The sequence below is a fragment of the Rattus norvegicus genome, chromosome 2 (assembly GCF_036323735.1).
Source record: "Rattus norvegicus strain BN/NHsdMcwi chromosome 2, GRCr8, whole genome shotgun sequence".
In the NCBI taxonomy this organism is placed as follows: domain Eukaryota; kingdom Metazoa; phylum Chordata; class Mammalia; order Rodentia; family Muridae; genus Rattus; species Rattus norvegicus.
The window spans coordinates 235,990,127-236,062,215 of NC_086020.1; the positions used below are offsets into that span (position 1 = coordinate 235,990,127).

The 72,089-nt window shown below is 44.8% G+C and overlaps 3 long non-coding RNA genes across 3 annotated transcripts; 2 read left to right on the forward strand and 1 right to left on the reverse strand.

The window, feature by feature from the left end:
* The first annotated feature begins 21,331 nt into the window (after window positions 1-21,331).
* Window positions 21,332-35,375, forward strand: LOC134485988 (uncharacterized). Its single transcript, XR_010064479.1, has 4 exons — window positions 21,332-22,691; window positions 25,739-25,831; window positions 26,822-26,899; window positions 28,573-35,375. It is a non-coding gene; the product is annotated as an uncharacterized LOC134485988 (long non-coding RNA).
* Window positions 35,376-54,166: 18,791 nt separating this feature from the next.
* LOC134485989 (uncharacterized) lies at window positions 54,167-56,428 on the forward strand. Its single transcript, XR_010064480.1, has 2 exons — window positions 54,167-55,204; window positions 56,177-56,428. It is a non-coding gene; the product is annotated as an uncharacterized LOC134485989 (long non-coding RNA).
* A 2,313-nt stretch (window positions 56,429-58,741) lies between these two features.
* LOC134485990 (uncharacterized) lies at window positions 58,742-63,481 on the reverse strand. Its single transcript, XR_010064481.1, has 2 exons — window positions 62,979-63,481; window positions 58,742-60,510 (listed from the first exon to the last, which is right to left on the reverse strand). It is a non-coding gene; the product is annotated as an uncharacterized LOC134485990 (long non-coding RNA).
* Between the last annotated feature and the right edge of the window lie 8,608 nt (window positions 63,482-72,089).

The window sequence follows — 72,089 nt, forward strand, 5'->3', positions numbered from 1 at the left end:
TGCAGACTCTCTCCACAAAAGCCACTCACTTATTTTCCATCGCAGAAGAAATTAGCAAAATCTAAACCGGTCCCTCTTGCAAAGACATTATTCAGTGGTAACAAGTCCCAATGTGAAGAATCCAGGTTTCCTTCTGTCTAATCAGATGGCCCTTCCCCAACTGTCTCACACATGCTAATGGAGTGTGACGAGCACATTTGGCTCAGTAGAGGGTCCAACATGAAATGGCTCCTCAGCGACAAGACGCTAATCATCTCTCCCTAATCTACCACTGCTGTGGGGCGGGGTGTCTTCGCTGTCGTGAGTGATTTCAGAGTACGGATGGGACAGACATGACAGATTCTTTATCAGCGTCAAAGTCTTTTGTGGTCAAGTCCAGTAACGTTAAAACTAAACGCCCGGTAGACAGCAGAGATATGGGGCATTATGGAATTCCCTCCCAGGCGATGGTTTTCAGTCAGCCTAGGAAAAGAAAAATGGAATACGGGCTAAAATCAAAGGAGAGCGCAGCAGCGCAGCAGAAGTCTGGGCTGTTATCGTGCAGGGCACATGCGTGCGTGTGTGTGTGTCTGTGTATGTGTATGTGCGTGTGGGCGTGTGGTGTGTGTGTGTCTATATGTCTCTGTGTGTGTATGTATGTGTGTGTGCGTGTGTGTGTGCATGTGTGTGTCTGCGTGTGTGTGCGCGTGTGTGTGTGTGCATGTGTGTGTCTGCCTGTGTGTATGTGTGTGTGCATGTGTGTATGTGTGTGGGCGTGTGTGTATGTGTGTGCGTGTGTGTGTATATATATGTGTGTGTGCATGTGTGTGTCTGCGTGTGTGTGCGTGCGCGTGTGTATGTGTGTGTGCATGTGTGTATGTGTGTGCATGTGTGTGTATGTGTGTGTGCATGTGTGTGCATGTGTGTGTGCGTGTCTGTGTGTGTATGTATGTGTGTGTATGTGTGTGTGCATGTGTGTTTGTATGTGTGTAGTGTGTGTGTATGTGTGTGTATATGTGTCTGTGTGTGTAGCGTGTGTCTGTGTATATGTATTTGTGTGTATGTGTGTATGTGTGAGTGTAGCGTGTGTGTATGTGTGTAGTGTGTGTCTGTATGTGTGTGTGTAGTGTATGTGTGTATGTCTGTGTGTATGTATGTGTGTGTAGTGTGTGTGTATAGTGTGTATGTATGTGTGTATGTTGTGTGTGTATGTGCGTGTAGTATCTATGTGTGTGTAGTATCTATGTGTGTGTAGTATCTATGTGTGTGTAGTGTCTGTGTGTGTGTAGTGTGTGTGCGTGTGTGTGTATGTATGTGTGTATGTGTGTGATATGTGTGTGTGCGTGTATGTACATGTATGTATGTGTGTATGTGTGTGTATGTTCATGTGTGTATGTGTGTGTATGTGTGTGTGTGTAGTGTGCGTGTGTATGTATATGTATGTGTGTGTAGTGTGTGTGTATGTGTGTGTGTAGTGTGTGTGTGTGTGTGTGTGTGTGTGTGTGTGTAATTCAGACAATGTGAATGACATGGAGTGGAGGGGTACAGCAATTGCTCTTGCATTCATGTTTAAAAAGAAGAACAAAGAGAGATTACCAACAAAGAAAGCCAGGCGTTAGAGGGGGAGGGGACTGAATCTCAATGGGCTTTTAATTTCAGGAAAGGGGATAGTATTGCTGAAAAGCATAGGACCCTGCATGTTCACAGGAGTCCCACAACACTCCACAGGGGCATGCCCTGCCTCAGTTCAAGACATTCCCTCAAGCTTTTTTTTTAAAGTTGGCTCACATAGTCCATCTTCTGGACTTTGCTGACTTTATCAGCAGTCCCAAAAGCAAACAAATGGAAACTACCTTAGAAGCCACAGAGTCCACATGTCTCTGAGCCAACTCCCGATCTCTTAGACGGCAAGGGTTGTTTTCTCTTAGTGGAAAGAGTCTGCTATGCTTTCTGTGTTGCACCTCTGCAGGCCAGCACAACAGCCCTGCTTCGGAGAGCACTCTCCTCTGTTTATCACGTGGCTGTTCCTCAAGCAGAGACCCGAATGCCAAATGCACGCATGAAAAAAGAGGCCAACTTGTCTCTCTTCCTCTTCCCAATATACGGTAGCCAGCTACTTTGCGGGCTCTGAACTGTGCCAGGTCAAAAATCTCAGAACACAGCTGTCTAAAAAAGTTGCATGAGAGGAGCTATGGCGCCTTTGGGGAAACACACCCTGGGGTAACAAAACTCACCACAGCCACAGGCAGATAGGGAAGGTCTGCTGTCAGCCCCTAACCCAGAACTGCTATTTGTTAGGCTGTAACCTGGGAAATTAATGTAAAAGAACAGATTGTACTGTACAACCTGAGTCCTGGGGCCTCAGACGCTCTCTGGCTTAGCCAGCTAGTGACTCTGCCTATCTCAGTATTTTATCTTTTTTTTTCCTCTTTGTACTAATTTAGAAAGTTAGTACTTTAGTGTAATTGAACTCAGCAAAGCTAAAAATGTCCAGGCCTTTTTAATAAGGTAGCTCTCAGTATTAAACTTTGGGGTCTGTTTTTCTCCCAAACAAGCACTTAACTCCCATTAGCACTAAACATCAAGGGAAAAAAAAAAGAAAGAAAGAACCCATCTATCTCTTTGTCTTTTTGTACCCAGCTCCAAGGGGAGGGGGGCAAGAAAGGAAGAAAAAGAACTGGGTGAGGGGGAGCACAAATAAAAGAGAGAGGGCTATAGGTTCATTTACAAAGCTAAAATTAACAACTAGGGTGCCCCAAAATCCAGGGAGTGTCCACCTTTGAAAAGCAAGATGAGGAGAAAAATGTCGAAACCATTTCGAATAATAATACCCCAGCAATGGTTTCCTGAGAATTCTGTTTCTCTTCCATCCCCAGCGTATACATTAAACCTACCCCGGCATATACATTAAGCCTATTTTGTACTTGTTATGGGCATAATGATTCTAGACAACACAAGAAAATCTCACGATTTTTTTTCTTACCATTTTTACTTATCTTCCACTGAGCCAATTCATGCAGCTTAAACCATTGCTAAAGAAGATGCATCGAAAAATGGTCTGTAATCATGACAAATAACAGCACAAAATGTTCGTGAGGAGCTGCTTTCTTATCATATTTTCATTAAAACATCTTTTCACCTGCCTTGCTTTGCCCATGTCTGGAACTTGCGTTGTAATCAGTCTTATTAACTGGGAGCATAAATATGATTTATTATGGTGTGATAATGGAAGGTACGTGGACCCAGAGAAGGGCTATATTGTCCTCTGATGAAATAGCTCCTTTCTCTCAAATGGAGAGCTGTATCATGAGAACATGCAGAATGCAACGAGTGATTATTTCCTCGGGATGAGTGATGGAGAGACGGACAGAAAAATCTCCTTGTTGACCATGACAGCCGCACAGGGTCCCCAAACCTCCCCGAGTTTGACAACCTGCAGACACTTTTGATGAACTGTATTCTTCTGTCAGAGACAGCCTGTCTGTGAAGAGAAAAAGAGACCTTTATCACCGAGTCGGCTATTATTGTCTTGATCTTTTATAAGCAATCACTAATGCACATGAATATAATATCCTTTCTCTGAAGGGCCACGCATAATAGAAACGTAGTTAAAGGACCCTCTCCCCAGCTATGCAAATGTCCTCACACCATAATTAAGAGAGATGGTTTGTGACTGATAGGGGAAGGGAAGAGTAATCAGATTGTCTTAGCGTCATCTCCTTATTTTAAAGACTTCCACCTGAGGCAAAGAGTGTTTATGGTAGATGTACGGAACTAGGTCAATTCCAAGTCTTAGGCTAAAAGGAAAAACAGTTTTGAATATGGTGTTACTGTTATAGTTTTTATTAAACATGCAAATGGCAGCTGGTTTTCAGCCAAGAGTGATTACTATGCTGATAGGCCTTAGAAGAAAATGAGTATGTCTCTCAAAATCCCTGTCTGAGGGTTACTGCAAGAACAAAGACCCATTAATAAACAGTATACTCGCACAAATGGGTCCTCGAGTCCCAAGAAAGGTCTCCAATAAACTCCCCACTTAGCTATCTCCAAGAGTCTAAACAGGACCCCAAAACACCATGCCAGTACATTATTTTTCAATTAATAAATACATTTAAGGCAAAACGCCTACTATTGCTAGGCAATTAAATGTACTTCCTTTTTGTGGTCTCCGGGAGCTGTCTCCATTTCTGAACTGTGAGGGATACCAGGGCTGTGTGGATTTGGTAGCAAGCATTTCCCCAGCTCACAGATACAACCCAAACCAGCCTTGAGAAAGCAACCTAGTTTAAGTAGACCAAAAGCTTGGAGCTCAGTCTCAGGTGCTGGCAGAAAAGAAAAAAGGGCATAACCCGTAAACATCTTAATCTACCCTCAGCAAAATGCAATACTTAATTTTTCATTAACCTCCTGACATATGGACCCAGAGTAACCCCCACACCACCCCCTAACGGGTTTTACATTGCCAATTACTGGTGAACACTCCAAAGCGCTGGTGCCGAAGGGTTAATCATTAGTTTCACACCAGTGGGTGGTCAGAGTTGGAAGAGCAGCCCCAGAACCCAAAAGGGTAGACAGTAGGGAAAGGAAAGCTGTGGCCCCCTCGTGCCTCCCTTGGTCCACTGCCTTGATGCGTTGTGACTCTTACACACATGTACAGGCACAGGCATGTATATGTGCCTGTACATGCACATGTCTGTGTCCAGAAAAAAGAATCATCAACTTGGGCCTCCCTGTCCCATCAAAGGTAGATTACACCGGAGGGATACATTCATTCATTTTCATTCTCCCCCACCCCTTCTAAGTCACGGCTTTTCCATGGGAATGAAAAAGGAAGTGCCATTTCTGAGGCAGCTGGGTTTTGAGAAGTGTTTGATCTCCCTTAAGAGAGAGATCTCTGAAGTCCTGCCAACTCTTGATTATCTGTATGAATGAGGCTAAGAGACGGGATGGGTAGATGCTACTCACAGATAATCTTCAAACTCCTGTTGGGTCTGTATTTTAGTTTGTTTCTGCACAAAATGTACCAGAGCAGTCAACAAACAGAGCTGATTGGATGTTTCCCTTCTCCTTTTATGGTCAATCTTGTACTTGTCAACAGAGAGAGGAAACTGTCAAAACACTGGCAACAAGAGAGGAAAGGAAAGAAACTAAATACCCAGATAGTCAGCAAACCGGATAATCTGTCCCTGAATAAATGACAAAAATCTCGTTTTAAAGGTAATAGAAAAAAAGACCTTGAGGGCATTCCCCACCTTCAAAGGCACCTTTTCCCTCTGCCCCAAGACAGCCAAAAGAAGCACAATCAACAACAACAACAACCAAAACCCACGGGAGGAAAACACAAAAGGAACTGGCTGCCCATCCAGGTCTTTGCCTACTCCACATGTTCTAGATTGGACTACTTTCTAGGAGAGATCAAGACAAGGGGAATAGCCAGAAGTGGGATGAGAGTGTCGGTAATCTGTGTGGCCATGAGTGACAGGGTGTTTCAGGTCCAGCCTGGCCTACGACTCTAGGAATCCATTCAGCTCATTTAAAATTCACATTAAAAATGTAAGTCAACATCCTCAAAAAGGGTAACAGGCACTCAGCACATTATCTTTTATTTAGCACAAAATCCGATATTCCTTACACAACCCCAAGTGCTCAGGTTCATTTAGGACCAAAGCAAGAACCTGCAGAATGTGATTTTCCACGGTTCTTCCACTCAACCTTGCATTTGTGGACATTCAGTTAAGGGGAGAAAGACTCCGAAGGAGTGGCGTGCACATTCTCTGCCCAGTTGTGAAGCTGCGTGTCCATAGTTTTGCTTTAGAAACGAAAATCTAACAAAGTGATTAGCATTTAAATAGCACAGAAATTGTCTCCATTATCCCCAGTGGCAAACATGGAAACAGGATCAAATTCCAGTCTCCCCTCTTTACTTTCCAGTGCCAAGATGCTGAGACAAAAAACGTTTTGACAGAACTTAGCTGGGGTCAGGGGTCAGGGCCGGGGGGGGGGGGGGAGGAGGTAAGGAGAACGAAGATTTCTTCCTTCAATCAGAAAGGATTTGCTTTTTTCCACGCATACAAGGTAAGAAGGGCCAGAAAGTGAAGACTCGGGATGCTCTGCCTTGTGTGATGGGAGTCAAAGAAGACTCTTTGTTTCACAATGGGCTCCTGTCAGCAACATCAGCAGAAACAGACACTTTAGTTTGACCTCTGGAAAGAGGCATTTCTACACACACACACACACACACACACACACACACACACAGACACACACACACACACACACACACACACACACACACACAGGACACTGAAGCTTAATTACTCAACATCTCATAGTCTTAAAGACTGGTATCTGTCTGATAGTTGGTAATAACCCCCTGAGACACAGACTAGCTCCATTAGATCTTAAATGGATGCAAGTTGTATATTTAAGTATCAGTAAACTGATAGTCAAAGTAAGTATATTAGCTGAAAACTATCATCCCCTCCATGGTCATTAAATTGCAAATATCATTATGCAGAATATACATTAAACTATCAGATGGGAATTAAAATCTTCACCAAAATGTAGAGGGATTTCGGATGCTCAGAACTAAATAACAGGAATTGGTGTGTGGTGGCAACAGTCTCCTTTGCTAACATAGAAGATGTGCGTATCAAATCTTCACATGTAGCAGGTCCTGTGATAGTCTAGGTGGTCTGGATGGAAACACGGGGTAGCCACTGTAAGACAAGAAGCCTGCTAAGGAGCAGGATCATTACAGTCATAGAATTTGGAACTTCTACCCAATATCCCTAGGATAAACCCACCCCTGCCACTTTGGACCAAATAGAGGGGGTATTAGGGTAGAAATAAGGAGCTCATAAGCGCTCAGTGGTGAATTGAGGAGGATGAGGTAAGACAGAGCAGTAGTTAGATGGGTAGGAGCTAGGAGAACATTAAGTGTGGCCAGGCAAATAGAGTTACCTGAAAGAAAGGCCTAAGACAAGACAGTCCATCTCCCTACCACAGATGAATTGTGGGTTACTTTAGATGACCTACTAGCCAAGTCACATCCTGAGCCTCCTCCAGGCCATTGAAAATGTTGTAGGTGTTTTTTGTTGTATTTTGATGGCAACAGAACATGGAAGTCAATAAGAACAAAATCAGCCCAGTGTAAAAACACTCATCATTTGCCCCTGTGATGGTTTGAATATGCTCACCCAGGAAGTGGGACTACTAAGAGGTGTGGCCTTGCTGGAGTATGTGTGTCACTGTGGGTGTGGGCTTTAAGACCCACATCCTAGGTGCCTGGAAGAGAGTCTTTCAGTAGCAGCCTTCAGATGAAGATGTAGAACTCTCAGCTCTCCCTGCACCATGCCTGCCTGGGTGCTGCCATGCTCCTGCCTTGATGATACTGAATTGAACCTCTGAACCTGTAAGTTAGTCCCAATCAAATGTCGTTATTATAAGAGTTGCCTTGGTCATGGTATCTGTTCACAGCAGAAAAACCCTAACTAAGATAACCTCTACCCAAAATATACCACATATCTGCTTTTTATGGCCAAATAATTTAAGATTCCCAAACACATGTGAAAAAACAAGATTGAAATATAGAAGTAAGATGGCCTAAGCCTCTTAGTGGAAGAACATTTGGAAGTGGGCATCTAAAACAACTTAATGATAACTTAATGATAAAAATGGAGGCATTTCCCATGGAAGTGCTCAGTGTAGACCCTGAAAGGGCTTGGATGAGTGGCAGGTGCTTTGGAAGGGGGATCTGATGATGTGTGTATCAAGGACAGATTTCAACCTGTCAGTATGCATTCCTGACTGGCTCCCCTCTCTGTCTGCAGCTTCTTCTATGCAGTTAGTTAGTTAGTTAGTTAGTTAGTTAGTTAGTTAGTTAGTTAGTTAGCTAGCTAGCTAGCTAGCTAGCTAGTTAGCTTTATTCACCTGCTAGTCATTCTTTTGGATTTTACTCAGTTTTCAGATTCCACACGGAAATCTTATGACTACTGAAAGTGATATTTCTTACCTTTCTCTCCTACTCTTTGTTCCCTTTCTCATCACATCAATTAAGATTTTCTACATCTGAAGCAAGTCTAGCAAGAGGGTATCCATTGCTGGTCCATTCCACAGTTTGCAGAAATAATGGTTGCTAAAACAAACAAACCTGGAAGACAGGCCAAGCCAAGGGAAAGGAGGGCATTGTAAGTGAAGCTCAGAGTCAACACTTAGGAAGAGTATTACCCAATCTCCTGATCTTTGAGCTCTAGTCCAAGATGCCATGGACAACCCAGGGCAATGACATTCTAAAGAGGCTCCAGCTGAGTTCTCAAATTCTTAACCTTATTCCTTTGGCTACAGAAAAATCAAGCCAAATGTGAGGCAATCTCATTTCCCTGTGACCTTGTAATCCCTTGTTCCTTTAAACACTTCCTTGGGGCTTTGCCAAGGTCTTCAGTTTTCGTTCACTTCATCATGAAGGCTACATGTGTAGCTATAGAGAATTATGCTGATTAAAGTGACACTCTGTCATCCCCTTGAAAACTCCAGTCTTTGGAGAGAGGACTGGCTCTGTAGCTCCAGCCGGAATGGAGAGTGGTTCTTCAGCCACAGTCAACGCTTCCAGACCACATCACCCCTAGAATGCTTTATGTTTCTTCCTTTTTGGAGTGGGGATAGGTGAGATTGTGTGTAGCTTAGGCTGATGTCATATAGCTTAGGCTATGTCCATTAGGCTGGCCTTGAACACTCGATGAACATCTTTCTGCCTCATCTCCCAAGTACTAATTAGTGTAGGCATGAGCCACCATGGCCAGTGATCAGGACTACTTCCTAACTTCCCTGTCCTTCTTTTCTTCCATCCTCTGTCCTCCTTGCTTCCCTTCCTTCCTCCTTCTTCCGTCTTCCTTCTTTCCGTCCTTCCTCCCTCCTTTCCTCCCTTCCTCCCTCCTTTCCTTCCTTCCTCCTTCTTTCCTTCCTCCCTCCTTTCCTCCCTTCCTCCCTCCTTTCCTTCCTTCCTCCTTCTTTCCTTTCTTCCTTCTTTCCTTCCTTCACCCTTCTTTTCTTCCTTCCTCCTTCCTTCTGCCTTCTCTCCTTCCTCCTTCCTTCCTCCCTCCTTTCCTTCCTTCCTCCCCCTTTCCTTCCTTCCCCCTCCTTTCCTTCCTTCCCCCTTCTTTTCTTCCTTCCTCCTTCCTTCTGCCTTTCTCCTTCCTCCCTTCCTCCCTCCTTCTTTCCTTTCTTCCTTATTTCTTTCCTTCCTTCATTTTGGTTCAACTGCTTACTTTGTTGGTTGGATTGTGAGGTCCTGTCTCACTGTGCATCCTCGGCTGGCCTCGAATTCATCCTCCTCCCATCTTCTCTGCACAGTACATGCACTGCAGACACATTCCACTGAGCCCTGCCTTGCCTCCCCCTTGTGTACAAGTTTCAACATATTAAATATTTAAGCAAAGTGTTCTATAACAGAGACTGTCCTTATATTCACCATCTGTTTTAGAGTTAAGAAGGTAGACAGCTCCCTCACTTGGCAAAAATAAAACAGAAAGGATAGAAGGGAGAACTGTAGGCAGGAATGTTTCTCTTCTGGGATATTCTCTCAGATGCAGATGGGTAATTCTGGCTGATTCCTGCTAATGGGGGAGGCGCTGGACAGATAAAGCCAAATCTGTCATTTCGCCTTCTTCCAAAATCCTACTGTAAAGCTCAACGTGAGTCTTAACTAGCGGGAGACCCTCCCACCACACACAACTGAGACTCGAGAACAGAGTTCGATGCAAATGCAAGAGGTTTATTTTCCGGCGCATCGAGGTCGACTTTTAATCAGCCCCTCGTGGCAAGTGACTGGAAGGCAACCCTGAATGTCTGTAACAAGCAGTTTTTATACTTTTTAGCGGTACAGTTTGCATCAGCAAGGGTACAGTTTAAACTTATTGGCTAAGCATATTGACCTTTGAATCTATTAGTTAGCAAGCATATGGCATGCATTTGAACTCTATCTAGAACCAGAGGGTCAGGTGACTATGTGAGTACATTCTTCCAATTTTCAAGAATGTCCCTGCTTCTCCCGAGAACTGTAGGTGGAGAATGGAACTTGGCCTAGCCTTGACCCGAGGCGGGAAGATGGTACTTGGCCTAATCTTGACTTGAGGCGGTGGGTGTAAAGCTGGTGAAAGCACTTAGGGTCCTCATAACCTACCTACTTTCTACCAGGCCAAGCCTCCTAATAGCTCTTATGCTTCAGTAAGAACTAGGGTCCTTCACTATTTGTTACGCAGAGCAGATGCCAACCAGCTGTGGTCATCTACCCACAAACACAAATCTTCTAATAGACATATTAAGAAATTCTTACACAGTTTGGAGAAGGGGTGGTGGGCATCACAAGTAGAGCAGTCTTCCCAATTGAAACCATCAAAGTACACATATGTAAAACAGAATTGTGATTCTTCAGGATATTCTAGATGTAAAGTAACTACATCTATGGGTCACCAAGGTGCTTCAACGCTATTCCTTTCTCTTCTCACCTTTGCTTTACTGTGTTGGTTTTAGTTTGAGGTGAGATTCTCAGCCTGTGTGGTACAGCAGCCTCAAGCTTACATGGACCTTACCAAGGGAACCTAGAAAAACAGATACCCCTGTGGTTCCCAGAGAGCTTGTCAATTCCTCAAAAGCACTCTTAAGATCTTGGGTCACTTGTTGACCATAGGGTCTCGTTATTTGATTGACATCCCTACCAGAGTCTCAAGGACTGTGAGAAGGGCAAATCCCCAAGGAAAAGACCTTTTATCAGAGTTTAAAAGAACAGAGGCACCCTTTAAATCTAAATCAGTAGCAGAAACTGTTGGAACTCATTGGCATCCCTTATCTTAACAGTGAGACAGCACCTACCACCCTCTTTGCTCCAAGTCCCACAATGCTTTTCATGTCTGCATGAAGAGCAGACAGTGCACAGGCAATGCGGATGAGTAAGAGCTTCTCAGTGGCTTCCGATGGTTTCTTCATTGCTGTAACTGGCCATCACGTAAATAAGTAGTTACTGACTTGAGAACTCACTATTTACTCAATAACCCTTGATGGGAAACCATGATCCCTTCACACACTATTATAGAAGTACATAATTACAGGCCTTTCAAGCGGTTACTTCTTTTAGGCATTTGCCTGTAATAGCTCCTTCGAAGCTGTTAAGCTCTTATCGTTTGAAGACTCGAGTAGAGAATATTTAGTTCACTCCTCATTGACCTAATAGAGAGCAAGTTCATCCCAAAGATGATGGCGTCTCCTCCTGCCGAGAACACATGGTCAGGCTTGGGCTGTTTGGTTAGGAAATCCAATTGCCATCACACGACATTCACCTCATTTAGTAATTAAATATTGACACCAGATGATCGGAGGTCACTCTTTCCCCGGTCCCTCCTGAAGGCAATCTTGTCCTTAAGACTTGCCCTGACGTTATTTCTATCAAGTGTCATTTTCTATGGAAGTAAAATGCCAGGAGGTCTACTGGTTCCTGTGCATCTCATTCTTAAGCACACGACATAGTCCTTATTTTAATGCAAAGTGAGCTTTGATGCACAATGAACATTTTGTTCCTGAAGAGTAAACCAGCTCCAGGATCAGGGGATTCAGGCACCTGCCCCTGTCATGTGCTCTACGCGGCATTATAATGGAGAGGTGCTCCTCCACTTACAATGGAGCCTCATCTGAAGAATTCCATCACAGGTTGCAATTACCCTGAGCTAGAAATGCATTCCCTATACCTGACCTACTGAACATCACAGCTAATCACAGTACACTGGATAGTGTCACTCCTCTGTCTGCGGTCATGTGGCTGATCTTGAGGTGCAGTTCACTGCCACTGTCCAATGTCATAATAGCATCGCACTCCACCTTACCAGCCTGGACAGAAAGGTCAAAACTGTGTAATTAGATTTCTACTACAAACAACACATTTGTGTCATGGCCGAGTTGAAATGGTAAGTTGAAAATGAAGGACTTCCTGTGTATGGGTACTAGGACAAACTGCTTTAGAACTAGGACAAACTGCTTTACATTAGATAATTTATAGAAACAGAAATTTATCACTCACAGTTCTGTAAGATGAAATACCAAAGATCTAGAGTCACAGAATGGGTGTCTAGGGAGGGCCATATATCGAATGTTCTATGTGTCGTCATGCGGTGGTTGACTTGGAGAAAAATACTCCTTCTAAAAGTCTGCATCCCCTTTTCCAGGGTCCCACATCTCAGGGTCTGGTTCCCCCCAATGTCCCTGCCTCTTGACAGTATTAATTGGGGGTTAAGAGTCAGCATAGGAACTGGAGGGGTAGGCAACATCTAAATCATAATATTAATGTATTTGATTCAATCATTACAGTTAATGGTCATAGAAGACAGAAAATGCTGCCCCCACCCACCCCATCCCATACTCCCAGCAACAGGGAAATCTTCTCGAAGATGGTCTTTGGGCCTGAATCATAATGTGGGCTCCTCAGTGTACTCGCTAACCTGAAGATTCTCGAGTTGATGAACTCCATAGTCTCATGAGATCAATTAGTCAAGTCCTTACAATCAATTAGCAGACAGCCGGACACCTCTGGTTTTGGTCCTCTGGGGTGCCTCCACTAATATTCTGATAAATGCAGGAGATTTACTCCAGCGGTGATGGAGGGAACTAGATGACTCTTCTGAATTGAAAGCCTTTCTCTTGCATGTGCCTAAACCCTCATCACAGCAATTCCCCTGTCTTACAGTCTCCCAAGAACCCTTCTAACCTTCCTTTTCATGAAAGAGTCTTCCAAGCCTGGCTCTAACCCTCCTCCATCTCTACATCCAGGTACCTCCAAAGTGCATGATACACAAGAGCCATGGTCTACACTCACTGCTCCCCATCTCTGAACCAGGGATCCCTGCTCTCAAACTTCCATACCTTTGCATATGCTGTAGCCTTCCTAAGAGCAACATCTACCTACGTTCATCTGTCTGACTCCTAGTCATCCTTAATGCTTCCCCTGAGATCTCCCACAGACTAGAACTAAGAAGACAGCCCTGCTATGCCGTCACCTCCTCCAGCAGCCCCCTGCATGGTTGATGTTGGCTTACTTCTGTCCCCCCAAGAGAGTTTCTACCTCCTGGAAGGCAGACTCCTGTTTAGCTCCCCGCCCACACCTTCCCACCTCACATGCACTGTGTCCAACCTGCAGTGAAGGCATTAATAGGCAATTAGATTAATAAACAAAACAATTAAAGAAATTAAACTTCCTGTAAGATGATGTCATTTTAACTAAAAACTGCAGGAATTGGCTTAGCTCTGAGAAGGGAGAGGAGTAATCAGAGTTTTGAGCAATCTTCCAGAAAGCTCAGCCTGCACAGAACTCTGGGCCAGCTGGAGGAGGAAAGCACTAGAAGGATCCATTTTCCTTCCTAGCCTTTCAAAACCCTATGAAGGTTATCGTGGGTGGGCATTCGGAAGATCGTCATAAGACCCCAAGCAACGCATGGAGCGGTTTGAGTACTGCAGCTCAGCTCCCCTTATGGGAGGGATATAGGCGCCCGGGTCTGTATTATTTCAATAGAGATCAATTGAAAATTGGAGATTGATTGGCAGCAGTGCACAAACAACCTGCTAAGACATGCTTGGTTCATAAGGGCTGATTCCGGCGCTGGAGAGAGCTCCGCTGGTAACGTGCTCATGGAACAAGTTCCAGGACTTGAATTCACTCCCAGAAGCCATGAGAAAAAGTCAGGCAGAGATAGGTGGGTTCCCCAAGACTTGCTGGTCAGCAAGAACAGCCTGACTGACAAGTCACTGGCTATGTCTCAAAAACAATGGGACAGACAATATCTTGAGAGGTGACACTTGAGGGTGACCTCTCTCCCTCTCTCTCTCTCTCTCTCTCTCTCTCTCTCTCTCCCTCCCTCCCTCTCTCTCTCTCTCCCCCTCCCTCCCTCCCTCCCTCCCTCTCTCTGTTCTCTCTGTGTCTCTACCTCCCCCCATCTAAGTGACCTAAGTGAGTAGAGCCAAGTGACAAGAGTCAATGGCTCTGTGCTTCAGGGAGGACTAGTGATCAGAGTGTCTCAGGCTTTAAGCTTCTCGGTTCCATATCTGAAAAGGCCTTTTCGACTTTGTTTCATGCTGTTACTCCTCGTGCCTCAGTTTCTGCATCTGTAAAACAGGAAGAAGAGCCCCGGGCACCTGTCACACAGGAGGGTGATGCAATGAACCAGGCAGCATTGTGTGCCGATTTGCATTTCCATGGCTTCTGCGCTACGTGTCTGTGGTAGCATTATTATTACTTCTGAAAATGCCAGCTATCATCCAAAAGGGTTATTTCAATCACAAGGCTTTCTTCAGGAACAATTCCTAAAGCAAAAGCAAAAGCACACACATTCTCCTTGGAACTATCATAATCAGTCCCAGTAACAGTTGGGCCTTCTCCCCCCACCCAGTTCATTTATAGTCAGATTCTGCAAAATTGAAAACATCCGACATCTGGCCTGAAAAACTCATACAAAGACAGAGAGACCCACAAGGGCATGGGTGGGCTTCGACTGCATGGGAGCCAGATGTGTTTTTTGCCTCAACCACTCTTTTCAACCTTTAGGGGAGAAATTCAACTGAGTTCTCATGCTTATCAAAACCCTAAGATTTGGGTTTCATCTCTACATTTTTTAAATATCTTGTCGAATATTTATAAATTTAATCTTATCCCAGATGGTCAGAAATTTGTAGACAAATCTTTTATACATCACACACGCACGCACGCACACACAAACATGTATACATGTGTGCGTGTGTGTGTGTGTGTGTGTGTGTGTGTGTGTGTGTGTCATGTAGTGTATAATCCTGGCACACAGGGAAGCAGAGGCAGGAGGATGACTATAAGTTGGAGAAAAGTTATAGATACTGTGAGGCCAGTGTGGACTGCATAGCAAGACACTTCCTCCAAAAGATAGACAGACAGGAGCTGAGGAGAGACCAGTCCGTAAACCAGACTTAAGCGTGAGGGCCTGAGTTGAGGCTCCAGAAGCCACAGAGAAAGCTGGATGTAGGAATGGCCATTTACGCCCTAGCACTGGGGAGCCCTAAGGCCCACTGGCCAGCCAACCCTGACATAGCATGAGGAATGACACCTGAGGTTGACCCTTAGCCTCTCCATGAATATGCAATGCATGTATGTACACACCACTGTAGTGTAATAGTGTGTGCATACACACACACACACACACACATACACACAAATAGGTAAATAATAGGATAGAGAATTTAATAATCTAGTAGTAGTCACATAAACATTTTGGGGTGCTAGATGTCAAACCTTTGGCCTTATATATGCTAGTCATGCTCTCTATCACTGAGATACATCCTCAGCCCGTTTGTGCAAACATTCACAGTGACAAAAAAAAACAAAAAAAAAAACAAAAAAAACAAAAAAACACTAACAGCTACTGCCTATACATTATGAGCAGACCCTGCTAAGCACGCTGCCAGCATTGTCTCATTTAATCTCTGCAGTCAGTCCTTGAGGGAAGTACTGTCATTTTCCTCACTTCACAGGTTAAAAAAGTAAAAAGAAAAAAAAAGAATTCAAGGAATGCATGGACTAAGTAATTTACTGAACACTCCATTACTACAAGAAAAAAGAAAGTGTTTTGGTTGATGTTTGAAGAAAATGTTCACTTAATACCACCTTTAATACAGGAGAAATCCAAGATTGTTAATGGTGTGAGGTGAGTACAGCCATGCTAAGCCACGCCCCTTGTGGGGAGGCTACCCAGACCCCTTAATACACCTCCCAGAGATCAGAGAGTTTGAGCAAACCTGCCAGCGCTTGCTCCATTTCGGCCATCTTTGCTACTCCCGGAGAAGAGACACACATTTATACGTATGCACGCACACGCCATGCACACGCCACGCACTCATACACTCAGTGTAACTTATCCGGGCTCTTTGCAGAAGAAATGCTGTCTCCAGTTCCCTTTGTTTTCAGCATGCCACCCAACAGCTTCATTCTAGAAACTTCCTCAAGGCAGCGGGGGAATTTACAGAATTGCCAAACAGGCTGAGAAAAACCTGGTGGGAGGAACTCCCACGGAAGGGCTTTGTGAACCAAGATAAAGAGGGCACGTTAGCGTTGCCTTGTTTCATGAGAAAGGGAACACATACAACAAAACCTGATTACAAAAATCTCATTTTACAAGCTCCGGGTAAGAGGCGCCGTCCTGGGGAGGTGCTGCCCCTACTGAATTCCTGTGTCATGCGCTTTCTGAGCGAAGACCCCGGTTCCACTCCCAGAGCCGGGTTAGGGAAAACCAGAAGGGTTTGTGTGCGCGGCATTTAACTTTAAGCATTTCTGCGTGGAAATTTACAATGCACATAATTTACATATTCAATACCGGTGACAATTTACTTCTCCCGTCTGAACAGGGCTTTCAACTATGCCACTTGAACTAAATTAATAAACAGTAATTACAGAATGTTGTGTGAGCTAGCTGTTGATGTTGAGCAGACACTAATCAACACCTTCTTTTAAGGGCCAATTAAGGCTGAATGTATGCAATATAAACATCTTTGAGTATTTAGACATGAACTGCAGAACAAGGTAAAAAAAAAAAAATTAAAATCTGAACAATTAGACTGGGATGAGCCCGTCAAACCTGGGGAGACGGACCCTTTCGAGCCAGTCTCTGAAGTCATGTTAATTTCTTCAAATGCGATTTTTTGTAAAGTAGTGAGGGGCTGGAAGGACTCTCTGGACCAAACCCCATCCGTTTAGAGATTTCCCCAGTATCCCCTATTCTTCTCCATATGCTTCAGGTTTCACGGAGCTGCTCTCTAAATCGCCTCAAACACTTTTCTCCTTAATTCGTGTGCATCTCAGTGAAAACTTAATCTCCATATTTCTGACTCATTTATGTATAAATCACTGACGTGTTATTCGGTAGCTAAGAAACCTTTCCCTAAGCCTCGTCTCTGGCCACCCAGGCGCTACACACGGTATGGAGGCTGCCCTGGGCTCCACAATGGGAGAGAACACCCTTAAATTGCAAACACACAAATCACAGAGGCAGATTAGATGCTGTTGGGGCGTGGAGAGAGATCGGACAGCCCTCGGTCCCTGCTATCTTCAAGTCCTACCTTTGTGTGCAGAGGAGGGATGAGAAGCCATATCAGCAATGGTCCAGCACTCTGAGTAACGTGTAGAACTGCACGAGTGATGTTTATCCTTGAGAGTGAGCGGGTTTTCCCGGGGATGGGACGAAATGAGAGCCATGTTTCTTCACATGTGAGAGGTGACAATGCCCCAGCCAGGTCCTTTTGATGTCCAGCACAGGCCTGGTCCTAGTAACAGTCAGGATGTGTTCACAGCCTTTCAGCCTACAATTCCATTTCTCCTTTCTACCTTAGATCCCTCTGCTCCTCAGGCTGACTCCTGCCCTTACTTCCGCTGTGTGTCACCTCTTCTTGTAGGCAGATGGACCTCTTCTCTCTCCTCTCTCCTAACATCGGTGACCTCCCAAGTCAGACTTCAACTCAAAGCACTCCTTAATCTCGTTCTCTTCTTAATCCCACCCCTGCCCTCCTATCCTTTCATCCCCATGAGTGTCTCTGTCTCTCTTGGTCTTTCCATTACTCCAGCCTCTTATGGTCCACATTGTGTGAGACTAGGTCTTAGGTTGCTTTGAGGCATCTCTCAGGAGGGCTGACTCTCGTTAATTACCAACAGTTCTTATATCTACAGATAAGGGGCGTGGCCTTCTCCTCTGCCCCCACCCTCATCGAGATTACAAACAAGCCAGAGACAGAGATTTGTGTGTCCCAGAGCTTTCTCGCATCCAGCATAGGACTATTTATGTGAGCAAGCGATAGATGAATATTTGTTGAATGAATATGAATGAAGCTTTCTTTAAAGTCAACAAAATGAAAGTCTCTGTTTGGCTTCAAATATTTTCTCAATAAAATTTGGAAGTATAATGATAGACTCTGGGCTGGAAATCAAAAATTTAAGATAGTTTCTTATTTACTAGTCTCATATTAAAAGCTGGGGAGCGATAGAGCCATGGGACTGGAAGGGACCACCAGAAATTATTTAATGCCCTTTGGAGCGGACCGTACTTTCAGAGTAGTTGGCTGAATTTTGCCTCATGCCCCATATAGTTAACCATGGTGATGAGAATAGTAACTGACCACTGAGTGTTCCCACCTAGAAGGAAAGGTTCGGGCCCCTCTCCCTCAAGCCTGGCTGAGATCTGGAAGTGACATTTCCATGGGTGCAAATAAGGATGTGCTTGAGGACAGGTACCACCAGAGAAGATGGCTTAGCCCTCCCACTTCTCATCCATTTGATGACTTTCTTGCTTATTTTTCTCTATATACACTGTGTTGTCCCCTGGACAGCCTCATCTGTTCCCTTCTCCTCCTCCTCCTCCTCCTCCTCCTCCTCCTCCTCCTCCTCCTCCTCCTCCTCCTCCTCCTCCTCCTCCTCTTCTTCTTCTTCTTCTTCTTCTTCTTCTTCTTCTTCTTCTTCTTCTTCCCAGTATTTCATGGGCAAGAGAGTTGCTCTGGCTGGGCAACTCCATCCTTAGGCCTCTCCTGAGAAGTAGGTGTCTTGGATCATCCTTCACTGCCATATACCCTATGTACCCTATGTACCCCTCTGTGCCCAGCCTGTTAGACCAGCCTCTTTCCTCATAGGTGGTGTCATTCTATGCTCTGTACCAAAGATCTGGGTGACACGGTGTAGAAGACTGAGCCGTAACTTTGGGCTCTAAGAGGAGTAGACCCAAAAACGTCTACGAACCATTGACTAGTCATCGTAAAGTGTTTGGTTATTACATAACCTAAGTATAGCTCCTCACCTGGAAACAGAAATATCCCAGCAGAGGGATCACATACTAAACTTTCAAGATGTGTCTATTTCCTTCCCATTCATTTTATTTTCTCTCCTCTCACCTCTCTCTCCACATTCCTTCTCTAGTCCTCACTTCATTTATTTCTACTTCCTTATTCCCATCTCCTTTCCTCCTCCAGCTCTTTCTCCCCTCCCTTCCCTCTGGCTTCCTTCTGTTCCTATTCTTTCTTCCTCTTCCGTCTTCCAGCCTCTTCCATCTACAGCAACAAACTATCCCTCAGGTGTTATCGACCATGAACCCTAAGGCCCTCCTGTCCCAGCTCTGCTTACATTACCAACTCACTGCACTGGTTCCTAGCTAACTTTTCCTGCTTTCAGCTCCTTCCTTGCTAGTCTGAATTGGTCCACATTCCCAGTTCTTTAAGACCCACCTCCTGCATGTGAGGTTTGCAATCATCCTCGCTGTTTCCAAAAGAAAACCCAAACTCCTTGGCAATGTATTAAAAGGCCCTTCATAACCTACCCCAAATATTCTAGTCTGCTTCTTGCTCTGGAACATCCCCTGGCTTTCAGCTGAGTTCTGTCAGCAGTTGGCTATGCTATGTTCTTAGTACCCTCCAAGGTTCTGTTCCCTCTCTACCTGGATTCCTATCCCATCCAAACCTCTCTAGAACATTCCTGACATTGGTAAATAGGACTTCTCAAAACTCTTCCCTGACCTACACAGGCTAGTTACCCAGCTCCCTCTGAGCTTCCAAATGCTCTAATTAACTGTGGTGTCTTGGCTTCTTTCCGCCCGCATTCCCTCCTGAGTCTTGGCTTTGCTTTATGTACTCTTACATCCCTACTGGTGGTATTCCCCCCATGAATTCAAATGCCTTCCATCCTGGAATCTTTGCCTAATTATAAGCCCATGCCACAGTAATTCCTCCTGTGACCGGGGAATATTAACTTTCTAGTTGAGCCTCTGGTATGAGAAAACCCAAATTTCTAGTCTTGGTTTCACTGCATGTTAATTTTACAAACTTAAAGAACATACCCAAGGTTCCTGGCCCTTTAAGCGACTCGTCCTCATACAGTTCTTATAAAGACTAAATGGCTGGCCTTAGGATAAACATAGATGTCAACAGACTTATCTTTCACGGCCAATTGACTTTCTGCGGGGTTTCAAGGTGATGTAACCAGGAGAGAATTATCTTTTAATAAGTAGTGCTGAGATAAATGAGTATCAACCTTTTAAAAGGTACAACATTGGACCCTTTACGTCATACACAATTAACTCAAAATTGAGCATAGTCTTAATTATAGGAACTAAACAATAAAAATTTTAGAAGGAACGATAGAAATAAATCTCTACGGCCTTGGGTTGAGCCATTTCTTAGGTAGGACATCAAAGGCATGGAGTAAAAGAAAGAGACTGGACTTCATAAAAACTAAAGAGCTTTGATGTTTTTAAAGGGCACTGTCAAGATGGAAAGACAACTGCAGGGTGGGAGGAAGCAAGTATAAGTCACATATCTAATAACAGTTTGTATTCTGAATAGATGAGCAATACTTAAATTCAACAAGGGAAAGGCAATAACCAATAACTCAATTCAGAAAGCAGGGAAAGGATTCAAATAGACTTTCCTCAAAGACTACATCAGTGATTAAACGCCCATGAAAAGGTGCACAGCCCCAGCAGTGCTAAGGAAATGCAAAGCAAAACCACAAGGTACCATGTCACATCCACCAGGCTAGCTAGAATAAAGAAGGTGGGTGATAACGGTGCACCAGTGGCCCAAAAAGTTAAACAGAGAGTCACCATATGATCTTGCAAGTCTACTCCTAGGTAGGTAACCGTGCATATCTAAAACATACGTCTACACAAAATCTTACTAACATTACTCACAGTAGGCAAATACGGAGGCAACTTAAAACTCACCAAGCTGTCAAAGAGACGAAATATAGAATAGCCACACATTGGAATGTTATCTTTCGATAAGAAGGAAAACAGAGATACATATTAGAGCATGGATGAAGCTTGAAAGCGAGGGAAAGAGTACAAGTCAGCCACACATACTCGAGTGATTTATACAGAATATTCTGAATAAGCAAAAACCATTAGTAAGGAAGAGTGCTATCTGCCAGGGGCTGGTGGGGTGAGAGAAATAAACAGGAAGTGCCTACAGATTGGTAGGTGTGTGTGTGTGTGTGTGTGTGTGTGTGTGTGTGTGTGTGTGTGTGTGTTGTGTGTAGGATGATCCTCTGGAATTTTCTAGTGATAACGGCTATTAAACCCTAAGCATATATGAAAAGCCATGAATTATATTACAGGGGTGAACTTTTGATATGTGAATTACATCTCAATGAGGGTTTTATAAACTAGCTAACATCTTCTATATTCTAAATTTAAATGAGATTCTTGGTACATGGTAAGGCACACACTAAATGCTTGCTACTACAATAACGCATGTCTGCTGTTATATTGTTCTAGCTTGATGCTCTGTCCAGACTGACTTTGTTATCTGTTTTCACTAGAACATGAGCTTCTTGAAGGCAGGGGCAAAGGGATTTGTGAATCCTGGTCATCATCCTTCAGGTTCTGATTGGCCTGAACTATTCTGAAATAAACCCGAACTCAGCAACATAGAAAATGTCAACTCTAATCAAGAGCAAGTATTTAAAATTATTTATATTCTGAATCACAATTTTCTGCCTTTTCTTGCATCTGTGAATAACCTTCTCGAGGCCTTTCTTGGACTTCACTCATTGCCTGTACACATACCGAGGACACAGGCTTATGTCTGGGTTATAGCTATGTCTGCTTCTAAATAAAAATCAATTACATTTATAATAATCTATTGCTACATACAGTACATCTCCTCATAACTTAGTAACTTTTTTAAAAGTGATTTTTGTTTGCTTCTTACAGTGTGATGGATCTTGGGTTAGATAAAATATAATAGAATGTTTCTCATGTCTATGATGGACCAAAACATTCAAAGGAGCCTCTTCCCTCTTCGCTTCCATGCCTGATGCCTCAGAGAGGGTGGCTCACAGTGTCAAGCAGACAAGTGGGATGATTTGCCTGGACTCCTGAGTACAGCATTCTCAGTTTGCAGTGGCGGCTGGATTCGATGGTTCTCCTTCACAGAGCCTCAGTATCTCTCTATCTCTATGTGGCCTCTCTGTGTGGATCAGCTCAGGCACTTTATATAGCAGCTCGGGGCTCAAAAAGGCAAAAGGCAAACACTGCTAATTTATCTTTAAGGCTTCAGCCACTTTTACCACACTCTGCTGAGCAAAGAAAGACAAAGACCAGCCTGGATTCAAGGGAATGTGGCTACACGGAGAAGTGATCACTTAAAGGGGTGACCCCATAGGGGCATCAGAATAACACATGGGATCTGCCCAGGTTGCAAGGAAGGAGAGTTCTGCTTGCAATTCCTTGCCTCTTCCTCCATCTACCTGCTCCAGGTTGAAGTACATCACCACTTGGGAGCAGCCATGACAGTGCCTCATGCTGGCTCTGAGGCTTCTACCCTGATAGATGTCTGTATGGTTGTCTGTCTTGATGACTAACTCCCACATGCTCCTTCAAAGACTCAAGGGGGCCAACTGTGTTTCATCAAGTTCCTTCTCTCTTCCATCCATGGTACCTCTGCTGAAACTGTTTCCAGCTACCACAGCCAAACGTGTGCTGTTAACAGCACTCCTGGTTTCTGATAGGCCAACTGTTTGCAACAACAAGAACAACAACAAGAACAACCACCAAAATACAGGACAGAGACACCACACTATCTGCAGCTATAGACAAGGGCATCTGAATCTTACCTGCTTTGGAATAATTCCAGGACAAGATGTAAGGAATATTGGGGATTTACCTAGCAAAAGGTATCTGGTGAGTGAACCTCTGAAATCATATGCCAAATGTTGGGGTGTTTGTGCATCTTCCTGAGGAAAAAGATCCATTACTTTCACAAGATTGTTGAAAACAATTTTGATTCAGAAAAGGTAAAAATCCTTCCTTCTGTAGAAGCACAGGGCGCACCATAACAACCGTGTTCCAACCGGGTCAGCATTAATGGTCGCAATCCACATCTGCCCTCTGTGTAAACAAGTGGAACCTTGAGAATCCAGGCCACCTCTTATCCATCTTTCCTTTCTGTCACATAACTTCTTGCTGACATTCATATATGTAAATTACTATTTTTTAGTATTCAAACTATATCTTTGGGTGTAATGTTACCTACTTCTAACATTAAAGGGGCCAGTAATAGATAAGGTTTTGCAGCTGAGAAAAAAATGACTGACCTTATGACCTCCTCTGAAATGACAACAGATTAAACTGGTACATGTTTCAAGCCCTTTCTGTTATTCTTAGAGGTGTGTTTTCTTATCAGCAACCCCCCCAAAAGCATTTAGTTAAATATACAATAGACATGTATATTTGTTGACCAGAGTTGGTTATTTTTTGAGAGAAGGGTTCCACTGTATAACTCAGGCTTGCAGCAATCTTCCTACTGAGGCCACCAATTGCTAAATTCACAGGCATGTGCCACCATGCCTGGTCTGGCAATGTGTTGTTTTTATTAAATTCTTCTAGAAATAATACGTGCCAAAATACAAAATTCTCCCCTTTTGAGTTTTTCAGTTTCTGGTTCCTTATTGCATATGTCAAATAGGAAGAGTGAGGAAAAAGACTGGGGTCCCAGCGTTAGGATGAAGCAGAGGGTCTTCATGTGGCTATAACCACTAATAGCTATGAACTGCTATTACCAGGCCATTTATTTCATTAGGCATCGAATGAATAGCACCCAGGTAGAACCAGAGGGCATGCCAAGAGGATTAAGCTATATTTTCTGCCCCAGGTTGGTAATGGTGTTGTGGGAGAGACAAATAAAAACAAAAAAGGAAGCAAATGAAAAAATCGAACTGATGGTTGAACCATCTCAAAGAGAAGGGAGGAGTGTGGAATCATCAGTCCTCTCATTTGACTACAATTCCTGGTAGAACTCTCTGCTCTGGATAGTTCTGCCTGTGTCTATCCTTAAAAAAGCCAGAGAGTAACAGTGAATGTGTGAAGAGGCCTCTCCCTCCAGCTTCCACACCCCCTTCCTTCCTTCCTTCCTTCCTTCCTTCCTTCCTTCTTTTCTCATTTCCTCCTATATTCCTCCTTTTTTCCTCCCTCCCTCCCATCTGTTCTGCCTTCTGTCCATCTTTCCTTCTGTCCTTCCCTCTCTTCATTTGTCTTCCTCACTCTGTCCTTTGGCTCAGGAAATGAACAGCAGCCCTGTTCCACTTCCCCTGGCCAGCTTCTTCTGATGTCTCCTTCTCCAGCACCCCATCACGCAGTCACCCTTTCACCCAAAGAGTGTGGGCCTGCCAGCTCGGCTGGACAAGGCTGGTACATAGGTGACTGTTGGTCCTAGAGATGCAAAGACCTAAACACAAGCCAGTCACCCGGAGGAAGGTTCTTTACCAGATCTTAGCCTCCCAGGGGTCTATCCTATCTCCACATTATACCCCATTTTCATTTCTCCTACTTCTCTCTTCTGACTATTTTTGTTATTATCTCAACCACTATTAGAGACTTCTTATGAAGGGAAATTATCTATAATGGAACAGGAACATTAAAAGCCTCAGTTTTCTTGAAAATTATTGAATGCACAAGTGTTCACTTTGGGTTTTAAATTTTGAGAACTGTCACAAGAAACTATTTTTTCCCTAGTCAGAATATTTTAACCTTTGCCCTTTCTGGGTCTTCAGATTTTGTTTTGTAATCCTTGGGCTGTTGAGTCTTTTGTGAGCTCTAGTCAATGAGATATCATGAAGAAATGTCTTTCTAAAGTCAAAAACTCAAATTACAGAGCCTACCTAAGGAAGCCCAGAAGTGGCTGATACCCTCCTCTGTAGGGGGACAGGGCATTTTAGACTACGGCAAAGCAAAGCTTAGCAGGGCCTGTAGCTATGCAGAGAGCCCACCTATTGGAATGAGGAATAAAACAACATGCTTTACAAAGGTTGTGTGCTAAGCCCAAAACAATTCACTTATTCTAGAAGTAAAAAGGGGTTCAGGAGGGGAAGCTGGGTGGGGCTGCTGTTCCCTACCTGGACCAAAGAACAGAATCAGGAAGACAAATGATTGGAAGGGAGGGAGGGAGGGAGGAGGAGAAAGAAGGAAGGAAGGAAGGAAGGAAGGAAGGAAGGAAGGAAGGAAGGAGGAATAAAGGAAGGAAGGAGAGAGAAAATGCATAAAGATATGGTTTAAAGTTGTCTCTGGTCAAAGCAGAAGGCTGTGACCAGAACCAGGAAAGCCAAATAGAGCTCACAGTATCTAAAGCCCACAGTCTGTCCCCAGAGCTTGTGGTCAGTGCTATTTGGCAGATTAGAAGACAGTGTCCACGCTTTGGCCTTACCCACATTTTTTGACATTACCGAAGATGTTTTTTCCCATTACTAAACTTGGTCAATAAAGAATTTCCTGCTGCACGGGGATCAGAAACCTGCATACTTCGCTTCCCACTTTGGCATTGCCAACAAGGTGACCTTTTATTTCACTCTCCTGAGTCTTAGATTTCTTTTGGTTCAAAATAGAATACTTGGTCTCATAGCTTACCAGTACCCCAGCTCTGGTTATCTGTTACTATATTCCATGGATTTTAATTGAATATTCCCTTCTCTCGGTCATCTTTTCCATGTATGTCTTCCTTGAGAGACCAGTCACTCTATGCATTTGTAACAAGTTGTATTTACGTCCTGAAGAGGTGCAACACAGACCCAGTATCCTTTCTTGTGCCAGAAAATTCTATAGACAGAACCAGACCCCAGAGAAAAGTAGAGCCAAGAATGATTTATGTAACTTTCCAGTTTGAGGATATAGTGAGACCTAGACCAACTAAACTCAAGGGGAAAATATAAATGTAACATACATGTATTACCACACAGGAGAGGACACAGGATCCTCGGCTGAGAGTCTCACAAGACCACAGTTGAGGTGGCCGTAGGACGGATCTGCCCTATCAACTGGAGGGCTGACTAGTAAGTAACCCACTGCCTAGCTTAGTCAGGTTATTGGCGTTTTTCATTCCATTGTGATTATTGAGGGTCCTGCCTTCCAAATGACTGGTACCATATCTGCCCTCAAATCCCATTAGTCCCTCAGCTTTCCTGGAGGCCACTCACAGTCCCTTGACACACTAATTTTCCCAATAACACCGCTTCGTCAAGACAGCAAAGGGGTGTTTAGAATAAGTCCGGTAGTAATACAGAGACTGGTATAACACACGAGAGTGATGGAGTAACATCGGGTGCCCTGGTCATCTTCTGCTGGCTGTCCTCAACCTCCAGTCCCACCTGTAGAGATACACAGGATGTGAATCTGCTAGCCTAAGCTTCACCTTAAACTCTACCTGCCACCAACAGAAAGCAGAATTTCTGCTCCTTGTCAAAGTCTCCGGGGAGAGATTGCCTTTCAGGGGACAGTTCCCATCAGAAGGGCTTCATGTGACAGCCACATTGGAGCCCGATCACCGACAGGCTCAAGTGCCTCCGGTGAAAGAACTACAAAGTAACCGACTTGTGGGCATCAGATGCTACATGGATTATGACATTCTGACCTTTGGCTAAAAGGGGGCAAGACCTGAAAGCAATGGCAGTCACAGGCAGAACTCAGAGGGTGACACAGAACCTGCTGGGTTCAGGAAGAGACCCACCAGGCCCTTAGTAAGCTGAGAAAGAATAGATCTCACATCTCCAGCACAGAGGCCAGCTGGGAGGAGCACGGGCAGAATAGAAAAAGGACATGATCCAGCAAGCAGGTGAGGTCCCCATGAGGCCTGCATCAAGACCTCCAGGGCTGGTCCCCATGGCAGGAGGGACTCGGTAAATTCTCCCATTCATCATCTTTAGGGGGGAAAAAATCTGGAAACCTGAGCAGTTACCTGGAAAGGACTGTTTTAAAGTACAAGGAGACTGGCATATTGCTAATTGGCTAATTTAAAGTTCACATTCGTTTCCCTGCTACCCCAGGGCTGTAGAATCTTGAAGAAAATTCAATCCGTTACAGAGAAATAAAGGAACTACATTTTCTTCCCGCAATTGGATTGTGTGAGTAAATCTGTAATCTCTCTACACCTGCAATGTAACAGCCACTGTATACATATGTTTTCATAGCATTCTCCCCCGGTCCTGTGAGGTAAGTGTTATTATATTCCCACTGCACAAATGAAGCTGAAACTCAGAGACGCTAAGTGATTTGTGCAAGGTCACACGGTTGCTCAGAGGAAAACTTTGTTTAGAGTCCAGGAGTGTCTGACTCTGACGTGTGGCCTCGTCACTGTCCCTGTGCATTAGTGGCCTGACTCCTACTTATGCGATCACAGTGTCCTGATACACACAGTTCATTGATGAGAGCTGCTTTCTTAGCCAGAGTAAGTAGGCAGACATCACCTTTTAGAACTCAGCCTCCCTCCCACCTCTGCCTCAACCTCCTGCCAGCTCGCCAAAATGTACAGGAGGGAAGACTGTGGAGTCCAGGGTTCCAGTCTAGAATATATTGATTCCCTTCCATTAAATATGAAGCCAAAATTAAAAGAAAAAAACACCAATCCAATAATGAAATTGTGAAAATTATGCATATAGCTGGAAATGTCTAGGTTTGCCTTCCAGGTCCTCTGTAGATTGAAACGAGTCACCTATGATCTATTTTGTTTTCACACAGAGGAGAGCCATGCATGCCTGCCTTGGAACAGACTAGGTCACGAACTAGCTGTGCTTCCTTGAATCCTTCAAGATTTAATGGGAGGGTAGGTTTAATTTCCCAAGTTGGCTCATGGGAAATAAAGCGAAGGCACTAGAAAGAAATGGTTACCTGACCCTTAATTCAATCATGGTAGCTCTCTCTCTCTTGATCTCCCATACATACTGACTGAGCACATACAATCTGGGGGAAAATGGTGCTAGAAGTAAGTGAGCCAATGGTAGGAACTGAGGCACTTGCTGGGGTGCCATATATATAATACATCTCTGCCCATCTCTGTGGCCTGAGCAGACAACAGTGGCCAACTCAGTCTATTATCCTCAAAGGCAACTTGAAGAGTGAAAAAACTTGTGGGCATCAGAAGCAGACAGACCTGAGGTGTCCTTAGGTAGGCACAGTAGCGTCCCGACCTTGCACCATAGCGGAAAACCACAGATTTAAAGAGGAGATAATACATTCCAGCAATTTAAACAATGAGGCTGGACTGACTGATTCTAGGCTCTACCTCTTGCAAGCTGAGTCACCGGGACGAGTCACTGACACTCATTGATCAGTCAGCATCTCTTGCATAAAATGGGTTTTGTAACGCTACTTACCCCATTAGCCTGTGGTAAGGATCAAATCGGTATCCACAAAGCACCAAGCATGTGCTTGACTCATGTACTTGACTATGCTACAGGTGTACAGGGATTCCAAGTGTTCAAAATCATAATAAAGCCTCAAGCATCAGTCTGGCCACAGAGAGGACCTCCCAAGACCCGGGATAACTTTAACACAATGTATCTAAAGGGGGAGGGAGAGACAAAGGAGAAGAAAAAGAGACTACATTTGGTAAAAATAACTATCAGTAGAAAAGTTACATTGGGAGAGAAACAAAATATATGTGTTGCCTATGGGCTTGAGGCCATTTCCTTCTCAGTTACAGAGCATCCACAGCCCTGAGGAAAAGCACAACCTGGGGTACCTAGCTGCCTGGGGTGACCCAGTGAATTCTATTTTCAAAGCAGGGTGCTATGTTTAGACAGGAACTGAGAAAGTGCTCAAGGACCCCAGAGTCAGTGACGGCTTGGATCACTATCTCCTCTGGACAAAGCCATTGCCTTCCTGACCATGCATTCTGGAAAGGATCAGAGCAGCCACAGATACAAACGCCGTAGAGAAAGCGTCTGGTGAGATATCGCGGTGAGTAGAGAGAGGCACCTAGATTCAGACATGATGATCTAAGTTCAGTAATGAGCTCCCGGGGCAGAAGAGAATTGACTCTCAAGTGAGTTGTCCTCTGACTTCCAAGGGCACGCGTGTACTGCCACCATCCAAAGAAAATTAATTACACAAAATAAAATAAAGCTGAGAAACCGAGAGGCTCCCTCTCTAGTAGGCCTTTAGTGTTTCAAGCAAGCTTCCATGGATCATTTAACAGGCAAGTGTGTGGTGCCCAGGTGTGCAAGACTTTGCATTAAATAAAAGATAAAGAGATCTTGGCTCCAGGTATCTCCTGTCTCTGACGCCTAGAGATCCAATAATCATCAAAGACTCTTTTCCTAGGCGGGCCCCCCAGGCATTAAGTTCAGACAGCATCTTTGCAAACTCATGTTTTATCTTAATAATCTAAAAGCCAATTCCTTCAAATTATCTATCAGAGGAAAGCCCCCCCCTAAGGGGGTCACCTTACTGTAACTTTTAAAATCCAAACTGATTAATTTCTCAAATAAATAATTTAAATCTTAGACACGAAACCATTTGGAAAAGAATTCTCACTTGAAGTCATTTCATTCTATACTTTTCGACACCAATGGACTTCATGAAATACTATGTTTATCTGATCTGCAACATAATATCCAACATGACCAACCAAAAGAGAAAGCAAGGCTTCACGGTGGCAGACGAAGTTGCCTTCTAACTGAGGAAGTGGGTACAGCTAAGACAGGCTTGCAGCCCTGTCAGTTGCTAAGACCTACATAAATGCTCCTGGTAGAGGAAAGTGTGAGAATTTAGATTCTAAGTCTAAAACTGTTATCAGGCAGTAGATTTGCTACCTATCTCAGGTTGCTGAAACCCAGAAAAAATGGATCCTAACAGTGCCTTTGGGATTTGGTGTCAGTTTGCCATTTGTGATTATTGTATCAAATATTTTGATGGTTGAAACTGTCAACTTGACAGAATCTAGAACCACCCAGGAGCTAACCATCTGACTCCACTGTGAGGGGTTATCTAGACTAAGCTAGCCTCTGGCCATATCTGTATGGGAGTATTTTGTTAGGCTAACTGAGATGGGCAAACCCAACCTAAAAGTGGGTGGTTACCGTTCCATGGGCTAAGATCCTGGGCTACACGAGAGGAGAAAGGAAGCTGAGCACCGTTCACTGCTCCTGTCTTCCTGGCTGGGGATGTAACGTGACCAGCTTCTTCAGGCTTTTCAGCCCGGCTTCCCTGCTACAATGGACTAGACCCCAAAAACGTGATGCCAAGCAAGTCTTTCATTCTTGCTTTGTCAAGGAATTCTATCAAAGCAACAGGAAGACTAGAAGGGATAGGTGTGGGCTGGCATTCTATAGCAGCTGTAGGAAAAGACATGTGAGAGAGAGGTGTGTGGTGTACATGAGGAGGAGGTAAGCGCGGATCCCAGTCACTTTTTTGAAAATCCTTTTATTCATTTACATTTAAAATCATATCCCTCTTCCTGGTTACCCCTCCACAAACTCCCCATCTCATCCCCTCTCTCCCTTTTGCCTCTCACCTACTCCCACCTCACCGTTCTAGCATCCCCCCATGAAGGGGCATCAAGCCTCTATAGGACCAAGGGCCTGTCCTTCCACTGATGTCAGACAAGACCTTCCCCTGCTACACCTGGAGTCATGGCTCCCTCCAAGTGTACTCTTTGGATGGTTGTTTAGTCCCTGGGAGCTCTCGGGGGGTGGGGGGTCCAGTTAGCTGATAATGTTCTTCCTATGGGGTTGCAATCCTCTTTAGCTCCTTCAGGCCTTCCCCTAGATCCTCCATCAGGGTCCTTTGGCTTAGTCTAATGGTTGACTATGAGTATATGCATCTGTATTGGTCAGATGCTGGTAGAACGTCTCAGGGAACAGCCATACCAGGCTCCCGTCAGCAAGTGCTCCCTGGCATCGGCAATACTGCAGGGGTTTGGTGTCTGCAGGTAGGATGGATCCCTAGGTGGGACAGTCTCTGGATGGCCTTTTCTTCAGTCTCTGCTCCAATTTTTGTCTGTCTTTTCTTTGTACAGGAACAATTCTGGGTTAAAATTTTTGAGATGCATGGGTAGCCCCATCCCTCAACTTGGGGCCATGCCTGTCTACTGGAGGTGCTCTCCACAGCTGTATCCACCGTCACTTCTTAGCTAACACCTGTGCCCCGCTAGTCTAGGACTTAGGAATGATGTCTTCTCACACAGTTTTGCAATGGCTCCTCTGTACAAAGCTTTAGTCACTTCTTCTCTCAGTCTTTGGCTGAATCTGACTTTCAGCTTCCCTTTACAGAATCCCACCTGAGCAAGACTCCTAAGGGACTTTAACAAAATCCCCACCCTCAGTGTCTGAGCACCCAGGGCTGGCCAACATCGAGTTGGTTTAGCCACAAACTCCATTTTTCTGGTTTTCTGCCTAAATCATCTCTCCCCTGTATCACATACACATCTCCACTTGTCCCAATTGATAGTACTAAGTCCCAACTCTGTCAGACTCCTCTCAGTAGTCCTTGTGCCTATTGTCACTTCTCATGAATAAAATCTGCTTAATGATGTCAGAGTTAAGTGTAACCATGTTGAGCTGAGATTAAATGATTGACCTATAAAATTTAGTACAGCCTCAGACATACCAACTCGCTATTTTTGTCATCACCACCAGTGCCACCTCTATCCTTGCTAGACAATGGAGTATGGGTTGTTTTAAAGAAGTCCTATTAAAGTGGTCAATGATTTACTTTTAGACTCTTAAGAGACAAAATGGGAATAGTCAGGATGATAAATGAAGAGATAGACAGACAGACAGACACACAGACAGTCAAATTATAGGAGATAGATAAGGAACAATAGAGGATGAAGAAGACAATTCACGACTAGCAGATGATAGATACACAGATAGTTACATAGATACATAGATATACATAGATAGATGCATACATACATAGATACATACAAACATGCATAGCTATACACAGGTAGATAGATAATAGATACATAGCTATACATACATACATAGATACATAGCTATACATAGATAGATGATAGGCAGTAGATAGATGATAGATACATACATACATATAGTTAGATACATACAAACATACGTACATACATACATATAGAAAGATAGAGATAGATAGAAAGATAGATAGGTAAATAGATACATAGATATACATAGATATAGTTAGATAAATAGATGATTGATAGATAGATGACACATACATATACATATATAGAGAGAAAGATAGGTAGATATGCAGATAGTCAAATTATAGGAGATAAGTGAAAGAGAATGATGAAGATGGTTAGATCAGTAGATGATAGATAGATGGTTGATAGATGATTTAGAGGGTACAAATAGTGTTACTGTAACACTGTAAAGTAACAAATGTTACTTTCTCTGTTATGCGTTTCTTCTCTGAGACCTCAGAATCTACAACCAACCACACTTATTCTAATTCCAAATCATCCAGTTACCAGCTGTTGTGATGGTTGTCCGGCTGCCTGCCATCCCCAAGTCTTGGGGCGGGGTGTTGTTTTTGTTTTTATTTTCTTTCTAGAAAACAGAGATGATAGTAACAAGTCATCCTAGGGCATCAGAAGGATCAAAGGAATCTGCGGTCCGTTTAGTCCCCAGTTTTGTTGACACCAGTGTCATTAGAGTCACAAGCTTGTCTCTCTGCCTTCAGGAAACTGATCGGCAAGTCAGATCCCCTCTATGTACCTGTCGGAACAAACACTTTTAAAGGAACCTAGTCTCCTGCCACTTCACAGATACAAAATCTGAGTCACATTTCACAAATAGCAGGCACAGGGATTCCTCAGAGCTTTGCCCTTCAAACTAGACCCCAAGCATTTTACTCTGTTTTAATTTCCAGGCCTACTGGAGGCCCAAGTCTTTGGAGTGTTCGGCTGGAATGTTAATTATGGGAAATTCCAGAATCTGTGGCTTAGAAATGAGTTCCCATTTACCCTGTTGCCTGGCACTGGGGTCCCTCTCGCTTAGCCTTCAGAACAGCCACTCACTTTCCAAAGCCCACAAGACTGAAGCCAGATGGCAATGCAGCCCAATCCTGCCGCTTCAGGCTCGCCTCCCTGTGCCAGCCCTGTAGCTCCATCCTCTGGCACGGTCTCCAGGCACTAAGCACCCTCACCAGGTCTCAAAGATGGCTCCAAAGAAAGCCCTCCTTTATCCAACTTACAGAGATGCATTCATGGTCTCTTGCTGCACCTGAGTCACTACCAACTAGGAGGCAATGCAGATCCACCCGCCAGGCCAAGCACCACCCACCTGTGTGAAAGAAATAATTTCTTCCTGTGCCTGCACCTTACCTCTCCTTCGCTCGTGGCAGTGGCTTTTGACAGCGTGCAAGGGAATACTTTCCAGCAGATTCCATCATTAGCATGTCTGATCCCCTTGCACAGCATGCCAGTACGGGAAGTTCCTAAAGGGACCCAAAGCTTCCTGGAGACAGCCATGTCCCCATGGACTGGGTCCCTGACTTGCCCACTCTGCCACCTGAGTTCTTGACCTGATAGATTTGCAGGAGTCACAGAAAGGCCAGATTTACTCCATGGTTGGAGATACTAAAGGTCTCCTCAGTAACAGGAAGCTTGAGGAAGCCTGGGGTAGTTGACTTTCATAAAAGAATGAGAGCAGAGGAATAGTATGAATCCTTAAATTTCCATAAGTGGAAGCTGGGGAGACAGCTTAGTAAGTGAAGTGCTTCCTGTGCGAGCTCGAGAATCCAAGTCCCGATCGTCAGCAGTCAAGTAGAAAGCTGGACTTAGCAGAGTGTCTGTAATCCCGGACAAGGCATTGTGGCTAGGGAGACAAGCAAATTCATGGACTCCCTTGCCAGCCAGAGCTCCAAGAGACTCTGTCTCAAAATACATGCTGGAGCATGGTGAGGAAGATACCCAATGTAAGCTTCTAGCCTTCACACAAGCATTCGAGTACACACACACACACACACAAACACACACACACACACACACACACACACACACACACATCTTTCACAACATGAGATGAGGACAACCTCAGTCATTTCAACTGCCTTAACATATCCCCCTAGGCAAAAGGCTCCGTGTCCAAAAGCTAATCTTGTAGAGCCTATCATTTTGAAGGACAAAGACACTAGAGAATCCTAATGGTAGGTGAATAGGATGGCAAACATCAGTCGGATCATCCTCTGTCCTCAGAGTGAAGAGAGATGAAGAGACAAGGGATCCATAGCTCGGTCCTAAATGAATCACGTGACTGGTGCCCTGTATCATCACAAGTATGCATGACAAGTGACTTTTGACTTTCACAAAAGAGTCTCAGTTTACCTTCTTTTTCGCCAAGGAAAGAAAATGGAGGCCTTTGAGGGTCAAATCATTGGTCCTGGCTAGATTTGGACAGGAAAAGACAAAGCAGACGTTGGTAGCTGCCTGGGTCCTTTCCTGACACTGCTTGCTCTGTAGAGTAATTCCTAGGATGATGCCCAGGTGGCCGCGTCTTCTCTTCCCGCCCGCAGATAACTAGTCTTTTTGACGAGGGAAAAATGAATATTACTAGACTAACAGCCAGAGTCTCAGAAACCTTCATCTTTTTTATTCTGCTTCCAAGTGTTCAACTCCCCAAGAGTCAAGCAATCTGCCTAGTGTACCAGAAAGCCACGTCCGTTTTTATTGGGAGCTATTTGAGGCGTATCAGCAGCGTGCCAGACACTGTTCCATGGTCCCCCAGAGCCTCACTCCTCACTTTGGACTGATTTATGCTCAAAACAATTATACACCCTGAAGCTTCACTCCTGGAGCCAGCAAAGGGGCACCCTAAGGGGCCCTGTGAGGACTGATGTGTTTGAACAGTATTTTTGTGGATCTTTAAAATGAGGCATCCCAGGCCAACTCCAAGGCAAACTGGTTTTGTGCCTGTTTATAAGCAATGAGTCAAGACTGATGGAGGAGGATTCTGCATACCACAGGACCAGCATAGCAGAGCCCAGCGTGTTCTCAAGGCTAACTACAGTTCATTCCCCATTCAGAATGCTTTCTGGTCACCCTGGAGTACACAGGGCTGAGGCCCTCAGTGCAAGTCTCCATGGCACTCTGAACTGCCCATGGTTCTGCCCCCACAGTCAGAGATACATTGTTATAAGAATCTGAGCATGCGTAGGAGTTACAAAGTATCGGCATTGTCTAAAGCCACAGGGAAAACTGTAGAAAACTCGTGGTTGCCATCGTCAGAAAGCTGTTTGATTGACTACCATGTTGGGCAGTTGCGTACCTGTCTACCTCCTTCTTGCAGAAGTAACCAGTTACGTGTTATTATTTGGAATTAGCATGAGGATTGATATTCAACTCTATTCACACAAACACAAACAGCCATGTTTAAAAGTTACTGCAGAAGAAGCAGCAGGAAGAGGCCGCCCTCCCAATAAGAGAGATCTTATCAGTGAAACAAACCAAAAGCTAAGACCTTATATCAAAATTGATGTATAAAACCTGATGCAAACACCCTAAGATTATAATTATATTGACTGTCCTTCTGTGCCTGTGTGCATGTGTGCGTGTGTGCGTGTGTGTTGTCAACTTGACACCAGCTAGAATCATTAGTGAATACACCACTACCGCTGAGACAATGCCCCCACCATATTGGCCTGTGGACAAGCTTGTAAGGCATTTTCTTGATTAGTGATTGATATGAGGAGGTCCAGCCCTGGGGGTAGTAGCACCCCAAACTGGGGTTCCTGGGTTGTATAAGGAAACAGGCTGAAGAAGCCGTAGAGAGTCAGCACTGTTTCTCCATGGCCTCTGACTCAGTTCCTGCCTCCAGATTCCTGCCTTGAGTTCCTACTCTGACCTTCCACAGTAGACTACTATGTAGAGGTGTAAACTGAAATAGACCCAGGTTGCTTTTGGTCATGGTGTTTATAACAATGATAGAAATCTAACTAAGGTGTTGATCTGAGACTACACTGATATGATCTCTCTTTAAAGACCATTGAGATGCTATAAAAAAATGAAAGTTGATCTCTTAGATTAATTCAGTCAATAAAGACAATTCTTAAATTGACAAAAATAAATAAAATACTGCAAATGAACAACAACGAAAAACAAATCCAAATCCAAACTAGGCATGATAATGCACACCTGTAATCCTGGCTCTTGGGCAGATGAGGAAGAGGATCTCAAACTCAAGACCTTGTCTCACACATCAAAAATGAATCCACTGTGTCAGTTCTCAGGGTCTTTATTCCAAAATTCCTCCTAATTACATCACATAGTTTCACACACTGTTATACAACCTAACGAAGTAGGAATTAAAAGGTTGTCCCTATGAATATTTTGGAAAGAATTAGTAAAAACAATTGTAACAATTAGCAAAAACAGAATTAGGTTAGTGGGTAATAGCCAGAACACTGTATAGGGCTGAGGGAAACTGTTAGGCTTTGAAATGCTTCTGCATTCTGGCTGCCTGGGGTTGTCATTAAGACCAGGTCATGGACTTAAAGGTCTCATACTGAAAAGCTATGGTGTTGAGTCTGGGTGTGGTTTATGCGAGTCACCTCTGAGCTCCAGTTAGTGTGCCTTTACTCAAGGAAACCTACACCTTGATATGACAGAAATGCAGAAAGCCAATAGTCAGATTTACTGATGTTAACAAACAAACTGAAGACAGAAAAGCAAATGATCTGATTCTCCTGTTGTTTGCTTGTTTTTGTTTTGTTTCCAAGTAATCAATAACTAGTCTAAAAACAAGGTTTTAATGCACTGGGAGATGGGTTTACTGACAGTACAGAGGGAATTAGACAGAGCACAGCACCACTCTCTTGAAGCAGCCCCCTCCTCCCCTCCTCCCCCTCCCCCCTCCCCCTCCTCCTCCCCCTCCTCCCCCCTCCTCCTCCCCCTCCCCCTCCTCCCCCTCCTCCTCCCCCTCCCCCCTCCCCCTCCTACTCCCCCTCCTCCTCCCTCCTCCTCCCTCCCCCTCCTCCTCCCCCTCCTCCCCTCCTCCCCTCCTTCTCTTCCTGTACATCCCAGGAAGTTTTCATTCTTGCACATGTTCCTTTACTGAGGTCATAAATATTCTGGAGTTACCTGGGAAAGGCACTGGGTAAAGTACATAAAGAGTAAAGTAGATGGTACCTTCTCCCCCAGGGATCATCTTTCTGGAACCCTAACCCAACTTGATACCCCACGTTTCCCTGCACCTACTAGCCTACCTAGATCCCATCCCTTCCTCATTCTGCTGCCCCACACTCCTGGGCTCCCATATGACTTTGCTTCTGTTCCTTCTTTGCCTTGAGCCTCCTACTACACTCTAGCCTGTCCTAACTCTTCCTGTTTTTGTAACTCTGTGTTTCTCTCCTCTAAGGAATCCGCCCCATCACCAAACACTATCCCCTCTCACTCTCCTTCAGAATATTGATCTTTTGTGCTATTACTCATTTGCTAGTTTTTACTGCAAATTACTATTTTCTTAGAGTAAACCTTTTATCCTAATTTTCAAGCCACACAGGTTGATCCCCGCATTGTTCAGCTCTTTGTCATTGTGACAACATACCTGGGAGGATTATTTTGGCTCACTTTCAGAGGCCTCCATCCATTGCTGGTTGGAATCATTGTTTCTGTGCCTGTCACAAGACAATACATCAAAGCAGAAAGACATGGAAGGGCAGAGAAGCAGCAGCCAGGAATCGGGGAAGTCAGGCTGATGGAGACTAGAGGAAGACATCCTTCAGAGGCGTTGTCTTAGTTTGGGCTTCATTGAAGTGAAGAGATACCATGACCAAAGCAACTCTTATAAAGGGAAAGCATTTTATTGGGGCTGGCTTCCAGTTTCAGAGGTTTAGTCCATTATCACCATGGCAGGAAGCATGGCAGCATGCAGGCAGACACAGTGCTGGAGAAGCCTAGAGTTCTACATCTTGATCCGCAGGCAACCAGGAGGAGGCTGTCTTCTGCACTGGGTGAAGCTTGAGCATTAGGAGACCTCAAACACTGCCTACACCGTGTCACACTTCCTCCACCAAGGCCACACCTATTTTAACAAGCCACACCTCCAAATAGAGCCACTTCCCATGGGCCAAGCATACTCAAACCACCACAGACATATTGCATGTATCCTGCTCCCTCCATTTTGGCTCTATCTTCACTGCTCTAGAGCCTTCTAACAGTCTTTCCCAGCCTTAAATCCATCAATAGACTCAACCATGGAGTAGAACAGAGCCATTGTGGCCCATTCATCTCTAGAAGCATCCTCATAATCTACCTAAAGGTCGCTGTGTTCACCTCCCAGGCATCTCCTCAAGCCAATCGGGTTGGCAATCAGAGTTAACTGTCACAATAACTGGCACATCCATGTCTTAGTCACTCTCTATTGCTATGAAGAGACATCATGATCAAGGCAACTCTTAGAAAGATTTAACTGGAAGAAGAGTAGTTAAGGGAATCATCAACAGGCAGCAAAGAGAGAGGTTGGGCTTGGCATGGGCTTTTGAAACCTCAAAGTGACATACTTCATCAGACAAGGCTACACGGGTACTCCAACATGGCCATCTCCTAGTCCTTCTAATCCTTTCAAACAGTTCTGTTACGTGGTGATCAAGCATACAGATACAGGACTCTGCAGGAAGCAAATGCCAATCAATCCACACCATCTCCACATCTGCCAGGCTCAGACCTATTCATAAATCCTACCTGCTGCCTTGATCACTAGAATCATCTGCATAAACACTAAGCCCAGGAGATGATCAAGAAAAAACAGTCAATAGGTTATAAATGTGTTTTGTTATCCCTAAGAAATACTTTAAGTCAAATATTCAAACTTCGAAGCATCATCTGGTCAATGGCTAACGTGTCTGTGATGCAGTGGGCTCTGTGGAAAGGGCAACTCTTTGGAAGTCTTGTTTGTTTGCATTCTGTGGGGATTTTCCTGCCTGCCGGAAAACATCTGGAGATAAAGTGAAAGGAATTAACATTTTCTTGTGTTTCTAGAACTATCATTCTTTCAGACATTCTATTTATTTTTATATGTCCAGAGTGGAGAGCTCAGGGATTATGAAGTAAATGACACCTCTCTGGAAATTTCAGAGTGCTGAAAATATTCTTCTCCCAGCTGCATTATAAAGGTTGTAAATCTGACTCATCGCAACCCAGGCCATTGTAAATGAAACTGACCTAAGCAGTTATCCAAGATGACCATGATTTTAAATCATTATAACCTTCAGCCCTCTGAACCAAATTCAGTCACCCAAGCCCAAAATAGCATGTCTCTGTCACCCAGTCTTTCTAAGGAAGATAAATGTTGTACAGTAATACCATTAATGAGACTTGGTAGTTCACCTTACAGATCCAGGATGTGTCTGCATAGCTTTCACTAATACCCCCTGCTTAGCAAGCTACTCACATACACTATGCTCAGGAGGGAGTTAGCCTGACTTTTAAGGACTTGCAGGATTACACAGTGGAAGATCCCAGGCTGACAGAGGGTTAACAGCCCAGGATAACACCTACTTCTGTTCCCTGAGAATGTGTGCGTGATTTCAACTAGTCCAATTTTTTTCCCTCCTTAGTGGGACTGTGGTAAGAAATACAAGCTACTTCAGAAAAACGACTTGAATGTTTCTAAGGACAGATTAGTAATTTCTTACTCTGATACATACATGTTGCCTGCAAAGTATTTGTACATTCAATTCATTTTAAGCCTCTTTTAAGATCCTTGTAAAAGGGGCAGGGCAAGTGTCATGGGCTTACCTGTCTGAAATGGCTAATGCTTCCTCACTTTAAGCTTTTAAAACAGGTTATTGACTGGCCCATTATTATCTTATCTTATACATAAGGACAGCCATAGAATCTAGTGGTTCTCTGTCTTAGGCTGGTGTTCTACCAAAAGGCCTATCAGCAATGAGTCACCTAAACTGGAAAAGGCAAGTGCAACAAAACACAGACAAAGACTAAGAATGAACATCTCCTAGAAAAAACACAAATGATTGATGAGTGCTTTTAAAAAAAAATGGTGGACAAACTCAAATAGTCAAAGTATATAAAATAAAGCAAAAAGAAAGTGTTCCTCCACTCTCCTTATCAAGCTAGTGGGGAGAGGTTGGAGTGGGCTAGTCATGTGTGTGCCTGCATGTATATGTTTGTACACATACATATGGAGGCTGAAGGACAACTTTGAGAGTCATGCTTTAGAAGCTGTCTACCTTGTTTTTTGAGACGGGGTCTCTCACTGGCTGGAGCTCACCTATTAGGCTAGGCCAATGCCAGAGAACTCCATGGATGTTCTACCTCTACCTCACTAATGCTGGGACTACAAACATACGACACCATGACTGACATTTTGTTCTGTTGTTTGGTTGGTTGGTTTGATTGGTTTGTTTGTTTGTTGTTGTTTTTGTTGTTGTTGGTGGTGGTGGTGGTGGTGGTGGGTTTTGTTTGTTCTGTTTGCATGGGTTCTGGGCATGCAACTTTGGTCATGTGTCCAAGATAAGGACTTTACAAGCTTCACCTTCCAACCACAAATGAGCACTTTTAAAACATCACCAGCTGGGATAGGTGCCCATGCATACTTGGTAGAACTATAAAGCTATGTAACTCCTATAATTTGTCAGTTCTGCATACACTGGGACCACAGAGGAGATAGATGTCACCTTTTCCTCTATAATAATTATCGACAAGGCCTCTGGGAGCACAAAAGAGAGCCTGAAACTCCCAGGAAGGTTTTGCAAGACAGGCTACCTGGGCTGACGCTTGGGTAGAGTCCCCACGAAGATAAAGGATTGGGGAATACTCAAAAACAACTGAGGAGTGTGGTAGCATCACATAAGAGTGTGGCACACGCAGAAGATGTCCAAAGAGTCTTCAAGGCTGGAACAAAAATAAGCCCATGGAGTGGTGGAGAGGAAAGACAGAGGATGTGTGGGGAGTGTCAGGCTAACTCTCACGGGGTCTCAACCAATAGGAAATAAGGAAAGGAGGATGAAGAGAGAAAAGACTAGAGAGCTGAGATTATTCCTGTAGGTAGGACCCTCAAGTAGTCATTCATCTGCCAACATAGTCATGTGCAGCGTTTCCATGGTGGTTACTACTCTATCTAAGCAAAGAGGCTTGCCATTGGAGATTATTCTAATTTAGAGGCATGTGCAGCATCAGGAGATTTAATAAGTAAATAAACTATATAATAAAGCAATAACAAGCCCCCAAACAAAGAGCAGAGCACAGTAAGGGAGCATTGGGTGCTGAGGTGGGAGACTGGTATGTTGTTATTCTGACTGGAGTGGGTAGTCAAGGCTGGTCCTGTTGAGAAGTAAGATTTGAAGAAAGGCTATAAAGAAGCTAGGTGACCAACCAAGCAGGTCTCTTGGAGAAGAGCACCTCAGGTGGAGAAGGTAAAGCATTCTTAAGGCTCGAAGACTAACACGGAAGCCAGAGAGTCTGCAGTAAAGTGAGGAGAAAGACCAGAGGTGAGGTCAGCAAGTCAGTAGGAGGGCTGGGTCACCTGGAGTCACAGACACCACTGAGAGGTCTTCAATTGTGGATGCATTGGAAGTAAAACAATTGGGGATGCTCTGCTGTCATTGTATGACATGGAAATTGTCAATGAGAAGAGAGAAGTCTTGCAGCATGATCCTAAGGGCACCATGGGCACGTGCAGAAGGGTCTGACTTCAGATGGGAGCACTGAAGGGTCATCTGTCGGAACAGGCTGCTGAGAGGAATCTCTGGTGCAGACACAGTAGGCATGTCAGGTGAGGGCCGAGCTAGGGCTAGAACCTGTTGACTTTCTCTTCTGATCACTTGGTCTCTTTAGTGGGGTACAAAGCAAGATCATCAGCTGGGAACAAGTATTGTGGAAGAGGTTAGGTAAGTTGGAGATGGAAAGGACCAGGAACTAATAAAGATGGTGGTTTCACCAAATGAATGCAATGGGGGGCTGGAGAGATGGCTCTCCTAGGCAGCACTTGCCACACAAGTGTGAAGAACTGAGTTTGGATCCCCACAACCCATATAAAGCCAGCTGCAATGGCACATGTCTGTAATCCTAGCGTCCTTACAGCAATTCTCTGAAGCATACAAGCCAAAGATGGTCTGAGGCACACAGCAGCAAACAAGAAAGCATGCCTTGATCAAGAGAGAAAGCAAGGACGATACTCGAAGTTGTCTTTCTACCACTACATGCCTGCCATGTTATGTCCACCCTTCACACATACACACGCACAAACATGCACAAGCACACACAATTCACACACACACAGGAGGGGAGAGAGAGAGAGAGAGAGAGAGAGAGAGAGAGAGAGAGAGAGAGAGAGAGAATAGAAGAGGAAGAAGGGAAGTTATTTAATGAAATGTGAGAGGGGTAGGATGGTAAGATGATATGATAATTAGGATTAGGGATGATATGATAATTAGGGGTTGAATCTAAGCCCAAGGATAAGGATGTGAGGGGAGGGGGCACTGAAAAGGTAAAAGAAACAGAACATGATCCTGCTGGCTCCAGATCTTCCAGGCAGAGTAGAGATTGAACCAGGAAGGTAGGAGGTGGGTCCAGGAGTGGGAATATTGCTTTGAGACTACAAAAGAGCTGTCATGGTTGATGATCACAGTACAAAAGCAATGGAGGGAAGGCAGGGACAAATCACCACGGTCATACCTGCTAAAAGCAGGGATTCAAATGCCATAGCATCTGAAGACACCTTGGAAGAACACAAGGTGGGGAGAGACTAGGACTGAGTCCAGAGCCCTGGCCTGAGTGAGTCTGGACAGAGAGGTCAAGCATGGACAAGGAGCTGGGAGAGGCAACCAGAATCTCAGTGACCCATGGAGGTCAAGTTAGTCTGAAGAAGTGCCAGTAGAGGGGTCAGATGACATCAGAAATAAATGTGGCCCATACAGTTCAGCAATGAACACCTCGTTAATCAAGTCAGTGGGAGCCCTGAGGAGTGGGTGTATGTATCAAGAAATGGAGGTAGCTAGTGTGAACCTCATCTCTTGTGGAGACAGGTTGAGCCTATAGCAATAGGCTGAGTCTACTGAGAGAGCTTCTTGGAAGCACAACAGGAAAGGGGAAAATGCAGAATTGACGTAATTACTTTAAATCATGCAGATCAGTATGTGCCCGCCTGTAACACACTGTTGTCAAGACAACTGACAAGACCTCTAAACCCATCCTTCACTTCAGTGATCTGTCACCTCACTCTGTGCCTGTGGACGCCTGCCTTTTCTCACTGTGAAACTTTACTTTAGATGAGAAGCTGTTTGTTTCAGTCCAGGGGCAGGGGGTTGGGAGGTTGGTTTCATTTGTGGGTAGGATCGTTACCCAACTGAGACAGGGACCTCATCTGAGGGGACCTACAGTATATGGGATGATACTGACCCTGTGTGTCTTCCAGTCATCCCTACCTAGGCCACAGATGGCCTGAAGAAGTCAGCCATTTGTCATAACAAACATTCTTTAAAGGCCTATTACTTGACAAAGCAGGTATGAGTAGCAAGCTGCACGCTTCCCATGATTTCTGCGGAATATAGGTTTAGTTACTGCAAAATCTCTTAAAGGATATCAAGGACTAGCCAATGGTATTTTACTTATTCTAGTGGTAGTTGAACATTCTGGGGCACTGGCTATTGTTAAGCTATCATTAAGCAAAACACAATACTTCACCTACTGATAAGGCATTTAGGAAATTATGATTTATTACAATAGACACAATCACCAGTGTTAGAATTAAGTCCAAGATCAACAAAGAACTCCAAGAAATTTAGAAGGTTAAAAACGACTTTAGTATCCCAGATTGGTTCAGCAATGGGCTTAAATGTCCTCTAGCAGCAGCACCATTATGCACCCCAACCTACACCCTCACACAGCTTTTTGTTTAATTAGTAGTAAGTAAACAAAAGAAGAAAGCTATTATCTGACAATTCTAAAGGCCAAAAGGTATAAGATGCACTGCCTAGGTTTTTATTTTGGTTTATGTTTGTAGGTTTGTGGGGTTTTATTTGATTGTTTTCAAGATTTATTTTACTCTGTGTGTGTGTGTGTGTGTGAGTGTGTGTGTGTGTGAGTATGTGTATAGTGTGTGTGTGTGAGTATGTGTATATGTGTGTATATGTGTGTTATATGTGTGTATGTGTGTATGTATGTGTGTGTATGTGTGTGTGAGTGTGTGTGTATGTTTGTGAGTGTGTGTGTATGTGAGTGAGTGTGTATGTGAGTGTGAGTGTGTGAGTGTGTACATGTGTGAGTGTGTGCGTGTGAGTGTGTGTGAGTGTGTGTGTATGTGTGAGTGTGTGTGTGTGTGTGTGTACATGCATAAGCATAAGCTAGCTCATGAGGCTGCACCTTCTCAGTGGCAAAGGAAGGCAGAGCTGGAGATACAGTGTCTGTCAGATGCCCAGCTTTTCACATGGGCACTGGGATTCTAACTCTTGCCCTCATGATTACGCAACAACCCATGCTCACCTCTGAGTCATCTCTCCAGCCCATGTGTTTATTTGTCTTGAGATAGTCTCAGATAATCCAGTCTGACTTTGAACTCACCACAGAGCTAAGACCCCTTAGACCCCTGACCCTCCTGCCTTCGCCTCCTAAATGCTGGGATTATAGGCATGTGCCACCACACCTGGCTGTCTGGATTGTTCTGTAGACACTCTCCATAAGTAGCCCAGGCTGGTTTCACACCACCAATCCTCCTGCTCTGATTTCCCAAATGCTGGGATTAACACTGCTGGAGAATTGAGTCTAGGGCCTTGCATGTACTGGGCAAACATTTTACCACTGAAGAACATGTCTGGCCTAAATGCCCAGTTTTATCCAAGAAGTTTTGTTTATCCCTGCCTCCGAATGAGAAATACATCCCTAACTTCCAGTTCATTTCCTCCCTTCTCTCCAGGCAACAAAGATCTCAGAGCTGTTTTACCCTTTGCAGAGCACTTGACCACATAGCCTAGCCCTATCCAGGTTAAACTTGGGGAGCCTTCTCCTTAGCCTGGCTGAGCCTCCAGTGCCTGTGACAGGATTATACCTTGGCCTAGGGCCCATCCTCTCACCTCTTCTCTTCTCCATCTGCTTCCAATATCGGCTTCTAAATAATCAGGAGAACCTTTATCTTTAAGCAGGTTCCTCTGAATTCAGGATTAATGTGATTAAAAAGTTGCCATTGTGACACGTGTCCTTTGAGAACACTATAAACTCACGTGTACTCACATGTAGGTAGCGAGTGTTATAACGAATTACAAACATTCCCTGTAGTTGCTTTGTTTGAGCCTTCCAGCCAATCTATGATATGGAGGGCAAGCATTATACCTAAAGCCTCCATTTTACTGCTGGGCAAACTGAGACTTCGCAAGGACAGCCCTAGCCAAACCACCATACTGCATCAGCTTCCTACAGCTGCTATAACAAATTACCACAGGCTTGGCGACTTGAAACATCAGAAATCTACTCTCACATACCTGTCGGACTCAGAAGTCCAGAGTCAATCTCAATGTCTGCAGGACTGGCTTTTTCTAGAGGGTCTAGAGGAAAGTCCGAGTCCTCTGACCTTGGTCTATGACCATGACTATGTCCCGATGTCTGCCACCCATTGCCTTCTCCTCTCGAATAGTCACTCCCTGCCTCCCTCTTATGGCACTTATGATTACATGTAAGGCTGACAGTTCAGAGTAACCCAGATCTCAAGGTCCTTAACTTAATTATGTCTGCAAAGCCCCCCTTTTATTACAACAGGCAATGGGCACAGGTTCCAGGGATCTGAGTGGCTCTTCAGGGCTGTCTCCCAACTATACACACACACACACACACACACACACACACACACAAATATACAAGACTTCTTCCCTTCCTTGCCCCACACTGTCCAGAGTTCTCTCTCTGGAATTTTTGTCATCCTGTGCTAAGGGGTCCCTTGTACTTTTTCAGGTGAGGCCTTGATCAAGGGAGTCAAATCATGCGGATGGGGCGAGCCTCAGAGAACTGACTGTTACCCTTTTGTCATACAGAAAGCTACACATTGCTGCCATCACCCCAAACCTGCACCTTTGGATGTCTTCATCCACACATCAGCTCTCTTTCACTCCATGCTCCACTGTGCTTTATTATTATTATTTTTTTTTTTTTTTACATTTTAAAAAATATTTTTGGCTTTGTTTCGTCTGATATGTGCGCGCATGGACGTGCATGTGTGTGTGAGTGTGCACGTACACGTGCATGTCTGAGAAGGCCAGCGGGCACAGACTCTCTGGAGTTGGAGTTACAGGCAGTTGTGAGCGGTCAGATAAGGGCGCTGGGAACCAAATTCCAGTCCTCTGCAAGAGCAGCTGAGCATCTCTCCAGCCCCAACCGTATTCTTCCGTTCCTGTTTCTTCTCCTCTGATCTGCTAGACCGCTTCTGTAGTCGCCCTCTTTGGGGATCATCCAGGGTCTCGTTTACTTCTCAGAAAATGTAGCCATTAATGACATTGTTACCTTTTCATTGCAAATCGCAAAGACCTTTCTCAGGCCACAAAGTGACCCAGTTGAAAGCTGTTCTACCTCACACCGGACAATGAAAAAGAATCTGTGAGAACAAAGCAAGACAGAAAAGTCAACTCTTTGGAGAAGTTGATTTTTAAAATCCACTTGTTCCTTAGTCGCCCCTATTGGCTGTCCTGTCATAATCGATAGGATTAAAATATGAAGGAGAACCCCAATCCCTCAGGCTGGGTAGAGCTGTACCTGCTGTTGAACGGTGCCCAAACTCAACCTCCCAGGGCCACGTCTGCAGCCAGTCCCAACAGTCTCTACCAATGGCTAACGTGCCCGTGCAGCCTTCTCCTTGTAGACCCCGTACTGCCTGTGCCAGGCACATTCTTGGTGAGGGGCTAGTATCTCTACCAGGTAGACAAGAAAGTATCGGAAGTGCCAGCGCCAAGATCCTCAGAACCTAAGCATATTGAACCCACATGCTGCCGGATAGAAGCTCTAGAGATATGACTGTGGTGGTTGCTCTGAGCACAGCTCCCAAGATCAGCTCTGGGGATTTAATGCAGCCCCAGCAGAGGCACGAGTGAAACCAAACAACAGGCGAGCAAGATGGGAACTCGAGACACAGAATAGACTTTCACGGCTAGTCTCCTGTTATCTCAAGTAACTTCGGTTCATATAAATACATTGGCTACCTAGTGCATTGGTGTCTTGTGCCTTTTTAAAATTTTCTCCCCTGGCTCTGTACCGCTGCTATCTGCACCTCTCAAGTCTTCCAGAATTTATCTTTGGTCAAAACCACTGATATTTTTTCCTATATCTTCCGCATGTGCAGTCGTTGGATCACTGCGCAGAACGGAACCTGGTCAGGGGAGGCTTTGCGAAGGGCTCACACGCAGCCTTCATCCTTTATTCTTTGTACACTTGGTCATGCGCCGCAGAAAACTGGTTTGGGTCATCGTGCTCGCTGGGTTCGGATTTACAGGCCATTTCCACAGTTCATCACTGCTCTGTGGGCACCGGAGTTTTATGCATAACAGCAATGGGTCATTAGTCCAATTAAGTCTTCGGCTACTTCAGTGATTTCTCCGGAAGGGAAGAGAGCACAATATGTAATTTCAGCTTTTCTTGTGAGGATCTTCAATCCTCCCATGAACTAAATCATTTTATCAATTTTTAATTTTTTTTAACTTGTCCCATTAAACTACAGACCCGGAACATACTCATGAATGGTTTCTTTCTGCTTAAACTCGAGGACTTCCTGACATAACAAAAACTGGTAATTAACCGGCTCAGAGACTTTTACAATAGCCTCTTTAAATAAGTTCCAGGGTGCGGCCCTGGCAGGCTGGCTCTACATGGCTGATAGTGGCAATGTGTCCTCAATTAAACAAGCTATCACCGCATGCTATCGTCCCCCCAGCTCTATGCCCCACGCTCGTTCTGCTTGGAAGTGCCCACCTCTCTCCACTTTCCACCATTGTAAAGCCATTCCCTGTGTCTGTGACTCCTCCCTCTCCATGCTACCCAGTCCTTTCTTCACTCCCTAAACGTTCCATCTATTGGATAGAAAGGATGGTTCAGTGGTTAAAAAGGCTTTTCAGCAAACCTAAAAGCATGAGTTTCCTCCCTAGATCCTGCATGGAGCAAGATAACAGACTCCCAGCATTCTCTGACCTGCGCTAACTTGCTATGGTACACACACAAACACACACACACACACACACACACACACACACACACACACACACACACACACTAAATGTAATAAAAAATGAAATTCAGCGTCAATCAGTTTCACCATGCCAAAGACTAGGCTCCTGGGGTTCGTTTTAAGTGCAAATCCAGGAACTCAGTGAAGAAGAATGTCACCCTGGCTCCCTCAAAAAGGTTGTCAAGTTCTGATTTGTTTTCCCTCCTCCCTGCCAGCCTCACAAATACAGCACCCCAGGGAGCTGAGATGACTCAGACCTGGGAAGCTTTTGCCTTGCAAGCATTGGGGACCTGAGCTCTGTCCCCTGAGTCCACACGTAAAAGCAGGGCAAGCGTGCCATGATCCTGATGCCACACACCCACAGCCTGAGCCCTGCTGTAGTCTGCTTCTGCTGCCTGGACACAACACTCCAACCAAAAGAGACTTGGGGAGGGAAGGGTCTCTCTCGACTTACAGCTTAGTCTTTCACAGACAGCAATCAGTGCTTCTCCTGGCTTGCTCAGTTGGCTTTCTTGTACCTCAAGACCACCTGCCCATCAAGACCCAGGGGCGGGGCCCTTCCATATCAATCATCAGTCAAGAAAATGCCCCAAAGGCTTGATACAGGCCAATCTGAGGGAGTGTTTTCTCAACTGAGGTTCCCTCTTCTCAAATGACTCCAGCTGTGTGAAACTGACAAAACAAACAAACAAACAAACAAACAAACCAGGACATAGGCAGGTCCATGGTGCCCACTAGCCAACCAGCCTTGTCTAGTTGGAGAATCCAAAGCATGAGAGACCCTGTTTCAGGAAACAAAGTAGGCAGTGCCCTGATGAGCATTACCAGAGGCTGGCTCCTTGCATTTGTGTGCATCACAGGCACGCAGACACACGAGCACACACAGGGACAAACACCAACACAGGAAAAGGCAGTACTTAGTTCTCTGGATCCGGCACTTGGTAAGTTTATGTTTACACAAAAGCCTTCTAATCTATCTAATGGGTACTTGCCCATCTCACCCTCAACTTCTCCACAAACCAGAACTGAAAATGGACACTCTCTGTGAAGCTCCCTTTGCTCTTAAAATAAATCTAAGACCCTCACAGAGCTGGCACCCACTGCGATAAATGGATCTGGCCAAGTCTTTTTCCACTGTCCTCAAATTCCCACCTCCCCTTTGGTGCTCAAAAGCGAGGTTGTTTCTAGTTTGGGATCTTTGCCTCAGGTCTTCCATCGGTGAGCAAAGGTGGTCTGCCTATGGCTGTTTCATTATTGCTTCCGGTCTCAACGTAAAAGTCAGCGTGTCTTGGAGCGCGTGCGCACGCACGCACGCACGCACGTGCACACACACACACACACACACACACACACACATGAATGTATCATACCAACTTTATCTTTTTAAGATTTCGTGTGTGTGCGTGTGTGTGTGTGTGTGTGTGTGTGTGTGTGTGTGTGTGTGTGTGTTGCACACAGACACTAGAAGAGGGCATTGCGTCCTTTGGAGCTGGAGTCATAGGGAATTGTGAGCTGCCCCCATGTGGCTGGTATCTAAACTCTGTTTATCTGGAGTAGTACGATGTGCCTTTAACTGCTCAATCTCCCTAACAACTCAATTTTTCAAGCAATCTGACTCTATGACTAAGGCTAGACCTTTCACTTTCCCATAACTGTTTCACCCATAGAAACATGCCACAGTGAATCTCGTTGTGCACAGGGACTTGCTTGCATTGGTCATGGTCACATCTACCCCCCCCCCCCCAGCATATTCACGCTCAGGAATTTTTGTGAGTGAAGATGAACCACACATTAAAACCAAGCCAGTGAATGTCAGGTCACTGCCCTCTGGGCTCCTCTGGGCTCCTCTGGGCTCCTCTGGGCTCCTCTGGGCTCCTCTGGGCTCCTCTGGGCTCCTCTTCCTTTAGAGGAGGAAACTTTTCCTCAGACTTGACTGCCCTTTCAATGTGCAATGGTGCTGTGTCACGGTGGCCCTTATACAGGGTTACTCGGGTGCAGAGCCCTGCCCTCCAATCAAGCCACCCAGGGCGTGTCTAGCATAGGTGATCTTTGGTGGGGATTTGGCACTGAAATAGAGTGACTGTACCCTCAAGTCAAACACCAAAAACCAAACTGAGGAGAAGGCGTTCCTGGTTAAATATCCCAACCCTGTTCCTACCTCACCCTGCTGTGCAAATTTATTAAAGCACTCTCCAAATAAACAAGTCCTAAAACTAATCAGGAAGTGGAAAAACATAAAAATAATCCCCAGCCCACAACACACGCCCGAGAAAACGGGAAATAAAGAAAACGTTCTGCATAAAACCCACAGGGCCGAACTCTGTCCTCAATTAGTGGTGAAGGCTGCCAACCCCAGTCAGTGGAGGTTTTCAGTGCCATCGTAGAGGCCTCGTTTAGGGCCCATGGTGCACTGTGTTTGCTTTTAGTTCATACAGCAGGAATATCAAGTGGGTGTGTGTTGGCTTCAATGTCATGGTAATTAAACTGAACAATACTATCTTCCATGTGGAGCTCATTGAAACTCACTCAGAGTGTGTGTGTGTGTGTGTGTGTGTGTGTGTGTGTGTGTGTGATATGCATGTACATGTGCATGTGGGGAAGGTATGGTGGGTAGTATGTGTGTTTGTGGTATGGTATGTGCATGGTGTTGGTGTGGTGTGTGTATGGTGGTGTAGTGTGTGTGTGTGTGTGTGTGTGAATGGTAGTGTAGTATGTGGTGGTGTGGTATGTGTATGGTGTTTGTGTGGTGTGTGTGTGTGTGTGGTGTGAGTATAGTGTGTGTGTGGTGGTATATGTATGTAGTGGTGTGGTATGTGTATGGTGTTTGTGTGGTGTGTATGTGTGTGTGTGGTGGTGTAGTCTGTGTGGGGTATGTATGTGGTGGTGTGGTATGTGTGTGGTGTTTGTGTGGTGTGTGTGTGTGTGTGTGTGTGTGTGTGAATGGTGGTGTAGTATGTGTGGTGTATGTATGTGGTGGTGTGGTATGTATATGGTGTTTGTGTGTGGGCTGTGTGTAGTGTATGTATGTGGTGGTGCGGTATGTGTGTGGTGTGGTATGTATATGGTGTTTGTGTGTGGGGTGTATGTATGTGGTGGTGTGGTATGTATATGGTGTTTGTGTGTGGGGTGTATGTATGTGGTGGTGTGGTATGTATATGGTGTTTGTGTGTGGGCTGTGTGTAGTGTATGTATGTGGTGGTGTGGTATGTGTGTGGTGTTTGTGTGGTGTGTGGTGTTTGTGTATTGTGTGGTATATGTGATGTGTGTGTGCATGTATGGTGTGTGTGGTGTATGCGTGTGTGCACGTATGTACATGTGGTATATGTGCATACCATGCACACATAGAGGTGTACCCTTACTTCAGACCATGCACAAAAGTTCAAAATGAATTATAAGTTTAAGCGTAAGAATGTTAAAGTTAAAGCCACAGAAGGAAAAGGGTAAATCTTTATAATGTTGATCCAAGTAAAATCTTCTGATATCCAACATCAATAGTAAGACGAAAAGGAGAAGTATGCAATTAGATGTTACTAAAAGTTTCAAATTTATTTACAAAAAAACACCACTATGGGAATGAAAAGAGCCAACAAGATAGAGATATGTAAATAAACTATATGATAATGGACTTGTATCCATAAACAACAAGGACATGGCCATCTGTATATTTTCTTTGGAGAAATGTATATTAAAACATTTTTCTGGTATTTTTAGCAGTGTGGGAGATTTTATGAATTTTTAATTGTCATTTGTCTTTCACACCATCACAGTGTAAGTTTTCATTATCGGTTATGCCAGTTGATGGACGTGGCACTGTCATATGGTAGAATATTATTCAGCAATAGAAAGAAATGAAGCACACTGGGAAATGAATAAATATTGACAACATTCTGCCAAGTCAAAGAAGCCAATGTGCAGACATACTGGTGCACGCCAACACTCAGGCAGGCGGTGGATCCAAGATCAGAAGAGCACGAACATCCTCAGCCTCGAGTGGGAGACCAGCGTGGGCTACATAAGACCCTATCTCAAAAGAGAAAGGAAGGAAGGAAGGAAGGAAGGAAGGAAGGAAGGAAGGAAGGAAGGAAGCTAAGAAGGAAGGAAGGAAGCTAAGAAGGAAGGAAGGAAGCTAAGAAGGAAGGAAGGAAGCTAAGAAGGAAGGAAGGAAGCTAAGAAGGAAGGAAGGAAGCTAAGAAGGAAGGAAGCTAAGAAGGAAGGAAGGAAGCTAAGAAGGAAGGAAGGAAGCTAAGAAGGAAGGAAGGAAGCTAAGAAGGAAGGAAGGAAGCTAAGAAGGAAGGAAGCTAAGAAGGAAGGAAGCTAAGAAGGAAGGAAGCTAAGAAGGAAGGAAGGAAGCTAAGAAGGAAGGAAGGAAGGAAGCTAAGAAGGAAGGAAGGAAGCTAAGAAGGAAGGAAGCAAAGAAGGAAGGAAGGAAGCTAAGAAGGAAGGAAGCAAAGAAGGAAGGAAAGAAGGAAAGAAGGAAGGAAGCAAAGAAGGAAGGAAAGAAGCAAAGAAGGAAGGAAGAAAGCTAAGAAGGAAGGAAGGAAGAAGGAGAATTCAGGCACGAAGAACACATACTGCTTAAATCTCTTTGTGAACTGTCTGGGAAAGCAAAGTCCACAGAGACTGAAAATCGCTATGTGAAGTTGTCAGAGCCTCCAAGGATAGAGGATTGGGAAGTGACCACTGATGACCATGGCTTCCTTTTGGAAGTGAGGGAAATAATCTAGAATCAGATAAAGATTGTAGTGTCACAATGCTGGAAATGCACTGGGAGCTATTGAGATCACTTTAAAATGGCCACTTTGATAAAGTATAAATTATATATTAATAAAGCATCACCAAAACAAAGCCCAGGAATGCTTATGAGGTAGGTTTCGATTTCCTAGTTCCATAGACAACGTTTGAAGCGAGGGCTTCCTTGGCCTCTGAGAGTAAGGGGTAGGAGAGACATCTGAGATTCCCTTTCCCATCTCACTTCACCATGATGACCTCGAAGGCACTGGAAATGAGGGGGTGAAAAGGAGCCAGACACATCTGGCTTAGATCTATGGTGACTTAATTCAATCCTCATTTCCTCGTTGGGTCCCAGGCAGATGGGTGTGTGGCAAGACTCATGGAAAGCCCAGGAAAAGCCATAAACCTCATGTCACTGTGACCACCGACCCACACTGTGGCCCCCTGGCTCCTATCAAGAAGCCTGGGCCAACAATCGATCGTAATGGCAGAGGCTCAATTCAATTCCTCATGAATCCCCATCCATCATGAGGACAGCCGAATGACAACGGTGGCCTTGTCAGGACCTCCTCCTTCTCATGCAGAGGCTTAAGACAAGTGGATGGCCCTTTTGCCCTTAATGATTCTTCCTCCTGCAGCACAGGAGCTCCGCCCGAAACAGAAGCCAGTACTTGGCCATGCTCTTTATTGTACATCATATTTATTATGGGCCATGCATCATAGTCGTCTGCTGAGCTCTCTTCTTTCAGCCCCTCCTCTGTGGACTTCTTTTTTTTTTTTTTTTTCTTTTTGGTTCTTTTTTTTCCGGAGCTGGGGACCGAACCCAGGGCCTTGCGCTTCCTAGGCAAGCGCTCTACCACTGAGCTAAATCCCCAACCCCCTCTGTGGACTTCTTAAAGGGAAGGCTTGTTCTATTCAATCTTCAACTCCTGTGCTGTGGAAACTTCCTGTCTCCCACATAGAACAGAAGTTCTGAGTATGTACTGGGCATTTTGGAGTAGCCAGCTCCAGACGAAAATATTACTGAGTGATGACGTCCCATTCTCCCAACATCCCACGAGAGGGAAATTGTGGCAATCTCAGTTTTATAACTAGTACATGCAAGTCCAGGGACATCTCCTGGAATTTCTCCAGAATGAATCCCTCCTTGGCTTCCATACTCACCTTCCTGGCTCAGTCTGGTAAAGGTAGGGGACGTGTTTGCACAGATTTAGCTCTTGTTGTATACAGTTGGCAAGCAGCAATGCCCAACAGTGTAGTGTCGCCTCAGGCATGACAAGCAACACTTCCTTGCATCTCATCACAAACCTGCTGCCAGGGGTAGCCTATCTGAATCCCCATCTTTCCATTCAGCTTGAGAATTCTCTCTCTCTCTCTCTCTCTCTCTCTCTCTCTCTCTCTCTCTCTCTCTCTCTCTCTCTCTCTCTCTCTCTCTCTCATTTCTCTTGCTACACAGAAGTGAAGGGAGAAAGAAGTAGCCCGTTTTCCAAGTCTGAGTCATTAAGCTGAAATTGTCTCTTGCCCTTCTGGTAGAGATTAAATGTTTCCTGTCTCTCTTGAGTTATTTTATTAGCAGAAAGCTAGGGCACCCAGAGTTTGACAGTTCTTAACCATCTTCTACATGTACACTATCACCTTCAGAAACTGAAGCAAATCAGAAAAAGGATCACCCCACCCCCGACCAGTTCTCATGGGCTGACCGAGGAACGTGAGGTATTTTATGCACATACACCTCTGTCCCCGACCCATGCACATACGTTGTTCATTGTTGTCTTTTGATGGTTTTGAGACAAGCTCTCGCTATGTGGCACAGGCTGGCCTCAAACTTGCCATTCTCCTGCCTCAGCCCCCCTTAGTGCTGGGATTACACTTGTGGGACGCCACACATTGCATGCTGTCCGTTTTAAATCCAGCTATCCAGTTAAAATTCAGGAGTCTAAACTTGGAGAGACTTGTTTAAGTTCTTCATGATGACAGCTCTGAGTGGATCTCCCACCATTCTCTCGCCAAGCTCCCTGGGTCCCACAAAGCACCGGTGTCACTGGCTCTCCACTCGTAATTCACACCCAGGGATAGAATTTAAGGAATTGGTCCTCACTGACTTGTCTCTGGAAATAACTGAGTAAGGCAGGGAATATCTCCATGGCCACCTTCTGTTGTCCTAGCCCAACACTGTTTTTTGATGACCACTGACTGGGCCATGTGCCTTGACTGTTCTTGACTGTTCCCAGTTCTCCCGATAGACAGCGAGACTTTCCTATGGTGATAGCCTTTGGGCAGGACTAATGTGTCAACTTAGACTTGGGGTATGTTGAGTTTTGCTTTATTTCATTCTCCCAAGGGAGGTCTATGAAATAGACCATTTTTAGTGATTCTTTCTAATCTCTTGGCTTCTTCTCTTATACCTCTCAGTGTTCCACCTTTCCTAAATTCCTAGTCCCAAGTACCTCAGCATCCTCGAAACCAGCTGACTCCTCTAAGCCTGCACTTAGTCCAAGAAGAAGGATGAGAGCTGGAGGACTTCCTGGTGCTGTTCATGACAGAGCAGTTCAGAGCTGTTCGAAGGTTAGTAACTCAAGAGGCCAGCTCTCTGTGAGGATAGGCAGAATCAATCAGCTCCCACAGCACACACATTCTACAGCCCTTCAAGAGGCAAAGCATTCCCCCAAATTCTTCCGGGTTCCAGGGGACTTTTCTCAAGCTCTTCTGCTCCAGCCTCCTTAGATTAACTAGTTCTCTGTCCCGCATGCCAACTCCCATTTGTCTCCTTTGTTTCCCACAGCCTGAAGCCTATACACAGAGCTTCCCAACAGCACATACACACACACACACACACACACACACACACACACACACACACACACACACACATACACACACACACACATACACACACACACACATATATCTTATCCACACACCCCGGGGTACATGTGCACCCTAATCTGTCTCCGAACACCCAAGTCATTTCTTCTGTGAGGAATTTAGTTTTCTGCTACAGGGTCATAAAATGTTCTCTCATCTCCTGTGAAAACTTACAAGTGTCGAGTGTTCTACTGAGATGCTGTGGAGATTAAAGATGAAGAAGAGAGGCAAGACAAGGCAAGGATGAACCAGGTAGATACAGAGCAGTGAAGGGAAACAGGGATGACCCAGAAGAACATCCACTACAAGGGCATATAAGAAGATACCAGTGGGGGTTGGGGATTTAGCTCAGTGGTAGAGAGTGCTTGCCTAGCAAGCGCAAGGCCCTGGGTTCGGTCCCCAGCTCTGAAAAAAAAAATACCAGTGGCAACAACATAAACTTAAGCAAGCTCAGGCTGTAATGCCAACATCATTCCCATTGATTCTAAGCTGGGGCAGGACTGGCTCTGGAGAAAGCCAGACAGCTCAGGACAGAGGGATCTACTGTGGGACGCACTGTGACACACTACAGCTTCCATGATGAGATGTTTCCTATGCTTTGGTTTTGGTGGTGGTAGTGGTGGTGTTTTCTTGTTTGCTAGTCTATTTTATTTTATTTACTTTTCTTCCTAGCCCCCATACGGCTGATCTCAGCGGCACACCATTCATCTGTGGCACATGAGGAGTGTGTCCCAGCTTCGCCTGTACGGCTTCCTGGCTGTGCGCTCACAGGCCTTGTTGTAAGTTTCCACTTCTCACCTACCATTGGGGACAGGCCTCATGCCTCACAAGGCTCTCCCAAAGGCGGATCACAAATGCTATTAGTCTCAGAGGCCAGCACATGCTGGGAACCCAAATAAAAGGCAGCCATGCTGCATAGAAACACGCATGTTTGTCGTTTCTACTTAATTACCATTGCAAGCCATAACAAATGCAATGTGCTCTATTAATGATGTTGTAAGTTTTCAACTATAATTAATGGCGTACTTTGATAAATATACAGTACTGATTATTGTTAAATTACAACCAGATCTGTGAGGCCCTGAGTTATAGCATTCATTTGTCTTCAGAGTGTCAATATTCCCACTTGCCCTGAGTAATTTTGGAGTACCCACGTAATGACACCAAACAGACTTAGGAGGAGAGAGGTGCCATCTAGAGCCCTGTGAGTAGCCCCAGGTCCCCTCTGACAGTAACACAGCTCTATTTGGATTACGCAGAAATCAAATACCTGTGTTCCCTAATGTCATCCATGCATCCACTGCCAAAACAGAGTAGGGAGAGGCTAGGAAGGTAGCTTAGTCTTAAGTGCTTGTTATAGAAATGCAAGGGGCCAAGGTGGATCCCCAGAACATGGGGGGCGGGGAGCCAGGTATGGTGGGATTCACTTGCAATCCAGCACTGGAGACGCAAAGACTGTTGGATCCCTGAGGCTTGCTGGTAAACCAGGCTAGCTTACTTGGTGAGTTTCAAACCGGTGAGAGACCAGGATTTCACAAAGGAGGGTGGGTGACTACTGAGGAACGAACACCAAAGCTTAACCTGGGGCCTACACATACATGTGTGGACACCCATGCACATGCAAACATGCATACACGTGTGCATACACACACAGGAAATAAAAAGAAGAATGCATTCCAACTACATCAGGAATAGCCTCTTACCAGGCAACAGGGCTACCACATGCTTGTTCATGCTCCTGGGTCTACCACCATCCTCTGCTCCTTACTTCAGCATTCATAATTTTTAAAGAAATGACCCCATTGAGGCACATATGTGTGTGTGTGTATGCACGTGTTTGCATATGTGTGTGTGCGGAGGGGCACGGGTACTGAGCTGTGCCCAACCTCCACTCCAACCTCCCACTTCAGTAGAGATTATATTTGAAAATCGGCCTTGACTAAACTCTTCTAATAGCTTGTAACATCAATTTAATGACAGATAAAATAAAGGAAAATTACATTCTCTTTCATTTAAATGCTAAGCCCTTTTAATTGTTTTATTCTAAAAAACTCATTTCCTCTTGTAATTATCAATATATTTCCATCACCCCAGGAAATAAAAAGGTTTCTTTCAAGGGGCAATTTTAACACCTGTAAATCCCCCAGATGTTTGAATGAGTCCGTGAGAGCCGGAGAGGAGAGCATTTGTTTTATGTCTGGTGGATTCTCAGTTTGCTTTTTATTTTTTTTTAAATCCTTTCATTGTATTTTTTGATTAGTCCCGGATAAATAATGTTTGGATTAAAAATCCCTACTGTACGACTGTGCTTAGCATTCTTGTTACTGGTTTCCTAGACACAACATTTAATGAAAATATAACAGTCCCCACAAACAAATCAACAATGATTATGCACAGAATTCGAGGGCGCCAGGAGGCAATTTGACTTCGACCTGTTCTTTGTTGGAAGTGGGTCGAGCTGGAGAACAGTGCTCTGATTTGTCTACCTGGAGGGCAGCCTTTTATGGTTCACCCGCCACACTCCCATCCCTCTGTGTAAGCGTGCACACTCACACACACCCAGGTACACAATAGGAGGGACATTTGACAATGCTGCAGAACCTAAAACATTGGGTATGTCCAAAAATATGTAAGAACAACTGTGATAATAATCACATCCTTACTCATTATGTGTTTACATGTTGATCTATGTGTTCATGTGTGGGGATGCGTGGAGAGAGGGGGGAGGGAGAGAAAGAGGGAGGGAGGAGAGAGAGAGAGAGAGAGAGAGAGAGAGAGAGAGAGAGAGAGAGAGAGAGAGAATGTATTGCTGATCCTGATACTGACTGCTTAGACAGTCTGGCTGCAAGCCAGGGACCCTCTTGCCTGTGCCTTCCCAGCTCAAGGCTTGTAGGAATGCCTTATGTGGATGCTGGAAACCCAAACTCAGGTGCCCAAGAATGCAGGCTTGGTAAGCATTGTACCCACATAGGGAGGCATCTCCCTATCCCTACTCATCAGATGCTTATTGTTTGCTTACTGTGGGTACCAGGAGCTGCCATTTCTGTCTGCTACATCCTTCCCCTTAAGCACCCATGCTGGTAACATGCATCCTTCTGCAATGGAAATAAAGCTAATAATTCAAGAGAGCATTCGTAGGATATGGAAAGATTGCTTAGTGGGTACAGTGCTTATTGTGCAAGGACAGAAACCCACTCAGGGGATGGTGAATCGAGCTGAAAAGTTTGTTCCTTCTTGTTTGTTTAACACTGTTCTTTTTTTTTTAATTAACTTGAGTATTTCTTATATACATTTCGAGTGTTATTCCCTTTCCCGGTTTCCAGGCAAACATCCCCCTCCCCCCTCCCCCCTCCCCCCTCCCCCTCCCCTTCTTTATGGGTGTTCCCCTCCCAACCCTCCCCCCATTGCCGCCCTCCCCCCATAGTCTAGTTCACTGGGGGTTCAGTCTTAGCAGGACCCAGGGCTTCCCCTTCCACTGGTGCTCTTACTAGGATATTCATTGCTACCTATGAGGTTGGAGCCCAGGGTCAGTCCATGTATAGTCTTTAGGTAGTGGCTTAGTCCCTGGAAGCTCTGGTTGCTTGGCATTGTTGTACATAAGGGGTCTCGAGCCCCTTCAAGCTCTTCCAGTTCTTTCTCTGATTCCTTCAACGGGGGTCCTATTCTCAATTCAGTGGTTTGCTGCTGGCATACGCCTCTGTGTTTGCTGTATTCTGGCTGTGTCTCTCAGGAGAGATCTACATCCGGCTCCTGTCGGCCTGCACTTCTTTGCTTCATCCGTCTTGTCTAATTGGATGGCTGTATATGCATGGGCCACATGTGGGGCAGGCTCTGAATGGGTGTTCCTTCTGTGTCTGTTTTAATCTTTGCCTCTCTATTCCCTGCCAAGGGTATTCTTGTTCCCCTTTTAAAGAAGAAGTGAAGCATTCACATTTTGATCATCCGTCTTGAGTTTCATTTGTTCTAGGCATCTAGGGTAATTCAAGCATTTGGGCTAATAGCCACTTATCAATGAGTGCATACCATGTGTGTTTTTCTGTGATTGGGTTACCTCACTCAGGATGATATTTTCCAGTTCCGACCATTTGCCTACGAATTTCATAAAGTCATTGTTTTTGATAGCTGAGTAATATTCCATTGTGTAGATGTACCACATTTTCTGTATCCATTCCTCTGTTGAAGGGCATCTAGGTTCTTTCCAGCTTCTGGCTATTATAAATAAGGCTGCGATGAACATAGTGGAGAACGTGTCTTTTTTATATGTTGGGGCATCTTTTGGGTATATGCCCAAGAGAGGTATAGCTGGATCCTCAGGTAGTTCAATGTCCAATTTTCTGAGGAACCTCCAGACTGATTTCCAGAATGGTTGTACCAGTCTGTAATCCCACCAACAATGGAAGAGTGTTCCTCTTTCTCTGCATCCTCGCCAGCATCTGCTGTCACCTGATTAACACTGTTCTTTATGAAGACAATAAAGGGTTTTCTCAGCCAGAGGACAGCCACCTCCTGCAGAAGTCCCACTGGGAAAAACGGACACTCATCCATTCTCAAGACGATTTCCAGCAAAAGACCACATGCCCTAGCATTTCTGTATGGCTGTCCTCAGAGCTGGCGACCTGGTCCAAAGCCCAGCGTCCTTCCAAACTTGGTGACACAATCCTGAAAAAAGAAAATGACCCAACTGTTCCCCAGCCATTGGATCTACATGACTCTGAGGCTGGTAATTTTGATCACAATGTGTTTTACATCTGAATAATTTGTGTGGATTATACTCCCGGGCATAAGAAATTTTCATCAAATGCTGCCATGGCTCAGGCAGAGCTATGGTGCTGTGTCAGGTCCACTGACGAGAAAGCAAGCTAGGAACCACATATTGGCTGGTCCTGTTTCCTAGCCGGACATGTTGATAGGGTGCCAAGATCAGGCCTGTCAGGTCGGCTTGCTCCTTAATACAGCATCAAATGTCTTCGATTTTTTCATTTTTATCTTCTCAATGGCGTACAGGACTGGAATAAAATTAAATGTGTGTGGTTAGAAATGTTCCATTCTCTAGCCTAACAAAATACCCTAGGATTTTTTAAAATGTTCAAAAAAAGCCAAGCATCATTAATTCTATTTTGTGAATCTTGCACATCAAGAACTCGGGCGGGGCTTGTCTGTGTGGTGGATCCACTCAATGTGAAACCCACTGGGCTTCCACAGCATAGTCTGTGGATATTTGGCTTCAAGATATAGCCTCTCTCATGTGCAGAACCAAGTTAAGACTGGTAAGAGGTCTGGTCTCCGTTGGTTCTACTGACCAGAACCCCAACATGTCACCTTGCCCACAAATTTCTCAGGGAAGTTGGACAACGTAGGTAACTAATCCTGCCCAGAACAAATAACCCTAGAGAATTCATGGGACGCTCCCTGTCCTCCTCTGGCCCAATCTTAGAAGTCACATGACGTTATTTTGCTGCATCCTCCTAACTACAAGTAAACCATAAAGTTAACCAAGATAAGATTTCCCTCAAGTGTGTGTTTGGGGTGATTGGCTCTTCTCTCTATGTGTGTGCCCGCCGTACCAGAAATAGCACAGTTTTACATTGTCATGGTGTCAGCTACTGTCACCTTCACCATTACACACACTCAGGTCGTGGACAACATTTTACAGATGCCACTTCGAGGTACAGTCACTGCAAAATACAGTGATTATTATCTCATGGTATAGATTCTTAAACATCCAACCAAAGCTTTTAGCCAAAAATGGCTTTCGACACCACAGGAAAATTCTTTACCCTGATTTGAAACTCCATGTCCTCCCAGTCCAATCCCAGAAACACTGACTCCTGACACCCTAGCCAAGGGAGTAAATAGATGGCTTCCCCGGTGACAGAAGGATAGCAACCTAGGGCATCCATCCATAAATGGTACTCAAACAACACATGTACCTTCAAAATCATACAGGGATGTGGAACTGTTATGCAAAGAAACTGAATACATCAAAAGACACCTTAGGTAGTGTGGAAAAATGACTCAGTAAGATGCCGGAAGGTCTAGTGGGATCCGTGCTAACAGAACAGAGAGGTCGCTGAAGTACCTTGTCACAGGTGCCACCCAGCCAAGTCATAATTTATGCATGTCTGGAGCCAAAGCCAAGTTGCTCGTAAGAGCAAAAAACATGCTTCAAGCTGCCACCAGGGCCTTGCCTCTGCCCCTCTGTGTAGATAGGAAGCAGGTTATTAAAGAGTTTGTTTTAGAGTCTGCCCGTGGGTTCTAGCTCAGCTACTCTAGGCATCCATTCCTAAGGCAGCCTCGGGTCAAGGTTGGGTTGTGGTCATGAAGCTAGGATAGAGAACTGTGGCTCAAGGCAGCTTGGCCTTCTGCAGGTCTTGTTTTCAATGTTTACTCCATATTCTCAACGGCTATACACGGACCTCAACCACTTTTTCCACTTGTAAAGAGAGGAATATAGTAATTCTTACCTTTGAAATAGTCTACATGAGTTCAATCACTTAATTACAACTCATAACCATCTGTGAATACTGGAGATTAAAGTATTGTTATCTGGTGTGCGTGTGTGTGTGTGTGTGTGTGTGTGTGTGTGTGTGTGTGTCCCTCCTAAACACTTATGCACCCACCTTAACAGTAAAATTTCAGGTTGCCATAGGGTTAATTAGCATCACCCTTCCCATTACAAAGCTCGCTCTGTCTACCCAGATTTTGGCTAATGGTTCCCAAATCAAATAAAACACAAAAGACAGCCTAGCATCGCAGAACACACAGCGCTCGCCTGCATTCTCCCCAGGTCATTCTTTCTTTCTTGGCAACAGAGTCATTGTCAAATAAATATTAGTTCTAATAAAGATAGTGCCAAGACCCAGTTTCCACAAATCCACCAGCCAACCTACTGGCGTTATCCAGAACGATCTTTTCAGAAGAGAGTGAAACGTTGAAGGTTAATCAGCGTTAAGACTGGACTTCATTGAGACACATGGTTTTCTTGGAGATTTGGGGACACTAGCTAACTTACAAATGCCTCTATGGATGTAGAAGTCAAATGACCCATCTCCGAGGGCATCGGCTGGACACAAAGGCTTCCCCACCTGCCAATGCCTGCGTTTCCTGTTTGTTGTCCCCTTTGCTGGTATACACAGGCCACGAAATGAGGCAGGGTGTTTGTGGACCGGCTTCGCAGCTGCTTCATTAGCCTGCCAGATCAATATTAATTTTTGCAGGCTTCCTTTTCCAGTGCATCAGGCTAGAAGTGGCAACTTGTACACACCCTGGTGTTTGGCTGGGGTTTGGTTGGGGGGGGGGGGGGAATTTATGAGCCTGCTCTAAAGATACAGCCCCTGTTGCACCAAGTGAAAATCTGGTTCGAGCCCAAAACAGCAAGAAGACTGCGGGGGCGCAGGGGCGGGGGGGGGGCGGGGGGACGCAAAGTCAAGCTACCTCTCACAGGGCCAAGTCACAGAAGCTGAAAACCAAGTACCTGGATATTATGTGCCTGCCTCTGCTGTTCTCGCCGCCAATTTCCCACTTGGCCACATGTGCACGTTTAATTAATGTTCTGCTCATCACCTCCTGCAAGTCATTAATAAGGACGCACTGTAGATGCAGGCCCGTCTCGGAGCCTGCCAGAAGCACTCCGCTGGCCACCGTCTCCCAGCCAGTGCACAGCCGCCCACCGGCAGCCGCCCACCGGCTGCTCACGTGGCATTTCCAGCCAGGTTTCCATCCCGGAAGCGGAGCTCAGAATCCGCTCGGTTGAATTCATCTTTCAAGTGAGATTTCTGGATGCATCCATTTCGTTGCCTTCACCCACTAATGTGGTAGAAGGTTTTTTTTTTTTTTAATTCTATTAAAAAATGCAATTAAATTTGTCTCATGGAATTTGCTCTTTAAAAATCCAGACAGCTGCTTGTTCATGGTGGCATTATGCTCCTGATTCCTGCACATTTTTTTTTCCCTTCATCTCCATTCCATTACTTTGCCGAGGATTAAAGACAGGCTTAGCAGATGGCAAATGCCAGGATCTCCCCACCCCCCCTCCCGTTCAGAAGGCTGGGATCATATCGGCCAGAATACACAGCCCAGGTTCCTCTGTGCGGCTTTTGAAAGAGAGAAGCAATTGTTTAATTCAAATCCATCAGCTAATGCAGAAAAATAAGACAGAGGGGCGGGGGAGGAGAGACTGAGGACTCTTCCCCATAGCTGCCCTTTAAGGCCATGGCCTGGTGTCTCTCCCTGAGCCTCAGTTTATCTCTCCAGAGTCCCTCCTCCTCCATCTCTCAGCCATAAAGCACTCATTAGGCTGTGAAGCAAATGAGGTAATGTCTGTGGTGAGATGGCTTGTGCGTTTCCAAAGAAAGACACCATATAAAAAGCATTCTGATTGCTAACAGTCAGGGACACTCAGCGTCGGGCCTGACTGGCTTTATAAACTATTTAACTGCCTGCTTCTTGCAAAAACTATTTTTATCAGTTAATTACACATTTTTCTTATTAAATAACAATGTGAAAGCATTTCTTGCTCATTTTCCTGTCATGATTAATTTAATCTGCCTCCCTTTATTAAAAGTCCAGTTCTTTTCCCGTGTCTTAGCCACTCTGGTAGGCTAGTAACACCCCCACAACTATTCGGCTCCTTTGAGTCACATCAACTCCTTTCCCTTAGTTCTTTTCTGCAGCTCAAGTCTCAGAACAGCCTCCTTTTTTTTTTTCTTCACCGTGGCTGCATCTGGTTTCTAAGGAATGGCCAAAGAGTGGAGACTGCCTTGCCTTCCTCTTCTTTTTTGGGTGTTCCCTTGCATAAATCAATACCCCAGAGGAAATCTCAGTTTATCTATGAATGGCATCCTGCATGGGAGGAAAACCAAGGCAGCATGGTAGCTGGGCTAACACACACACACACACACACACACACACACACACACACACACACACACACACACACGTGACCTGAATTAGGGGAAGAAGTAAGGCAAGAAGAGGAAAGCCACATTAGTGACAGTCCCCGCACTGTGGGAATCCTCTCTAATGTCATTGTTATGAAACACAATTAATTGCAATTAGTAACAATAGAAGTGGTGCATGCTTAGTTTTCCAATGGAGAAGGCAGACATGAGGCATCCACAGACAGTCCGTGGGCTTAGGCCCTAACGCCCACAGAGACAGAAAACAGAGCTCAGAAAAGAGGGATCACAATTTTTTGAGGCAAAATAATGAACAAAAACAATTGCAGAAATGGTAGCATGGTAAATTAGTTATTTTGTATGCTTTGTTATTTGTCCTTGTGATGGGCAGGCAGCCCGCCGAGCCCTAACTCTGGAGGGTTGACTTGGTATGACTTTCTCCCCTGAGGGTGACACTGACACTACTCTAATGAGCAGAGAACATTGGTAGCATGGCCGACCCCTCTGTACTTGGCCTACAGAAACACTTCCACTTCAGTCCTGGTGGCCCCTCAGGCTTGCCAGCTACAGTGAGGTGAGCTGCCCTGGAAGGGAGAACCCACGGTACAGCCCATGGGAAACTGAAGCCCCAGTCTATGGCCTATGATGAGCCAAGTCTTACCAAAAATGGATGGTGAGTTTGGGGGATTGGGGGGTTGGGGGGCACTGTCTGCACCCTTCCCTTGTCTCCTGCAGACGAGATTGCAGCCACACATAGGTGCTTTTGAGAACACTCAACTCATGTCCACTCCTATCCCCACATACCACAGACACTATAAGAAGGTGAATGCTTGGCCTCCTGCACTGTTAAATCTGAGATGATTTATTACCCAGGAGCGGGACACAGCACTTCTTTCACCGTGTTGTTAATCCAGAAGGAACCTAAAGGGCTATCTAGATAGGGAAAGGTGAGGCACTGTCTCATCGGCTGCACATGAAAGTGTATCAGTCAAAACCCTCCTTAACGTGGGGTATGATCTTCGAAGTTTCCCAGTGCAGTTCTCCAAGGAGATACCCCCATCTCCAGTTAATTGTTTGGAGGTTAAAAAGAGGCCCACCTGCTCCCCAGAACAGTGTGAGAGAAGGAGACAGGGGTAAGACGACCAAACCTCTACCTTGTTGGCCAACATCCTGGGCAAGTCATTCGGGCTCTGGCAACTTCACTTTTCCCTTTGCTAAAGTCAAGATAATCCGTGTGACCCTGCTAACTAAAGCAGCCCAAAGGGTGTCGATGGGGTCTCTTGACATCTTCTCAAAGCACAACCAGTAACACAGCCACCGATTTTGTTCAAAGCTCAGATGAGAGCACAGGACAGACAGACGGGAGCAGCTACCTGAGCTGGACTGGCCAACTGCACTGGGAACTGCTAGGACTTCCTTTCGTAAATCAATGAGGAGGAGGAGTGGGCTGTTAAATTGTAGAGTGGGGGGGGTTTTCTCTGTTTTGATTGACAGGCTTAGGTCACATAAGTCTTAGTTCACTCCACTCCACATGTTCTTTTCCCTTAATACATCTGGTATTAATCAAATGCATGCCCAACCATGCCTAGGCATAAGATTGCAGATGGAGGATTTCCACCTGCAAAAAAAAACATTAATTTTGAAGACACAGTTTGCCTTACTGGACATGCACCCAAACCGGTCTAGCCTGGATCAGCCCATTGCCCATAGTTACTGGATGTGTTCCAGAATACGTTTGATCATGAAGTGGGAGTTGCCAAGGGGTTCCTAGGGAGGAGTGAGCGATTGCATTGTTTGGAGTAGGGTGTATGTGCAGCCAGATAGCTAAGGACTTTGTTGAAAGAGAAGATGCGCATGAATAGCTGAACTCAAGCAAAGTCCAGGTTGCTAAGGTGTCCCTACACTTTCCTGCCTCAAAAGGATTCCTCTTCCCTCCACACTGCCATCCTCTGACTGCTGGCATTTCCCCTTATGATCACAAGATGCTTGTAACAGCTCCAAGTCTCATGGAGTCCCACCTTAATGCCACAGGGAATGAAAGAGAAATATTCTTGTTTCTCGGTCTAGACATGAGGAAATTTTTCTTCAAAATTCCCCTAGCAGAATTCCCCAGGCATCTTATTGGCCAGGCCTAGTTGACATGCCTACTCCTCAAGTAATGGCCATGACTAATTTAATCCATCCACATTATACTCCTGAGGCTGGGAGAGGCCTGGCATCCTATGAATCAAGCGACCAGGCCACCCAAAGAGGAGCTCACAAAATTTGAGGTTCTGTGCACACAAATAAAGAGTTGTTTATCACTCTATTTGGTGGCATGAACTTGGGAGAGGGAGACCTAAAAATGAGGTGGACTAAAGTCTTATTCAATAGCCAACTTTACTCAGAGCATCCCAGTAGGCATGACATCGTGTGTCCACTAATGTACAACAGGCTGAGCTCTTTGAATTAGCCAGACACTGGGTCAAGTGCCAGAGTGACATGGCTGAACTTTAGTGAAAGATTCCCTGGGTCCATGTAGATTAGGCTTCAAAAAGAATGTAAATGTCTAGTTTATGCTCTGGAGGTTGAGAAGTCAGCCCAGTAAAGTGTATTATCACAAGGACAAGGAACACAGAGCAAAAACATGGCATATGAATACCAACAGCTGAGGTAAACGCACTCCTATCCACTACGCCTGAGAGAAGCATGAAAACATCCTAAGAACAATTCTGTGTTTTGAAGAAACTAAGGCCACAAGAGTCTTGGTCTCGTTTTGTTGGAGCTCTCTCTCACAACTCCATTCTTGGACTGTGTTCCAACAAGAGGAAGCTGTGAGTCCTTGCAGGCTGAACCATGCTGGAGAACAGCACCCAGGATGGCTTGACCCAATGAAAATCGACATCTTGTTCCCACTCCACACACACACAGTGTAAGTCAGAGAAGGGCTCCATCACCTCCTAAAGAGTCAGTCAGGGCCAGGTGACAAAGGCTCCACCCAGACAAGAACTCAGAAGTCACTGAGGCAGCAGAAGAGAGGCTAAAGGCCTTTCCTATGGCCATCTCCACTCATGTTTCTCTTCAGAAGTCTCATGTGAGTGTCCACGGCTTTCCCACGTACCAGGAGAAATATATGACCGCAACTGATTTGATCCCAGTGGGCAAGCAACGCTGTCTACAATAAAGTCTTGTCTTTTTCCAAGGTTTCTGTGACATTAAAGTGAGATAAAATAGTTCTCGCTCCTCAAACTTAGATCTATCAATCACTAGATGAGACAGCTCATCCAGGGGCCTGGAAGACAGATACCACTCTCCTTAAAGACAGAGCCACTGAGAAGAGAGCTAGCATCTCAGTATGTTTCGATGCTCTCTTGCCTTTTTCTCTTCCTTTCATGGGCCCTGAGCCCTATGTCACAAATGTTGTTTCTCATTGCTGATTTCAAAGCCCTTGTGATGCCATTGAGGGAGTCTAGGCCAGGGAGGACACAGCATTGAAGTGAGAAATGACACAGAGGATAGAAAGGCACCTCACAGACATCCTCTCTTTCCCCTGTGCCAGAGTCTTAGAGCAATGAGTTCTCCTCATCTTTCCTTTCAGATCTCCTTTCCAATGGCTCATGAGAGCAGGAATTCCTGACCCAAGTTCACTCACCTCCCTCCTGGAGCTCTGCTTCTGCTGGTGTCACCTCTCAGGGCTGTCAGCATCCTGAAGAAGAGGGCTCACAGCATGGTCAGAGTGAAGGTAGAGAGGACCCTGACATCTCAGTGCTTCAGTACAAAGTTCTCACCAGGATTCCCTGATCCGTTCATGCCTACTGGGAATACTTTTTCTATTTGGTCATCAGAGACCCAAGGTGAGGTATTTCTATTTTCAACCACAGTTTCTAAGGTTGCTATGGACATTGAAAAACCCATTAAACTGTAGCAGATGAACAGCAAGTGAGGGAGGTTTTTTTGTGAGCTAGGCCCAGAACAGACACCATCACTTCAGCCCACACACCACTGGACAGAACTGTCATATGATCACCCCTAACTGCAAGGGAGGCTGGGAAATGTAATATAATTTTGTGCCCATGAAGAAAGAACAGATTTTAGTGGACAGAGCTAAATTGTGAATCTCATCCACAATCACCCACGTAACTTCCTTTTTTTTTTTTTTTTTTTTTTTTACTAAGCAAAGGCTGACATCACACTGCTTCTGTATAGCAGTGCACTCTGGCTGCCAAGAAGACAAATCCTTCCTGAGACAGGCTTCACAGACATCTTGGTGAAATACATAGAGGAAGACCTGACCTACTCCCCGTCTTCCCCGTGCTATAACTCCAACTTACATGTTCGGTCAGGTTGCAATCCTTGACAGATATCCTGAGCTAGACAGTCCTAGCAGAAAAGAAAGCCAATAATAGATGTTCATAGATAAAAAGCATTCTTTCCCAAATAGTAATCAAAAGAATAAAGGGTTGTACTGGATATGGCTCACTAGTGGCAGGGATTGGGAAGGAGAGCCTTCCTAAGCAATTTCTCTTCATGTGTACACTAATGTACAACAGGCTAAGCTCTTTGAATTAGCCGGACACTGGGTCAAGTGCCAGAGAGACATGGCTAAACTTCAGTGACAAGATTCTCTGGGTCCATATAGACTAGGCTTCAAAAAGAATGTAAATGTCTGAGAATATAAATTGAATGTAGAGTGCACTAAGTGATTTTAACAGAAAGATGGGCTGAGCTGAAAGTGGCCATGGGAAGCGTAGCCTGGAAGACAGGACTTTGAGAATAAGATATTGGGCATGTGAAGTGGAGAGGAGACGGGCAGTCCAAGTAGAGGGCACGGTGTACAAAAGTCATCACAAGGGACCATTTGACGTCACTAAATAACAGAAAAGTGGCTGAGACATGGAGACAATGAGGCCAGCAGGGCTGGAAGATGAAATTTAAGAAGATACTGGGGCCAGATCATGAGCCTTTGTTGATTGTAATAAAGAATTTGAGTTCGAACATAAATAATGTGGGATCTAGGGATCAGAATTACAGAAGGGCAGGACTTCCTGCTCTATTCCGCTGCTAGAGTAAACGACAAAAATGTCACACAGGAAAGTTCTAGAGGCCAGTCCGTCAAGATCAGTTGTTAGCAGGGTTGGCCCTACTGAGGACTTAGAGGGGAAATCAGCCTCAGACCTCTCTTCTGGTGGTTTCTGGAAGCCTTCAGGAAGTGTCCACCTCAGCTAGCACATCATCATCCTCAGAATACATTTACACACCTCCCATTACAGGGCGGTCCTTCTAGAAGACAAAACCCATATAGCAGAGGGCTCACTACCTTGCAATATGATGTCATTCTAACCAATTATACCTGCAGTGGCCCTGTTTTCAAACATCATCCCATTCTGAATAGTTCAACATGCACTTAGGATCCAACTGAACAAGGGCCTGACTCCTCCTGTGAGCACCTGTGAAGGGGGAGCTAGCCTGGAACAAGAGTGAAGAAGCATGAGACTAAGACACGCCCAAAACTCTGAAATTCTCATCCTGAGACCAGCAGGAATTAGAACATCTCCCTGTCCCTCTCCCCCTCCCTCTCCCTCCCCTCCACCCCTCTCCTTCTCTCTCTCCCTCTCCCTCTCCCCCCTCCCCTCTGTGCTCTGGTGCACGACTTCTTCCTCTCCCACTTCTGAGTATAGTCACATAGTCTATAGTCAAATTGTAGGATCAACTTCCTCCTGAAGAATTCTCTTTGTGTAAATGAGCCATTCCGGGCACCTCAGCCCTACCCAGTAATATATGCCCACCCTGGAAATCCCTACCAACTCCCCGAGATCTATATAGTTCATGTTCACCTTGAATAAAATTGAGCTGTCTCACAGAAGCTAGTCTCAGAAGTCAATCTTTTGGTTGTCTCTATCTCTGCTCCCTTCATCCTTGTGGACTGGTGGCCAGTGACCCATGAGGAAGGGAAGACACACATCCCATGGCATACACAAAGTATGTGATGTGAGCGTGGTTGGAGTAAGGTGGCAGAGGGCAATGTTACCATGGCAAATATGAGAAATGATGCTTCATTCTTAGGTATCCATGGGCAATTTATTAATGTAATAAAAATGTTGAAAAATCCAAGGCCCATATCTACACATAGTAAAAGCAATGTACAGCAAACCAGTAGCTGACATCAAACTAAATGGAGAGAAACTTGAAGCAATCCCACTAAAATCAGGGACTAGGCAAGGCTGCCCACTCTCTCCCTAATTATTCAATATAGTACTCGAAGTCCTAGACAGAGCAATCAGACAATGAAAGAAGGTCAAAGAGATACAAATTGGAAGGGAAAAAAATCACTATTTGCAGATTATATGATAGTGTACTTAAGTGACCCCAAAAGTTTCACCAGAGAACTACTTAACCTGATAAACAACTTCAGCAAAGTGTCTGGATATGAAATTAACTCAAACAAATCAGTAGCCTTAATCTACTCAAAGGATAAACAGGCTGAGAAAGAAATTAGGGAAATGACACCCTTCACAACAGTCCTAAATAATATAAAATATCTTGGTGTGACTTTAACCAAGCAAGTGAAAGATCTGTATGACAAGAACTTCTAGTCACTGAAGAAAGAAATTGAGGAAGATCTCAGAAGATGGAAAGATCTCCCATGCTCATGGTTTGGAAGGACTAATATAGTAAAGATGGCCATTTTGCCAAAAGCAATCTACAGATTCAATGTAGTCCCCGTAAAGCTTCCTACTCAATTCTTTATAGAGATAGAAAGAGCAATTTGCAAATTCATTTGGAATAACAAAAAACCCAGGATAGAGAAAATTATACTCAACAATAAAGGAACTTCTGGGGGAATCACCATCCCTGACTTCAAGCAGTATTATAGCGTAATAGTCATAAAAACTGTATGGTATTGGTACAGAGACAGGCAGGTAGATCAGTGGAACAGAATTGAAGACCCAGAAATGAACCCACACACCTATGGTCACTTGTTCTTTGACAAAGGAGCTAAACCCATCTAACGGAAGAAAGATAGCATTTTCAACAAATGGTGCTGGTTCAACTGGAGGTCAGCATGTAGAAGAATGCAAATCGATCCATTCTTATCACCCTGTACAAAACTTAAGTCCAAGTGGATGAAGGACTCCACATCAGACCAGAGACACTAAAACTAATAGAAGAAAAAGTGGGGGAAAGTTTCGAACACATGGGCAATGGGGAAAATTTCCTAAACAAAACACCAATGGCTTATGCTCTAAGATCAAGAATCAACAAATGGGACCTCATAAAACTGCAAAGCTTCTGTAAGGCAAAAGACACTCTCATTAAGACAAAATGGCAACCAACAGATTGGGAAAAGATCTTTACCAGTAGAACCAGCATCAACAGGAGGCAATGACAGGCAAAAATTATCAACGTGTACTCATACACATAAGAAAATATCGAGATATCATTTTGCACAATTAGTAAACTCTAAAAATAGAATTTTTGTATTGAGTAAGAAGAAGGATCAAACAATTCATGAAACTTAAAAGGGAAGGCATTCTCGCAGAAGCACCCAGTGGTTTTACTTGAATATGATAAATCTGAGATACATGTGATCTCTCTACGCAGATATGACAAGTTCGTGGTGTCCGTTGAACTCTGGATTTCAAAGGAAAGGTCTATGCTAGAGATAGAACGGTGGGATCTCTGATGCACCACATACTTAGGGTAACACA